Here is a 69480-nt window from a genome sequence, read left to right on the forward strand (position 1 = left end):
TTTGTTAACAATGTACTCACTTTTAAATCTTGGCAAGACATGTAGTTTTTGTGGTTTATTATATGATTAAGAAATTGCAGCTATAATATTAACGATCATAGTTAATTTTTCCTTATAAGTGTAAACCAAGAAGAAACTCTAAAATTAAATCTGTAAATTTTCTTGACAGAATGGTTACAATTATCCGCCAAGCAAGAACATGAATCCGGTGAAGGTGGCGGTGGCGGCGAGGATCTCAGGCGACCAATCAGCCTTCTACAGCTGTGGTTTCTCGGGGTACCAAGACACGTTGTTGGACGATAAGGGTAAACATTACTTCAAGTATTGCACCATTGAAGGAGCTGTGGATTTCATCTTTGGAAATGGTCAATCGATTTATGAGGTAAATAAAATTTAAACTGCTTAAAATTTGTGTTACTAACAATAGTATGTCTACTCATTTATTTAATTATGATTGTATTACTAATAATAATGTTGGTGACAGAAATGCAACATATTATTGAATGTGGGAATACCAAATCCTGCTTCAACAGGTTACATAACTGCACAAGCAAGAAAGAATAAATATGAAACTGGTGGGTTTGTGTTCAAAATGTGCAATGTTTATGGAAAAGGACATGCCTTCCTCGGTAGAGCATGGTACCCTTATTCAAGAGTCATTTTCTACGCTTCCTCTCTCTCAAACGTAATCGTTCCCGAAGGATGGCAACTTTGGAGCCGTGACGAGCCTAAGTAACTTACCATTTCTTATCACCTTCATAATTTTATTTGATTTTGTTATAAATGTAACTCTTGCTGCCATTTTATTGATTAGGAGCACAATAACTTTTGCCGAGGAACGATGCAAGGGAGCAGGATCGAACAAGCCCAAGCGCGTAGCATGGGAGAAAACCCTAACGCGGAAAGAATTTAAGTATTTTACAAGCTTATCTTACATCGACAATGTGGGGTGGATTCGTAGGCTGCCTGTTAGAATATAAGAAGAAAATAGCCAAATCCAATAGATACTTCTTGTCAAAGAAAAAGACAAATATGGAGTCAACTTACCCAAACAAGTATTAGGGCTTTGTGTAAGAGTTGTTAGAAAAAACATGTTTCGAATGTTTTTTATATGTAAAACTCCATATTCGTTCTATCCATTTATAATAGTTAAGAAATAATTTTGTTACATTGTTATTTGCTTATTTATTTAAGTCTTACTTTTATCATTTATGTATTATAAGGAAATGAGTTAAGGTTTTCTACTTTTTATTATAAAAATATATAAATGACTATTCTCTACGTTATTCTCCCACTTCCTTAAGTCTTTGGATTTAATAAGACTATCTAAATTAATTAATTCTGATTAATTAATTTTAAGTATATAATCAAGGGGATATACTAATATGCTAACTAATTTTAAAGTGCTAACGTACATCCAATCACGTGCTGACATATGGCATGAAAAATGCAATATTGTATACAGAAAAATGCAACACAAATTTGTAGAAGCTATAAATGAATTTCGGCAGATTGCATTTTTGTTATATGTAGATTGCATTTTTAATTGTTGAGTTTTGCATTTTAGATATTGACTGTTTAATTTGCATTTTATATATAAACGGATTGCATTTATATATAGTTTATTTTGCATTGTAGACAATTTATGTGAAATGCAAAGCTTAACAATATAAAATGCAATTTGCCTATAACTAAAATGCAATCTGCGGAAATGCATGTACAACTTGACAAATGTGTATTGTATTTTTTTGTATACAATATTGCAATTTTCGTGCCACGTGGCAACATGTGATTGGATGTACGTTAGCACTCTAATTAAGGATGCGTTCTAGTGCTCCTCTATGATCAAGTCTTGATATGATTTAATTGAGGTCACTTGATTAATTAATTATAAGAAAATGAACCTTTTAATTGATAAAGAGTTAATTTAGTCGATCCCTGATTAATTTTGATTAAATTTCATAATTCAATAATGTGAGGAAGAGTTTCGGAAGCTCCATAAAAAGACATAAGAGTAGGATGTATCTATAAATTCAAAACAAACCCTCAAAACTATCAAAATCTTTAGGGAAATTTTTGAAGCACAATTAGGATGTGATTTTTTTCAAATAGACGATATTCATTTTAATCATGACTTCGATTATTTTAATTCAAAAATAATTTCTATTTTTATTTTGAGAAATAACTTATTGGTTGGGCTATGGTTTGCTTGGTGGTTAGCCCAGGTTAGCCATTTGGTAAATTTCACAATTAGCCCCATGTAACTAATGGCGGCACATGAGTCAGAGTGTACCTCAGGGCGGAGCTCGAATGAGTATATCTTTAGTGGAGAAGTTCGAACAAAAGTATACCATAGTGTCGTGTAGCTAGCGAGAGAGTCTATATAAATGATTGCTTGTAAGAAAGTAGCCAAGGGTTTCCACGATCATGGTGGAGGTCCTTGGTCTCCAAGAGATCGTTTGTTCACTCCTCAATTTCTTCCATTTCGATCCCCCATCCATTCTATTTTGTTCTTTCTTATTGTGGGATGGAATCCCTTTTAGTGTAATGTTTATTTTTTTTATTAATTAGTTTAAATTTAAAAGTCGCTCCACCGAGGACTCAAATCTAAGACTTTTGGCCTCAGACATTAATCAATCTCTACCACTTGGTCAACTCTCACAGTGTAATATTTATTTTTGTTTCTATATAATGTTATTTTGATTGTTATTGCAGTGTTTCTTGTTAATATTTAGATTGTAATTTTAGTTGTAACTTTTGTTGTGTTTTTACAAGAACCGGGTCTTGGACTAATTTTGAAGATTTTTATCGCAAAATCAAATGCCTAACCAATAGAGATTGAAAGTCAATTTGAATTATTAAAGAAAAATGACTGCACATATGAATAGGCTAATAGGAATCAATGATATTGTTTTTCTGAAAATAAGTCAGTTATCAGTTTTTATAAAAAGATAAATAATTATTAATACATACAATTACATTTCTCTTTTGTAGAACAAAAGGTATATTATTATTAATACATCATTAAAATATTATATTTCCATATTTAATAAAAGGTAAATTAATACTAATACACCCATCTATTTCTTATTTCTATTTATTATTACTTAATTCACACTTTTCTTTTCTACAATAATATACCCAGTTAATTTTTTTCTCTTTATTTAATACACCAAACATTTCCTAAAATCATGGTTTTCTTTTGTACAATGATCTTACATTAGTAAATAAATTAATTTCTGGTTGTTCAGATAAAACTTAACATTGAAACAAATATATGCGTGTTCTCTGTCATATATAGTCCTTAGGAAGTAATCAACATGATATACTGCTATTAATTGTCAACTTTGATATGACTATTATTGAATATCTCATTTCTTTTTTACTGTTTGTTATAAATGTACGTGTTTTTTCTTTAATTCATTTCACTACATTTCATTTTCATACTAATATATAAAAGTAGAATTCATGTTCCACTGCTTTTTTTTTACCGATTTTTCTTCACATTTTAAAACCCTTTCCAATCCAAAGGGAGACATTTAATAATGAATAATATAATTACACAATTCATTTCTTCGAATTAAACTTTGACCATGAGCTAATTAATTTGCCTATAGAATTTGTAGGTGCTATGGTAGGTATTACCTTTCCTCAAAACAAACATAAGAAAGGAAAAAAGTGAAATTAAAGTAGAAACGTGCATAAAAATAAAATGAAAGTTACTTTAATTAGAATTAACAAATTAGTATTAACTTCCACCGAATTCAATCTCTATATCTCTTTCCTGAAAGCATCAACCGCCATAAAAATGAACTAGCAATATATTCATTTTTGTTTCTTTGCAGGTAGAACTCTTTATAAATACCTCCATTGTGTTCCCTAAGTTATATCTTTCTCTCTACCATATACAATTATCCATATTACTTGAAAATGCCTAGGTTTCTGCTATGTGCATTATTCATTAGTGCAATTCTTTTGACATGTAACACATTCACAAATGGCATAGAAGCTATTACAACAATCTATGTGGGTACGTCACAAAGTATCCAAGCAGCCATCAATTCTGTTCCTTCAAACAACAAGGATTGGATTTGCATCTCCGTCGCAGCTGGAGTTTACAAGTACTACTGAATTTCTTAGCCAACTCCATGCAATATTATTATTGTTACATTTTTTCTGAATTGTGTTTGATGTGTTTGTAATGGCAGGGAAAAGGTTGTAATTCCAGCAGACAAGCCATTTATTTATTTGAAAGGAGCAGGAAAGGATAAAACTAGTGTTGTATGGAGCGATTCCTCTGGTACAATCTTTGATATGCCAACTTTTAGTTCCATAGCGGACAATATTTTTGTACAAGGCATCACTTTTGTGGTAAGAAATTACTAATGTTTTGGTGTATTCCATTAAATACACCGCCTTTAATCATTTTTGTTTACAACGTACTCACTTTTAAATCTTGGCAAGACATGTAGTTTTTGTGGTTTATTATATGATTAAGAAATTGGAGCTATAATATTAACGATCGTAATTAATTTTTACTTACAAGTGTAAACCAAGAAGAAACCCTAAAATTAAAATATTTTTCTTGACAGAATGGTTACAATTATCCGCCAAAACCGGGCATGAACATTAAGGTGGCGGTGGCAGCGAGGATCTCAGGTGACCAATCAGCCTTCTACGAGTGTGGTTTCTCGGGGTATCAGGACACATTATTGGACGATAAGGGTAGACATTACTTCAAGCTTTGCACCATTGAAGGAGCTGTGGATTTCATCTTCGGAGATGGTCAATCGATTTACGAGGTAAATCAAATTGAAATTGCTTAAAATTTATATATTGACTTTGATTTATGACATGTTGTAAAAGCACAGACATGTAAGATTAAGTCTTTTAATTTTATCTAAAGTAAAAAAGAGAAATAGGTTGATGTTGATTGCAAGATTTCCCAATTTCACAAAATCTGCATTTATTATAAGTTGCTCGTCTAACGTTGACTCATAGTTACGCCAACGGGTTTAGGTTAAGGATGAAAACATTATTGCTAAAAAAAATAAAATGCATTGTAACAATTGCAATTTATTCCCAAGGCCAAAATAGTAATAACCTCTTTAAGATTAAGAAAATTCCATAACATCTATTTATGATTGCATTACTAATAATTTGTTGGTGGCAGAAATGTGACATATCAGTGAATATTGGAGAAGTAAACCCTGCTGGAACTGGTTACATAGTTGCACAAGCAAGAAAGAACAAAGATGAAACTAGTGGATTTGTGTTAAAAGAGTGCAATGTTTATGGAAAAGGACGTGCCTTCCTCGGTAGACCATGGTACCCTTATTCAAGAGTCATCTACTACGCTTCCTCTCTCTCAAACATAATCGTTCCCGAAGGATGGCAACTTTGGACTGCTGACGAGCCTACGTAACTTACCCTTTCATTTCTCACCACCTTCATATTTTTACATGATTTTGTCATAAATATAACTCTTGCTGCTATTGTTTTAATTAGGAGCGATATAGCTGTTTCTGAGGAAAAATGCACAGGACCAGGATCAGACAAGTCCAAGCGCGTAGCGTGGGAGAAAACCCTAACACAAGAAGAAGTGAAATATTTTACTAGCATATCTTACATCGACAATGTGGGGTGGATTGGTAGGCTGCCAATTAAAATTTGAGTATTAGGGCTTATGTAATAGTTTGTGCAAGAAAATAAGATAATAGGATAGAACTAGACATAGCTTATTCTATAATTAGAATACATGACAAATACAAAAGCTCAATTTTAGCCTACAATGTTTTCTCTATGTTTTAAACATCTCGATATGAAAATGGATTGAGAAGAAGGTCATTCCTAACTCAACTCGGAGAATCCGTGATTTTGTTATAAACAAAAAAAGGATTAATTACGTAAGCTCAATTATGATAATTAATCTGTTTCCAGTTTAACTGTCCCGATCATTTTATTTTAAACGGCCCAAATAATAAATATTAAGAACCCATCAAAATTTAATCTAAGGCCCAAAGTTAAGGTTTAATCAAGTTTCGTATTTTAAATTTCGCATAAAATCAAATTTTAGGTAAACATTTCTCTGCAAATAAATTCAAATAATTAAATTTCAATACGAACTAAAAAAATACAAAAATTAAATTTCTTGTAAAACTATAGTGAAATTGTATGTTTCAAATCTTTTCTGGACGAGAATATATGATTTCATTAGCTTTAGACGACAAAATTAGATAATTTATTTTTAATCTATGCTTACACAGTAACCCTTTATATACTCTAATTAAATAAGTATAAGAGAAACATCTTACCAGCGAGACATCCATCTTTCTAATTAACGGTTTGAGTTTAAATTAAACAATACTCCTACAAACTAAATAAAAATGCATGATTAACTCAAATTCATTAAAGGCACACATGAATAAGCACATGTATCATGTATTGTCTTTGTGATGTTTATTTAAGCTTGGCCGGTTGGGATTTCGTCATTTCTTTATTGTGGAGATGTCCCCAGTTGACTTCAATGATTGAACCTCTCAATAATGCAATGTTATTTTTATAAAATATTTTTTATTTATAAAATGTAGACCATACAACTTGCTTCATATATTCTTAGAAAGTTGGTTTGGAAGACCTCATGGACAAGGACTTGACAAGACCAAACTATTTTTCTATATTGGGAACTCTCATTTATTAGTAAATTCATATGTCAACATACATCGAATGTTTCAGATTCTTCATTTTATTAATCATCTATTATATCGTTTTTATGCTAGAGACATATATATTAGCTTTATATTATTCATTCATAGGATCTGATTTGATAAGGGTGCAACGAAACTATTAACAGCATAACAACTATGACCTACATCCCCATTTATCTTATCTTAATTAAGATCATCTTTAAAATATAATTGGCTAAATCTTTAAAAAATGAGTAAGATACATTTAATACTATGGAATTGGGGTCTGAATTATTAGAGTTCTGAATGAATTTGAAAGTAGAGTCTTTGATTCAAAATTCACTGTTTAATATCAAAAATAAATTTGGATTTATAATTAAATTACAATTCTAAATATTCTAATTATACAAGTTGACTAATGTAGGCAAAATACATGTCTAGATAGTTATAAATTATGTTACATCCAAACACACTGAACACAACGCACATTCAATACACACACAGAAAACACAAACAAGCACACACAATATTGGACACAGATACGACACACAACACTCATCATACTATATATATATATATATATATATATATAAATAATGTATAGCTATACAAATAAAAATAAAAAATTGTATATAATCAGTTAAAAATTAATACTATCAAATTTGGGTTAATTTTTTTTACTTTCCAACAAAAAATTTGGAATTACACTCTCGTTTTGTATCAATTATTTAATTTTATTAAACAACTAATTTAAAATTGAATTAGAATATTAGAAGTAACTTTGAATCAAACTCCTTAAAATTATAATTACAACATAACTCCAAATTCTAATTTTCCAAATAAACTCAAAGAATTTTACAAAATAAATAGATGTTGAAGTTAGTTTTATATAGGTATAAAAGACAACAAGAAGACAAAAAAGGTGGATATTAATCTTACATTAGTTTCTTTGTATTTCCATTTCCGTTATAGTTGGTTAATAAGGAAAGCTTTAATTGTTGCATAGTATATATTTTCTTATTAAATGAACGCATTTCCTTGCACAGTCTTCAAATCCAATAAGGAGCAAAACTTAGCTATAATTTTGATTTTATTTATTGTTGTATTATAATGTTCACACAAAATGTAGTACTATATTGATCCAACAAGATTGTTGCCTTTAACGAGTAACTTTTACGATAGCTAAGACTGAAATTATTGCCCTTAACGAGATTTATACCCTTGTCCTATATTGATCCAATAAGATGATGCACTCATTGTATATCTTTGCACCTAATGAGATCTGAACGTATATGGTGCATTCATCATATAAGGAGATGCATTCATGCACCATCAACCTTTATGATGAAATAGTTGTAAATAATTCTCATTTCTCACCAATATAGGAGTACTATTCTCATTTAATCATTTTCCTATAGTGAAATTAACAATATTAAAAAAATGAAATATTGTCATTTATGTGATTTAAACCATGGGTGTTACACTCATCTAGAAAGGAGATACATGCATCGACAATAAATCATTGTGATCAAAGAGCTGCAAATTGGTAAAATAGAGACATTTGGGACGACATAAGAATCAATGCATAATCGGTAAAGAGAGATGAGGAGAAGATTAGTTAAATAGTGGGACTCACATTATAAGAGCATCCTCATCCCTGCTCTTAGCTAAGAGCACGGAAGTGGGCCCGGACCCACTTTTACTCCTTGTCCTTAGCTAAGAGCGCAACACTCACATCCGTGCTCTTAGCTAAGGACAAGCTCAAGGGTCCCACCATTCTATTATTCAATTTAAATACTCCAATTATTAAAAACATTTCTACATTATAAAAATACATTAAAAAAATAAAAATTACATAATTAAAATCCTAAAAAATAAAGATTGCATAATTAAAATACTAAAAAATAAAAATACATAATTAAAATCCTAGAAAAAAAAATTACACACGTGGAAGACTAGTCCTCTAACCCCAATTGTCTCTTAAGACCCCGGATCATTTGCTCATGTGTTGCAAGTTGATCTGAAGTCATCTTAGACGTATCGTTCAAATAGAGTTGACCTAAGAGGGTCCACAACGTATTGTTCGGGGGTGGAGGAGGCACAAAGGGAGTGGGGGCGAGGGCGGATGGAGTCGAGGCATGGCGGCGGGTGGTCGTCGCCTTCTTCTTTCCTTGCGGCCGGCGGGAACTGCTCGGGTCAGCGTCGGGGCTACCTAAGTTAGCTCCGGCAAGCTGGGTAGCCACATCATCGGAGGTGCCGTCGGATAGGGCTACCGACCTCGACCGTTTGCTAGAGGAGCTGGAGGAGGATGCTACTATGCCGCCCCTATACTTTGGATGTTGGCGCCCCTCCCTGCCAACAATCGAGGTACTTGAACGGTTTGAACTCCGTGCGTTGGTAGGTCGCCAAGGCGGCAGTGATGATGTCGAGCTCGCTCGTGCCGCTCCCCGCCGACCGCTCTTCCTGGAGGTAAATCCCTTGGAACTTACTGATTGCCTCGTTGCATCTGAAGATGCAATTGCGCACCATACTATCATTGCGATAGATGGTTCCCTCCGGCCGGGTTTCATTGTAAAGACGAGTGATGCGCCACCAATAAGTTTCCCCGGTCTGGTTCGTGTCAACTTCCGGATCTTCGAAGACTGCCAAGTAGGCTTTGAACATCGCCATCATCTCACCCGGAGTGTACGGGGTGCGGGTGCCACGAATAGGAGGAGTAGGAGTAGGAATAGAAGTAGGAGTAGGAGTAGAGCTGCTGCTCCCTCCCGATCCGGGTTCGGGTGCCCACCCGAACCCGGAGGCGTTTAGGTCGTGCACCGGGTAAGGACGGTAGCCACCCGGAGCTTGCGAACCTTGGGTTTGAGGAGGGGCCGTAAATTGTGTTTCCGGACTAGGGAATTCGTCGGAGTCGAACCAATCGTGGTTCCAACCACGATTGCCGGAGGGGTGATCGCCGGAGCCGGACATTGTGTAGTGTGGTGGGAATTTAGATGAGAGAGTATGAGGAAAAAAGATGAGAGAATGTAGATGATGATAGAATAGATGAGAATGTGATTTTTTTGTGTTGAAGTGGGGGTATTTATAGATGAAAATGTGAATTTTGGGGAAAAAAAAATTGAAAAATAAATTAAAAGTGGGAAGAAAACGGATATATTTTTTTTGGGAAGTGGGAAAATATTTTTTTTATTTAAAAACATTTTTTTCAATTAATTTCGCATTTAAAAAAATTAAATAAGCCAACGGCTATGCCGTTGGTGAATGAGGCGTCGCCACGTGTGCTGCTCAGCGGCACGGACGGACGAGCATCATCGGCGGACGGACGGCACCGTACTCAGCGGCACGGACGGACGAGCACCGCAGCCTTCACCGCTGCGGATGCTCTAATTAGTGTTTATAGTGATAAAAATTGTAAATAAATTGATGTATATAGGTAATGAGTTGAGGAGAAATTTTCATAAATGGAAATAGGTTATTTTTATGTGACGAACGGAAAAGGAAAATGTTTCTATTTTTATGGAACGTAATGTAATGCGTACTACAATAACGAATTCAAGGGCTGTTGGGGTTGGTTGAAGCACTATCAACCACATATTTTTGCTATATATTTTAAATTTTTTTTATAGATCCAGTAAAAATTGTAGTAGTACTACTTCATTAACTTGAAATTTGAGAATGGGGCTTAAATGCTTGTTAAGTGTTTGGTCAGACTGAGACAACCGTGATCTTGGCAAGAGTTGAAGCAAAGAGAAGTGAGTACTGAGCTGGAGCAGTTTCAAATATTGGTTGCAACAGCTAGTTTGCAACTAACCTAAGTCTCGAAAGCAAGGCTGGGAACCGAGGCGGTTAGCTCACATATATGATCAGCGGATATACTGGACTCATATTTTGCTCTTGAGTTGAGAAAAGAGAGTGATCATACAGAGAGTTATATAGTTGATGGAGAACACGGCTGTACTTGCATAGTAATCTCTTGTTCTTGGTTTTTCTTTTGTGATGCACATTGTAAGTTTGATCGATTTAGTAAAGAAGTTCCTTTGTTCGCTCTTGGATGTAGGCTTACACCGAACCACGAAGATCATTGTCTTAGGGTTATTTTCGTTGTCTTCTCGTGTCATTTTCATTACTCCCTCCGTCCACGAATAAGAGTCTCGTTTTTTTCATTTTGGTCCGTCCACGAATAAGAGTCCCGGTTCATAATTATCATAAATGGTAAAGAGACCCCACATTCCACTAACTCATTCCACTCACATATCATTTAAAACTAATATATACAAGTGGGACTCTTATTCCACTAATTTTCTTCCACCCATTTTTCTTAACATTTCTTAAAACCCGCACCATTTAGAAATGAGACTCTTAATCGTGGACGGAGGGAGTAGGTCGCAAAGTTCACAAACGTGAATTACACATGCATAATCACTAAAAAATTTCATACGTAGGAGTTTCCTAAATAATTTGACACTAATTAATGCGTGTGTATTAAAATATGCTAACTCACGACTTTAAAATTTTCTGACTTAGAGCATTTGTTGTTTCATAGAGCCATAGAGGTAAAAAAAGGCTACAACAATAATAGTTATTCAAAAATGAAATTATTATATAGAATAATTAGCTCCGAAACATTATTCCTTATATATATAACTACAGACGTAAAAATGATAATGTATTAAGGCAGACTAACAATATTGAACTTTTTTTGAAGTCTCCATCCAAATTTAAAAGACTTTTTCTTCAATTCAGAAAAGGTAAAATTGCTTAAAAAGATGATGAATATTTTGGTAAATTTTACTCTATCTCACAATTTTAAAAAGTGGAGTAGTTGAAAATCATAAAGTTGGTTTTGAACGTAATTATTCCACATGTGGAGTAATATATTATTGAAAATTTTCATCCAAATAATTTTTGTATGATCGACGACATCGTTAAACTCAGCCATTATTATGTCTACTTATGATTTCAATGTTGTTATATTAGAAATAATTTTATCAAAATAGAATAATTAAAATAAAATAAAAATTTATTATTTTTTCAAATAATTTATAAAGCTATATCAAAATTAATTAGTAATGGAGTATTACTATTTTTATGGCATTAAAAAAAAAGATGGGTAGCCTCATATTTCCACAGTCCCATTCTATGAGTCCTATCCCATTGTTGCACATTTCCAAAACTTTAGAATAGCAAAATAAAGAGAAATTGTATAGAGAGAGTTGTACCATATTGGTGCAAATACAGCCCTCCATTAAAAAAGCAGTCCATAGAAAACATCGAAAATGGCAGTGCCAGCCCATGCTGCATGTTACCCTCCCCTTTCTCTCTCACACACTACACACACTCCCCCACACCTACATATAGTACCGCCGTGCCTTAGATATATATAATGACAAATACAGGCCAAAATAACAGACAAAGACAGTACATAACAAGACATCGCTGTCTTGTTTACCTCCCTCACCCCACCCCACCTTTTCCAACTTCAAAAACAAACCATCCCTCCTCTAAAACCACACAAAACTGGATTTTATTTCCCCTTCAATCTTGCTGACATTTTTTCATTAATCACACAGAGAGAGAATGTATTCGGCTTTGCCGATACACAGTTTAGCCATCGAGGCTGGAGCCGGTGACTATCCGGGCCCTTTGGACGGCACCAACTTGCCCGGCGATGCATGTCTCGTCCTCTCCACCGATCCCCGCCCGCGCCTCAGGTGGACTGCCGACCTCCACGAGAGATTCGTCGACGCCGTCGCGCAGCTCGGCGGCGCTGACAGTGAGTCCCTATTTCGTTTTTTTGAAAAATTTGGACTTTGTTCATCGTCTTCAAGGAAATTTTGTTGGAGGGCGTGTTAAAGATTTGATTTTTATTGTGAAAGTATTCGTGTATGGTGTAATTTGTTGGAGATGAAGAAGTTGAGTCAATTTAGAAGGAACTGGGGTTTGAAATGCAGCAAAACAAATGCTTTTTGGATTCAAGTTTTGTTGAAAAGCAAAAAAGTATGATCACATATTCCTATAAATGTGAATTTTTCAAATTTTTGTTTTTTTTTAACCTTCAGAGGATATCCAGTTGGGCCTGTCTTCTGCAAATGACTTTTTTCCTTTTCTCTTTTTTTTTTCTGATCATGTTTTTGCATAAAGCACAACTTTTCTGGTGAGGAGGGACACATATTTGTTCAGTTGTTTCTGTTTTATGTCCCCTGTCTCTTGCAAAGCTAAATTTCTTTAAAAAAATCGAATAAAATAATAAGCAGAAGGAGAAAAGGATCAAGATCACCATATATGCTGTAGGGGTAGTGATAAAATGCAAACCCATATATTGTACAAACTCCAAACTTTTTCAACACAATATCAACATAATGTCAACACAGTCTAAAATTTCAAGATTCTGATATCAATACAATGTCAACACAACATCAACCGTTGACATTGTGTTGACATTTTTTGTTGCTATTATTTCATGATCTGTTGATATTTTCTAACGGTCCAGATCATAGTTTGGAGTTTGTACAATATTTAGAGTTTGCATTTGATCACGTCCCTATGCTGTAGTGTGTTAACTTTAATGATATATTTAATGTCAATTAGATACTTTTATCTCTTCATTGGTGTCTAATTGAGAGGGATGAGGGTGGGGGTATGTGTTACAACCCCAGAAATCTTGATGGAGCTTAATTCCTTTTCTTGCATTTGACTCTTTGTGATAAGCTATGGGTTGGTCAAGGGGATTCTCTTGGATTTGTTTGGTGTTATTTTCATTGTGTTTTTAGAGTCCAACTTTGTTCTGTTTGACACAAAGTTGGAGAGCTGGTGGAATATATAAGAGCTATGGTTTTGACTAATTAGAGTCGAGGTATCAGTCTTTTTGATTCATAAGCATCTGTATTAGCCGGTCTTCCTTGTAATTTAGCTTGTCGTACAAGAGCTTCCCAGGGCTGTCCTTGGCCCATAACGAAAAAAAGATTTACTCTGGCTTTTGGTAATTTTGAAATATTGCAACCATATGTGAGATTGCAATAATCGATCTTTGTATTTTGAAGGCAAGCTTGTAGTTTTAATGGCAGGTGATGCTTTAGATATTTAGGTGGGTTTCATTCACTCCATCGTGGAATTCTTGAGAAAATTTTAATGGATTGTAAGGCTGTCTATAGTTATCTTGATTGCACTGAAACACATTTTTGAAAATTTAATGAACATAGCTCGTGGCCATCTCTATCCATAGCATTACATTAGTAGCTCATTCTGACTTTGGCAAATCACCGGTAGATTGCATTGTATTGCAGAAGCAACACCAAAATCAATTATGAGAACGATGGGAGTAAAAGGCTTGACTTTGTACCATTTGAAGTCTCATCTTCAGGTATGCTAATAACATACCTCCGGCCTGAATCAGAATGCTTTTCCTCAATATGTGGCATACTTTGTGCACAAACATGCAGTAGTATTGAGTAATCTGATGATGCAGAAATACCGGATGGGGAAACAAGCGAGCAAGGAGTTAACTGAAGTCTCAAAAGATGGTAATCATTCGTGCTTATTCCTAGTACTTTTCAACTTACCATATAGTTTAGCTATTGCATTGGCATCTATTAGCATGTTTTTAAGTAAATACTCATATCTTAGAATGCTAGTGAAGAGATGACTGAAAATCACATCGACACTAGAGTGCTACCCGTCTGAATAGTTATCAAGGGTTACAAACGTAGGATTTATTGAACAATAAAGTAGGAGATGAATCATAACCTGCAATAACACCATTAGCGTGAAGAAATGTCATAAGAATGGAACAGTCACTATGTTTATTCCTAATATGATGATTGATTACAATTTAGATTTCCCATTCACAAAAAGGATGGTTTAACCATTCCTTCCTTCTCCATTGTGTTAGCTACTCTTTCCAAATAGAAATGAATTTAGATATTCTTTTACCTTACGGACTACATTTATCAATAAAAAAATTTATTTTTTAACTTAAGTAAGAATTAAAATTACTAATTTAGCTAATGTTATTATGATTTTCTATAAGAAATTATTGATTTTTCTATTGACGTAGTGTATATACTAGAAAAAGTAACTTAGGTTGTGCTAGATTTTTTTAAGTTTTTTTATTTGTTAAAAGGTATGGGTTGTAAATGAGTTCCAAACACATAGATATGTATAGGGTACGGTAAAACCATGATGAAACCAATCCCTGTTCCTTTTTAGTTTGTTGAAGTCTTGAAAGTTGAACATACCTAGAGTTGGATCATCGTGTTTATAATACTCTTTTTTCCATCTTCATTTTATTCATTCATACTACACTAATCTCCTCCTACAAGAATGGATACAAAGCCCAAATGGTTTATGCTTCTTGGTGACTGTCTTGATATAGCATTCTTAGTGAAACAAAAAATTATTTTACGACATTTCTGAATTTGGATAAGAGTAAGAGATGGCTCATGAACTAATCACTTTTTGTTATTATACCTGTCGCAGTATCTTGTATCGCAGAGAGTCAGGATACTGGTTCGTCTACATCAACTTCATCGAAAATGATGGCCCAAGATATAAACGAGTACTATATCATTGCCTTCAAAGCATTGCATTTCACTAAATATTTTTCCTGTTTATATAGATATGTAGGATATGTAGTTATGTTCTTCACATTTTTAACAGTGGTTACCGGGTAACTGAGGCTCTGCGTGTGCAAATGGAAGTTCAACAAAGATTGCACGAGCAGCTAGAGGTTCGGTTTCTTGATATATCTGCTTACTGGTTGAATAATTTGAACTTATATGACTACTTATCTTTTATTTACTCAATCTATTGTATCACTCAAAGTAAAATCCTACTAAAGTATTTCTTGTAATATCCGAACCAGGTTCAACGGCGCCTGCAGATCCGGATAGAAGCACAGAGCAAGTACCTACAGTCAATACTCGACAAAGCTTGTAAAGCACTTGATGACCAGGCAGTGGCCTCGGCCGGGCTGGAGACTGCTCGGAAGGAGCTCTCCGATCTAGCGATTAAGGTTGCAGACGACTGTAATGGTGTGCTGTCCGTACCTCCCGTCTCCCATAACGGCTCGGAGATGGATAGGCACAGCATCCCCCTCCTGCCCGCCCGACTCGGTGACTGCTCCATGGACAGCGGCGTGATGTCATCAAATGGAAGCCCGATTTCTCCCTCGACTCTTGAGTCGCAGGCGGCTGCCGCGCTCAAGAAAAGACCGCGCCCTCTGTTCAGCGTCGGGGAGTCGATGCCTCTCGACAGCGGCATGAGGCCGGTGGAGTGGATGATGTCAAATTTTGGATGAAGCATTCAAATCTAAGAATGGAGAAAGGTTGGGTTGGCTGGTTTGCCTTATTCTTCCTATGCTTTTGGAATTCATCAGTTGTTTATACATCTCTTCAAAATTGATGATAGGAAGCTGTTTTCATGTGAAATTGATCCTTCTGTGTAATCATTGGGACAATGGCTCGTATATTATAGTGAAAGTGCAGAATTCTTTGGGTATGTCAATGCATAATCTATGTTCATCTTCATTATTGTTTAATGCTGAATTAGGTCCATTTTGTGGAAGTGAAAAAAACAACAAAACCATAAAGATAATAGTAACATTGGAAACATTTCTCACTAACTAAATGTGTGGTTTTTCTTTTAATATACAAAACCTGGCACACTCTGAAAAACAAAAAAACATAATCTCAAAAGCATATGTAATTACACAAATGAAAGAAGAAACATATATAGATGATCATTGCACTCCAAGAGCTTGAATTCTTCTAATCAGACACACTGAAGGGGCGTTTCTCTGTCTCCATTCTTCCTTCCCTTCCTTCCTCGGGCATGTCTGCACCAGCCACTGATCATGACCATCAAGTATACTCACTATCTGCCTCATGCTCGGCCGCCTCTCCGGATCCGACCGTGTGCACGCCAGCCCTAATTTCACCAACCTCACCAATTCCCTATCCTCATACTCCCCATCCAGCCTCCAATCCACCAAGTCCTTGTATGGCCTTTTCTGTCTCTCAAACTCATGCACTCGTTTCACTAACAACACATCACGCTGACTGAAATCGACCGCCATACGTCCCGTCACGACCTCCAGCAGCACCACCCCGAAGCTGTACACATCAGCCATCGTCGTTGCTTCACCCGAATCCACATATTCCGGTGACAAGTAACCGAAAATACCTCTAACCGACTTTTTCTTATCGATGACCACATGATGACTGTGCTCGTTTCTAGTCAAGAACTCGGCCAGAGCGAACGACCCGAGCCTCGGGTTCATGTCTTGGTCTAGGATTATAGCAGAGGAAGTGATGTTCCTGTGGATCACCTGCTCATCCCACTCCTCATGGAGGTAGCAAACAGCGGAAGCAAGCGATTTAATCACATTGTATCTCTGTCTCCATCGCAGTTTCGACTGCCAGTGGTTTCGATCGTCGTGGTGGAAGAGGACGTTGCTGAGGAGGCGGCTGGCAGAGTAGTCGTAGACGACGAGCATCTCGCCTTGCTCAGTGCACCAGCCGCGGAGCTGGATGAGGTTGCGGTGGCGGAGCCTTCCCATGTTCTTGAACTCGTTAGCGAACCTCATCCGCAATGCAGGGCACGTCTTCATCCCCAGCCTCTTCACTATGACGTGGCGCTGCCCCTCCAGGAATCCGCGGTACGCGGTCCCGAAGTCGACCTCCGCCACTCTCCTCGAGTCTGAGAAGTTGTTAGTGGCGGAGACGATCTCCTCGTAGGTGAAGACTCTCGGAGTCTCCACCAGAGGGAAACATTTACCATTTCCACCACCACAGGTCTTGATCGAGCTCCTGTCGGACTCTGCAGTTATGTATATGGTCTCTGCATTCGCTGTCACGAAGTCTGACGAGTAGAATGCCGTTGTGGTGGCGCTGCTCGTCCGAGACCCCGTGTTGCTCATGCTCGTGTTACTCGTGTTGCTCGAAGAGGTTAGGCTGATGTAGAGCGGATGCGTCTGAAACGACGGAAGCTCGGGGAGCTTGCCGTATATGTTGCCGGAGAGGACTTCCACCACCCATTTCATACTCGGCCTCGACTGCGGGTCGTGGAGAGTGCACATAAGGCCGAGGCGTAGCAAGAGCTCCATTTCAGAGAGTTTCGATGATCTATCGCTGAGGCGGCTGTCCCCGGCTTGCACGAGCTTCTCCTCATCGGAGAGGCGTCTGATCCAGTCGAGGAGGATGATGTGATCATCGGGGTACGTTAGATCAACGGCTCGCCTCCCCGAGACGAGCTCAAGCACGACGATACCGAAGCTGAACACATCCGCCTTTGCTGTGGCTGTGCTTCTCTTCTGGAAGCTCTCTGGAGGGAGGTAGCCTATTGTGCCGCCAATTCTTGTGGATTCAACTAGACGAAATTGGCGATTCTTGACAATTGGCGGCGTCTTGGGCTTGTAGGCGAGGTCGTGCTCGAGCCAACGGGCGAGGCCGAAGTCGCCTAGGCGGGCGTTGAAGTTGGAATCGAGCATAACATTGCTGGCCTTGACGTCTCTGTGGATGATCTGCGTCTCCAGCTTCTCGTGAAGGTAATACAGAGCAGCTGCTAATCCGTTGACGATCTTCTTCCTTGTTTCCCAGCTGAGGGGAGCGGAGTCTCCGTTTTTTTCGGGTTTTTTGAAGAGTACTCGGTCGAGGCTGCGGTTGGGCATGTAGTCGTAGACGAGGAGCAGCTGCTCGTCGTGGATGCACCAGCCGCGGAGGCGCACCAGGTTGCGGTGGCGGAGGTGCGCCACGGCCACCAGCTCCGCCATGAAGGTCTTCTCGAACCGCTCCCCTCGCTCGGTCAGGCACTTGACCGCCACCACGCTGCCGTCGCTGGGCAGCGTGGCGCGGTACACGCGGCCGAAGCCTCCGCTGCCGAGGACCTCGGCCGCGTCGAACCCGTTGCTGCCGACGTACAGCTCCGAGTAGCTGAATATCCGGGGGTTCTCGCCCCCGACCTTCTCCTGAATCTGGACGCCCTCCGCGTCCACAAACAGCGGCGCGGCGGCGAAGGGGTTGGGCCTCTTCGCCTCCGCGTCGTGGTGGCAGTGGCAGGGGGGCATCCACTTAGAGTGGAGGAACCGCTGCAGCGAGCGGCGGAGGTGGGCCAGGGCGAGGCCGCCGCAGCCGCGAGTGGGAGGCCCGCTCGCGGCTGCTTTCTCGGGCTCGTCAAACTCTGTGGGTAAAACGAAACAGAGGCTCTTTAGATGCATGGTGCGGAAGGATTGATCAAAACTTTTTTTTAATGAACATCGGTGAAAATGGGAAAGCAGATTGAGCGTGAACTGATTTGATATGTATATAGAATTTCTAACAGGATTAGGTTGAGAGGGTTGAAATTAATGGAAGCGGCCAAGTCACAACTAAAACCTACCGGCTTTTGTCATTGAATGCGGAAAAATTAAAGCGGAATAAAGACAAGGAAAGAAGGTTCTTGGTTGTATTACGTTCACACACTGCAAAAGCCAAAAGGTTTTGTTTGGTTGTGATATTTAGCAAGTTTGCAGAGGTGGATTTGGTGAGGGTGGTGATGATCATAAAATGTACAAACAACTTTTTTGGGAACAAGTGTCAAACAAGTACAGCTTGTAAGAAACGCGCAAGGAAGGCGACTGTTGACCATGTGATATCCATGTCAATGGCGACTAGTTAATCCTATTAGGCAGTCTACGTGGAATTATTTGTTTCTTGTCAATCAAGAATAAATTTTAGATTGGGGTACTTGTGATATGTTATGATTTCCTAGTAAAGTTTTCTCTATTTATTGTAAATCAAGGGCATGGTATTTAAGAAAATGATATTTATTTAGTTAAGTAGAAAGAATAAATGTATGAGAAAGAAAAAAATAAGAGAAATAATCTTATATGATGGGACAATCCAAAATAGAAAATTGATTGGGAGTTGGACGAAGTGAGTAATGGAACAGAAGAGATGTGAATAACGTTTCAATTAGTGGATGAATATTACCAATGCGTCAAAAGTGTGAAGCATGGATGATGTTAGAATATTAGCCGATGAATGAAAGTCATATGCCTCAATATATACTAAATGCATTATATTTTAATTTATAATTGACCATCACACATAAAACTATAAAAGTAAGTATGAAACACGTAGTATGATTTAGAAACACAGATCCAATTGAAAACAACGAAATCTAGATACAATTCAATTTGTTATAAATTGATTGGCTATCAGTTTTCTCTTTTCCTTTTAATAATATCATCCACAAACTTGATAACACCAATTAAGCACAGTAGGTCTCAAAATTTTATAAAATATAATTTTCATTAGTGAAAATAATGAATCAATTATGCAGTCATTATGAAAAATCAAAATAATTGAAGCTTAACAGACAAGACAACGAGACTATTTTAATTGTCGATATAAAAGAATATATTTGTGGCGGAAAACATAGTGAGTTGGATGCCAAATTACAGGCTGTCGTAATAAAATAAATTATGTTGAAAAGTTTGAGGTCTAAATTATTATGAAAACTAGGAAAAGAATATGAATTAAATGGCACGTGTGGAATTTTCAATGTTTTTTATTCATTTATTTTTAAAACTAGTTAGTACAATTTACATGCCCCACTCTTATTCTTTTTGGTCATTTTATTTATTAAAACAGGCTACATTGAATAGTTATTGTCTCATGCTGTCTGCCCAGATAGCCTTTCGACTTCTACGGTTTACGCCGTTCAGAAGTTTGAATGCAATTCTTATTCTTTTGACCTGAGGATTAATCGTACATCTATATCTCCTACGAATATTAAAATAGAAGAACTCCACTAATTATAGCTTTTACGTCGTGGAAATTGGATGGTTATTTAGTTTAAAGTGATACTCAATCCAATAAAATCTTATAAGAATCCAACCTATTAAGTAACGGCTATATATTTAATATAATGCTCATTTTATTGCACTGCTACTTTTATATAAAGATTTTATTGCTATATATTAAATATAATTTTTATATTTTTCAATTATACGGTGTTAGGGTCATATTCTAGTGCTTATAGCACCCTATCTAAAATCAAGACCAAATCTCTATCCTTAAATTTTAAAATGTGGATGAGATTAAATCTTACGAATCTCAATAAATAGTAGACAAAATATCAATAAAAGGGTAATATCGTCATTATGTTATCATATGATAATTTTCGTGAATGTTTGTTATATCAACATAGTGTATTACAAATATCAACAATATGACATAAGAATATCAACACTAGTACAAGAAAATATCAACACATATTTATTGAGATTTTTGCATGGTTTTATTGAGATTTTTTTATGTATTTGTTGATAAAAATCTAATTATCAACATTTACGAAAACTAAAATAAAAAAAGATCAAATTTCATCATCCGAACGTCGTCGGAACATATGCAATTGATATCTCGTTGGAATCCTTATAAAATTATTTTTAATTTGATATATTTTTTGCGAAAAAATAATTTAAATCGAGAGATTTACGTAAATTTAAAGTTTTAAGATAATTTTAATGAGAGAGAATTGATATTAATACCCTCTAATTTTATTTATTAATTTTCTTAATTAAAAAATATAACCCATGTGACATTATTTCAATCACTAGATCTTCTAATCTAATGGCTAAGATTTAGTCTTAGTTTGGGATTGCTAATTAGTTAGCAATTGATCACTCCCCATATAGTGTTGATATTTTTATGAATATGCAATATAAAACAATATTGTTTAACTCATAAGTGTTGGACGTTCGTTATTCTTATGAATATGCAATATTAAACAATATTGTTAAACTCATAAGCGGTGACGTCCATATATGATTTTTTCAATTTCCAGATGAAATTTTACCAAAAAATCAACATGAGATAATTGAGAATAAATTCATATTAATTTCATATTTTTTCTAACTGATTTTAAAAGTTGAATAATATATAAGAATTTGATCAAATATAGTGTATGTACAAAGAAAACGACAGTTTTAAAGAATTTCTTTAATTGGATTAGTGAAATAGGATTATAGCTAGGTTATTGCAATCAATGTGGATGTTAAGCCACGATCTCTACATCAAGAGATATACACGAGGCTAGGTCGGGAAGGAGATACAAATTTTGATTAGGTCTATCGTAGTCGTGATGTTTTTTTTTTGTACCCAAGAGGAACTTTTATTTAAGAGTATTTTAAAAAAATCTTATGTGAGGTACGAATCTTAAACTAATTTACAATAAAATAAATTAGGAATTTAGTACTACTATATACTAGATGTGTCATGTGACTCATGTGTGTAAGGATCGCCGCCAATGTGCACATATATTAGGAAATATTATGTCAAGACCAATTTTAAATTGGGTTGTTGTAATACCTAATCATGGGACTTAAAACCTCGAACCTCATCAGTCATTATTTCAACATAATTGGTAAGATATTTTACTTGGAATTAATAAGTTGGGGTAGATCACCTAATATGAGTGACTCTTTTTGAGTGTGAGATTCCGATTCGAAATTAAAAATGAAAGAAAAATTTGAATCCGAGTAAACAAGTTAATTTTACTTTGGCGTAACAAATTATATGAAAAGTCTTGCTCTCAAATAAATAGAAGAAAAGTATGTACATGTCAATCAAAGTAATACATGTTCAAATTTTTATTGAGTGGATAAGTTTTGATGTTTAATTTAGTGGAATTATAGTATATATACCTTGATTTTAAATTTCTTCCTTGAATCATTCACAACTTTGTGTTCTTTCTAGAATGATGGAATTTTGTAATTGACATTTTCTTAGGAAAGAAGATATTTTTTGTTTCCCATACTGTTCACAAATTTAATGGTGAACAAGACTCTCATCAAAGAAATTCACTTCCCTACTTGTTCCAGAAAATTATAATTTATAGATATATTATCGTAACTTTTATGTATGAAAGGACACGCTGAATCAATAAGTGTGAAAGTGAAAACGATAAGAGCTATTTTACGTGTGGACTGATAAATAAATTTCAAAGTTCAAATAATCCTTTATATATATTGATTCGTTGAAGAAACGTAAATTTCAAAAGTATGGAATTTACTCATTTGTCTATCCAAAAGTAAATAAATGAAAATAACGCACACAAAAGACAACCTACAACATATATAAGAGTAGTAGTCAAATTAAAATGGAGACGCAACAAAAAGAGAGTAGCTCTGCAAATTTGTATTGGAATCTAAATACACGACGTCGTTTGAACTTCACCAATTAAAAGGCGCTTTTGTATATTGATTAGACAATTGGGAAACATATGTTATACTACTACAGTATAATACTCCTATGGGTAGATTGGAGTACAAAAAATCAATATTCATCTAACAAAGAGTCAATTAGCTCTGACTAAAATCAGAATTAATTTTCACACAACCGTTCAATTTGATATACTTCTCTCAGTCACAGGATGCTCATATATATAGACCAATATATACTTCACAAATTTATCGTAAGGATCACATCATACCAAAATTTTGGTCTTGAAAATTTGGAAAAAACAAATGAAACAAGTGATTGTCTGTCTAATATTTATTGTTACTAGTGTTCATGTAAGGTGACACAGCATGCCTCTTGCATATCTTAAATACTACTAGTATTATTTAAATGGGTTAATATCTTAAATACTATTATTTAAATGGGTTTAGATGGCCAACAACTACATTAAATCAATAGTTGGTTTCATGGTTGACACCAACCAAAGAATTTCATAGCAATGTTATAGATTAATCATCTTTAATTTGCCACGTCCCTGTCAATTTTGGTAAGAATTAAATCTAGACACATTTTTCTTGGATTCAAATAAGAATAAGTAGGAAATTAGGAGGGATGAAAAGAATATGAGGGTGGATTTGAGTGTGTCATGTATATGATACTCTTTGTATATCAATTACTTTATAGAATGCAAGGTAGTTGGCAATGAAAATGACACGCGTGACGATGGAAAGGAGAATACGCAATTCCCTCAATTTTTGTATATATTCCTAAAAATTGAAGGAGAAAGGGACTAGTAGAATAGAAATTTGATTGAAATGTTGAAAAATAGTGGCGATATGAAAAAGGATATTTGGTGTGAGATGGGACAGGCATTAGTGGCGGTAGTTTAGGCGTGAAATCACTCATAAACCGTAGATAAATAAGTTATTAAAAATTACAATATGACATTTAGCATATATAGGAACAGGGGGTGTATTAGTGTCCTTACAGCTTTTTAGTAGTATAAAATATGCATAAATTATAGTCCTTGGATCCTTAGATTGGATGATTGTGATAAACTATATTATTAGACTGAAAATCTACATTATTAGAATAAAATACTACATTATTAGAATAAAATACTACATTATTAGACTAAAATACTACATTATTATCCGAACTACATTATTAAAAATCTACATTATTAGATGACACGTGGCATTAATCTAACCGTTAGATCACAAGATCCAATGGACAAGTGTTTTGTATTTAGTTTAAGGATATGAATACGTCCCTATAAGGAATATGCTTATGTGAAAATTAATTGATTATTTTAAAGTTCTTTTTTAACAGATAAAGTTTTGTTATAATATTTGGAATTAGTGTGATAAGATATCAATTGCTGTGGCAAAATATCAATTGAGAGATGTGGGCTGATTAGGTCGAGGCGTTTGATTTAATGAGGAAAGAATTAGTGATTGGCATCATCATATATATTGCAATTATAGCGGATCATGAATTAACTTAGTTTGCAGATTATTTAATTGATAAGAGTCGTGTGAAATCTTTCTTCCCGCAATGGTTATAGTATTGTTTCGAATGATTTGGTCGACTACTTGGAAATAAGTTATTGGACTTAGTTTTATTCTTCAGCATCAAAATAATGGTAATATTGTATAGTACTTTAGACAAACACAACGTTGTTAATGCTTTAACTTAATTTCATCGAGCATACAGCTTCAGAGGAGTGCGATCAAACAAAATAAAAAGTATAAACTGCAACTTCCACCTAGCTATGACTAATTATGGAGACCCTCTACCAAATTCAAAAGTGGTAGCAAAATTCCTAAATTAGCTTATCAACTTGCCAGAAAAAATTAAAACGAAAAGGATTGGTAACAGTGTTATGATATAGTGCTATAATTAGGGGAATCTTGAAAATTTAATATTAGTAATCACTGCTACGAAAGAGATATAAATAAAGAGGCAGAAAAGCGCCGTCTGTGGGAATCGAACCCACGACCACATGGTTAAAAGCCATGCGCTCTACCAGCTGAGCTAAGACGGCTGTGCATTAGATTCTGTTTAGATTTGTTTACAATTACAATTACAATTGAAATGTTTGTTAGAATTGTTTGAAATTTGGATAATTTGAAAAAACATGGAATGAAAGCAAACTTTCGAGAACTTATCTGACTTATCTTATTAGAGGTTGTGATGAAGTTCGTATATTTAATGGCAATTACAAAATGGAGTATTACTATAAGCTATTTTTTGAATTTTCTTTATTAGTGCATTTCTAGATGCAAGAGAGAGTCAAACTGCATGTTAGATTAGTCTATAAATGTACACTTACGTCTTGTCTAATTTCTCCAAATTATTTTGAAGGGAAATGTTAATTAAAGAACACTCCGACATCTCAGATGTTGTGGAGATTTCCGATTGAGTATTCTAAATTGAAATCCTATTTGTTAGATTCACACATTAGCAAGAAAGAAAGAACTAATACATGCTTACGAATGGAATATGGATTTTTATATTTGAAGACACGACGATGAAATGCTCTCACTCACAACCACTAACAAATTATAGCTAAACTAAGATGATATATCTCGAGAACCTAAGGCTGCTGGGCTAGATTTGTGGGATTGGACTATTACAAATATAAATGGGCCTCCGACTTGGACCCATTATTCAATATCATGGGCCAATGCAAATTTTGTAATATTTCTCACACATCCGAATATTCAACCACCATTTTATCCAACAATGATGGTTTTCGGAGATAAGGACTCACTTCATCATGTATGCAACTTAAACTTTCGTTGCATAATACTTGTAACACAATGTTATCAACATTTGACATAACATTACAAGAAATTACTATATACTTCAATCAAAATTACTAATTTTATCATTTTATCCATAAAGAAATAGTGGACATGCCTCTTTGGGATAATGTGATTATGTAAATTCAGCCATCAATGTTGACTTGCGAATTTTAGTCGTTTTTACTATAAATCATCTCAAGATTCAGTTGACTACGATTAATTATAGTAATAATTTATTTTTGTTATTTTTAAATGGTTTGTGTTTGTCCTTGTATTCATTTGTATCTACTAATTTTTTTTTATTTATATTTGATACTATTAAACTTCTTTATAAAATGCAAATGTGATGTCTCATTTCATTTATTAAGATTCAAAATCTGTATGTTATATTGTCATTTTTTTATCGTTCCCTAAATTTTATAAATATTTTCTTATAATAAACTCTCCGATAAAGAATAATCTCATAAATGGACGGCATGATTTTAATAATAAATTGGTAAAATGAGAGAAGAATGAAGAAAAAAGTTGATCAAGTATGAAAGAATGAGAAAATGTGTATAAATGGGAGGTACAAGTTACAAATAAATAATAATAACAGGTAATGATTTGAAATTTTTTTCCATTTTTGAATAAAATTATTTTTTGTGTAAATTCCAAATTGAAAAAATGAGATTATTTTTTATGGTGGATGAATGAAGTATATTTAATACTCCCTTGTCCCTTAAAAATAATGAATTTGGGAATATCACAAGTTTTGCAAAAAAAGAAAAGTGGTAAAGTGTGAGATAGATAGAAAAAAATGGAAATGGAGTTTTGTTGGTAAAATTTTTGAAAAATAAACTTATTTTTAAAAATAAAATTAGATTATGGACAGATCAACATGTACAAAAAGAACTACTTTTATGATGATGGGTGGTATCTAACAAGACTTGACAATGATGATGTTTTAGAATAAGCTCAGTAAGGTTGTCTCCTATGGCGCCCTTTCCGTTCGCCCGTCGGGGACGGGCAACCCGACGGGCGCCATAGTGTGCGGGAAGGGCGCCCACGCCCGTCCCGACTGCCCCTGCGAAGAGCTCGCCCCTCCCGTCGACGGGCGAGTGGGACGGGCGCCACTGTGGCGAAGGTCGCCCGTCCCAACTCGGACGTCCGACATTTTTTTTTTTTTTTTTTTTTTAATTAATAAATAATAAACTCTATAAATAGGGCTCCCCCAAATTCATTTCATTCACCCCACTTGTGTTAACAAGTTTCTCTCTCTCTACACATTTCATTTCTACTACAATGGAGTACAACAGAAACTCCCCCACCACGAGCGGAGGGAACACACCCTCGATTCCCATCGGCGCGGAGGGAAATGTTGCGGGGATGAATCCCCAGATGGCGGGGATGGGCGGTATGCCGACAATGACTCCCCAAATGTTCTACAATATGTACACTTGGATGAGTCAAATGGGTCAGATGATGCCGGGGGCAGCGGGTATGCCGGCAAATATGTCGGGGATGGGTGGGACTGCGGGGATGGGCGGTATGCCGCCAAATATGGCGGGGATGGGTGTGACTATGCCAGGGGCAGCGGGGATGGGCGGTATGCCGCCAAATATGGCGGGGGTGGGAGGGATGGTGCCCGGGGCAGTGGGGATGAGCGGTACGCCACCAAATATGTCGGTGAGTGGGTCGATGCAGCACAGGAGCCCGAGGACGCCTGGGGAATCTGTCTATCGGCCATATATAGATTTGTTGGCCGATGACTCCCCTTCTTCTGTTCCGGAGACTCAGTACGCCGGCATCGAGACTTTCTCTTTTGAGGATCTGGGGCTATCGCCGATCCGTGAGACTCCCCAGGAGGAGGCGGGGCCTGTAAGGGGCCGGAGAAAAAGCAAGGCCACGGCCAGGAGCGCGGGTAGGGGCAAGGGCAAAGTCCCGAGCTCTTCCTCACACACGGGGATGGGAGGGGAGGAGGGTGTGGATGAGACTGAGCGGAGAACGATCTGGACCGTGTGGGAAAATGCCGCGCTTGCGAAGGCATGGGTCGGTGTTGTAGAGGATCCCTACACCGGAGCGAGCCAGTATGTTGACCGAATGTGGCATCGCATCGGTGCCGCCTACTGCGCCAACAAACCGCCTGGAGCGAAGCCTCGCATCCCCGAGATATGCCGGAAACAGTGGCTCCGGTTGAGGCCTAAGATCAGTCGTTTTGCCTCAATCTACCAAAACAACATGCGCATGGTAAGCAGCGGCATGTCTGAGGATGATGTGCGGAGACAATCCTTAGCCCAGTACCCCAGCAAAGACTTGGGGATCAAAGAGTTTGACCAGTGGGAGGCATTTCTCGCGATCAAGGACTCGCAAAAGTTTGCGGTTGGCGTCGAATCGGGCTGGAAGCGGACGAAGATCAACTCTTCCGGTGAGTACAATCAGCAGTGCTGCGGTTCGCACGAGCTCCCCGAAGCCGATGAAGTGGCCCCGCTACCACGAACAGACACTCGCCGTCGTCGTCGCCCGATGGGGCATCAGCCGCGCAGCGGATGGCGAGGGGAAGCGGCAGCGGCAGCGGCAGCGGGTCCTACGAGGTCGAATCGGAGGTCCCCGCCGGAGAAGATGACGACAGCCTCGCCCGCGCGCAGCAAACAAAGACCCCGATGCGAGATCACTTTGAAGTGGTATAACACGCACGATCCAGTCTTGAAAAGGCTGTGCAAGGAGATGGTCGACCGATGTCGGCGCGATTTAGGGATGCCGCCCATTGATGATGATGGCGTCGAGATCGGGGGCGGGGACGTCGGAGGTGGCAGCGGCACGGGCGACGGGGACGAGGACGAGGAGGAGGAGTGAAAGCCGAGGGGATTATGTAATTTTATTTACTATGTTTTTTTTTTTAAATTATGTAATTTTTTTAAATTATGTAATTTAATGTAATTTTCGTATTTCCCGTTCGTATTCGTGTCGAATTTTATTTCCGTGAATTTACATTTTATTTTCGTGAATTTAAATTTTAATTGTGAATTAATTTAATTGTGGGAAGGGCGAGTGGGAGGGGCGAGTGGGAAGGGCTAGTGATGTGACAGTGGAATGGGAGGGGCTAGTGCTGACGTGGCATGGTAAGGGCGCGTGGGAGGGGCGAATGGGAGGGGCGCCGCCGGAGACAACCTAAGTGAGGCAAAGAAGCTATTGATTCACCGTACAATCGATTGGACCGATCCAGTCGAATATGCACAATTCTTATAAAATATGTTGAATTTTCTTTTTCAAATCTGTCCTATAAAAATATTTTATGGAGTATTATATATAAATTTTTCTCCTTTTCTTTTATTTTATTATTCATTGACCCACAATTCACTATGTATGAACACGATATGGCATAACACTATCCATTAATTTCGTGTGTATGAGTTTTTTCTTGTCATGTCAAAAATTCCATAGTCATATTTATCGAACATATGTATCAATTTCCACGTAGGCGGTGACACTGAATGCTAGGTACCGACGTCGGTATCTATCCTAATTTTTGTACTGTTGAAGTCTGATTCTACGTTGTCGTTTTGGAAGAGTTATTGATGTGAGAAAATAAGGCGAAGAAAAAACCTTTGGCTGGCAGTTCAATTCCATCCCTAGCAAACAAATGCAGCACGCATTTATTATGATTCCATTTTCTCGCCTTTTATTTTACTCCTATTACATTTCCAATCATGAACCCCTATACCCTCTCTTATGAGAAAGTTTACCCTTTTTTTATTTATTGCCAAGATTCCGATTAATTTATTCCCGTAAAGATTCAGTACTTTACTCGATTTCGGCCTTCCTTCTGCATATTAGCTATTGGTGTTCTTGCTTTGCTGAAAATTGATACGGATTTGTGGCCAAATTATCTTATTTCATCAAAGTGTATAGAATCCCTGCATGTTTCGTGATGTTTCGGTCTCTATCTCATGGGGGTTATCTATACATAGTCGCTTTTGGTCAGAGTTCGTGATTCAACATGCCTGGTTTTGTTATTTCTTTGAGAAAATTGATACCCTTTTGTTAGTTTGTTGTAAAGTTTGAATCTTGGTTGGGATCAGCTGGAATTCCAATGAGAAATGGCGTGCCACGCTGTGCAAATGTGGAGCTTGAGTGGTTTGGTGGCTGCTTTTCTTGATCTTACAATTGCATACTTGTTGCTTTGCGCATCCTCTGCTGCTTACATTGCCTCGAAATTCCTGGGCTTTTTTGGGTTGAATTTGCCATGCCCTTGTGATGGAATGTTTATCAATGCTCATACTAGAAGTTTGTGCATTAACAGGTTGTTAATTGATTTTCCTATTCAGAAATTGTCAGATGTTCATCTCTCTGTTAGGCAGAAATTCCCATTTAGTAATTCCGTATCTCCCAGAAAGTATGATGCTAGTGTTTCTGGTGATAACGGTGGTTTTGGGATTATTGAGCTAGAAGGAAATGCATCTTGTAGCTCTTCTATATCAGATTCTAGAAGGTCTGCAGATGTGGCACGGAGGGAAATTAGTTCAAGGACTGGGAAGATTGATGTGAAGGGGAAAGGGGTTTTGAGTTATAGGCCAAAGATTCGATTACGCGGCAGGAAAGGGGCTGGTGGTCATGGGAGGAGTTCATCTATTTTGAGTTATGATTCTGCTTCTAATGAGGAGGTCTTAGATTCACAGCCTCGTCTTAATTTGAACAAAAATAAGAGGGGCAGCTGGTGCTCGGGACTTGGCTCGCTTCTGACTGATAATGCTGGAAATCATAAATTTGAATGTGAGTTAAACCATCTTTAATTATGTTTAAGTCTCTTTCTGTATTGGGTTATTTAGTTATTTCAATTTTCAAGGCCATCTAATGTTGAGATTTGTTTGAGAACCTGATTTCTCTTGGTTGCTTTACCTGAACTAACTATGACTTGTACCTATATCTCCAACCACTTTACCCACTTGGATTTAGTTGGCTGTCTACTTGTATAATAACTAATGCACGCATTTATTCTTTGTGACTTATCGCTACTCATTGCTAAAATCATTTAATGGGGGCCTGTATTTCATTTTCCTATTCTTGATCTGTCACTCAATGTTTTACATGTACTTGTATGAATTTAATTGCATGTTTCTTACAAACCTTTAACCATATTCAGTAAATTCTCTGAATCACTTGAAACTTTATCCATTCCTTGAAAAAACCACTGTTTTTTAGATGAAATAGGAGTGTAAGTAAAGCGAGCAATTTGCCATTTTTTGGATTCCATTCGCCTCGGTCATTGGCTTAGTTGAACAGAAAATTAAATCATTTCGGTCAGATTATGTGCTAGCATCTGTATATCTAGTAAAACTATAAATCAATAACTCAACAACTAAAGTTGTATTTATTGCTAGTTTGTAATTAATAATTATATTAAGCAATTCATCAAGGCCCCTCTTTTATTATTTTTTTCTTCAATCAGTGTGTATCTCTTGAAATATATTCACATTTTTCACCATGATTTGTATTTTTCATGTACCTCTTTGAGGAACTTGTTGAAGCATTCTGCAGCAATGCAAACTAAAGGGTGATAATAAATTTTGATGGTACAAATCAGTACTGATCTTCTTTCCTTGTTGCTTTTGAGGTTTTCCTTCTGTTGTGAGTTTCTTAGACAATAAGTTACGAGTAATACTAATACATAAGGTGTGCCAAGAGCCATGAACTACAATTGACTGATTCAAAATCCCGCTTTAGTTTGCGTGTGATGATTGGAGTAGAAAAAAGGAGAAAAAAAAATGAAATATATTAATAAAAGAGAAAGACACATATTGCCTATTTAGCCTATAGCCACTCATCTGAAGTAGATGTTTTATACCCATTGAAGATTCATTTGTGCCTTCCACTAAATACTAGGAAAGTTTTGGTTTTTTTTACCTACATACAAGTCTAAAATTCTTGGAAAACTTCATTGAAGGAGTGAGTGGAAAAAATTTATGGATTGACTCAACCGGAATGAAAAGAATGTATTCGGGCGAAGGAATAATGAACTGCAAGACGGGTGATATTAAACTAGGCTAATGGTATCTGAGAATATCATTAATGACTTTCTCATGTAATGTGTTAGGGTACAATTTTTGTGGTGTTTTGTTTTCTGAACAAACTGATTTATTTGGAGAAGACATAGTGGCGTAAGCTTTGTGCCCTTTTTTCCTGCTGTGAAACCTTGGCATTATCCCATTTTGTACATGCATCTCTGCTCTAGGTCTCGTGTGTAGCACCTTGGTTTGTTTGCATAGCTTGCATCATTATTTTACAGAACTATGGCGTCTATTGCAGCTTTTTCTACCCGAGTGAAATTATTTGTGCCATATCTTCAACAAATAAATATACATATGCATATCAGTTCCAGTTACCATAATCGTGTAAACTTACAATTCTTGAACACCTTTTTAGAAGAGCTCATTGTCAAGACCATTGTTTTCTTCTTTTAAGCGTGACCGGCTTGTCGAGTGGGTGGGTGAGTTGTGTTGATGTGAGAGGGTGAGAGTGAAAAATAAGAACATAAGTGTGTTTATTGTATGACGAGCGTGTTGGTTAATTTTTTTAGGCAGGTATAGAACTTCATTTTCTAAAAGTTAGTAGAAAACTTTCTTGCGCTGTGAAAATCGGCATTCCCCTACTCTGCATTGTATTATTGTTTCTGTTTCCTATTCTTCTGTCTGATAGTTCAGGTTTTAAGAAGCATCTACAGCATGAGATGGACATATTGGTTAACATTAAATCTTCTGTGACATTTAGTTACAAAATGCCAATATAATGCAAAATTTGTTTATCTGGTATTTAATCATCCTCATGCGTAATCCTAAATTTATGGGTTTGAATTTAGATAATAAAGCTCCCAAGAAGATGAAAGGGAGGATGAGGACTCTCAGCAGAGACGAAATATATCTGTCTTCTGATGAAGATAAGAACATGAAGGAAAATGAGCTATCTGGCGAAGAGCGGCAATATGATCAGCTAGAGGTTCAAAGTTGTGGTGGATATGAGAAACACAAAATCAGGGTCTTAGAACAAGCACTTGAAAGAGAACGTGTTGCTCGGGCTTCCCTTTACATTGAGCTTGAAAAGGAGAGAAGAGCTTCTGCTAGTGCTGCCGACGAGGCTATGGCTATGATTTTGCGTTTGCAGGAGGAAAAGGCATTAATTGAAATGGAAGCTCGGCAATATCAGAGGATAATAGAAGAAAAGTCCGCTTACGATGATGAGGAAATGGACATTATCCAAGAAATTCTTATGAGAAGGGAAAAGGAGAAACTCTTTCTAGAAAAGGAAGTTGAAACATATAGAGAAATGGCTTTTCGAGGGAATGAACAATCAACTGGTGATTGTTCAGATGGAGATAATGCTACACAAATGTTTAGTCCTCGAAATGATCCCAACGATGATCCAGTTTTATTTCAGGACCAGCTTGCTGCATCTTTTGACGAGAAGGTAAAAATGAAAAATAAAGGTGTGCACGATGTTCTTGCAAGTCAGTTCAAATGTAAACCTACCTCTGGTATAGAATCGCCATTCCAACCATACGATGAACAATCTTGCTTTGAAAGCCTTAATGACTCAAATGAAAACTCTGATGCATCAATTCTTAGTTTTGGGACAATGGATCTTCAGGAAGAGGTAAAATCTCCTGGCAAAAACATACAATTGCCGCCAACAGCCATTCCCTGCCATACAAAAGGACTCGAGGTAATGCAAAAGTTGAACCAAGGACATAAACTTGCTCACAAGGTTATTAAAATTTGTTGTGAAACCGAGAAAAGCGATCCGAATTACAACCCAGCTCTGAAGCAGCAGGAAAAAGATGCACCTCTTGGATACTGCAGTTCAACTGATCCAACACTAGGTAAAATTCCTCACGATGTTATTGGTGACGGCATCAACCTACGCAGCGAGGCAACTGAAGATAAAGGCGAGCAGCTTACAGCCAGTAGTTCTTCAAAAGTACGTGAGAAGGACTGTGTTCAATCTGGAGCTGCACCAGAGAGGAAAAATGAGTCTTCTGTGAAGAAAAGAAGTCTAGAGTTACCTAGCTGTCTTCCACCAATTTCCCGAAGAAGTTCTCTGAGCCTGCGACGTAGTTCCATGTCATCCTTGGATACTGAAATGCTAAAAATCGACAGTGAGATCGTTCAACTTCAAGAACGCTTAAAGCGTGTCCAAGAAGGAAAAGAGAAACTTAACTTCTCTTTTGAGAACCGAGAAACTAAAACTTTACAGTTGAAAATTTTGGAGGATATAGCACAGCAGATTCAGGAGATTCGCCACTTAACTGAACCACAAAAGGCAGCAAGACAAGCGTCTCTGCCCCTTCCAGACTCTAAGGTACTGTGTTACTTTCTTTCTGTTCATGTTCTGTGTTTAAGAAGTGTATATTGTTGCATATGCATATCTAAGATAGTGAACGACTTGGTCTCTCCTCCAGAATTTACCGTCAATTTTAAGCGTAACCTCCATTAAATATCTCATTGCTTTCATCCGGAACTTGAACTTATCAAATATGTTGGTTATGCTATTTTAGATTCTTATCAGCATAGTATTGTCAAAATTTCAAAAGCATGCTTTTTCTGGATTTCTGTTAAAGCAATAGCACTCGCACTAGCACTAGCACGTTGTAAAGACATAACAACGAACTGCTGCTATAGAAAATTGGTATCATTTTTGCCACTCAGATTATCTGTTGTTCTCTTCAGAGTTGATGAGCATCTTTCAAGATGTACCTGTCTGTGAATTATACAGCGAATTCAGTAGTTTTATTCGTTCCTTGTTTATATTCTCATAGATGGATTTAGTAAATGAGAAAAAAGTCAGTGGCCCCATTACTAGACATCTTCTTGGTGACATGATTTTTGCTAATTTAGATAGATGTGTTGATAGCGCTAAATTCATCATCTGGTAGGGTTTATCGAAGAGAAGAAGAAGCAGGAGTGTATCTTCAGGATTCCGGAGGAGCTCCGAAGGTATGTTTTGAAATGTGAAACAAGTAGTACTGAATTCCATGATTCATCTATGAGTGTAGTCTAAGTTTGGTCTGTTGTTTATTGCTTATATACAAGTATTCATATAAAATATTTGCGAGAACGTGTTATAAAGATGTTAGCAAAGTTTAATCCTCAGCTTTGGCAGGATGACACGGGTGCATGGAGCTGGTTTGTTGATATGATAAAAGTGTAGATTCTAAAACTATAGAGAAGTTCCAGATGCAAACATCAAGGTTTGTATTTAGGGTAGAAATGGTAGGAGATGGAAGAACAGTTGTTTAGCATGCGACATTTTCTTTTATTTGATGTATTGTATAGACGTATTCACTTTGTAGTGAGCTTATGTTAATAAAAGTATTTATTTTCCCCCTCTCCTTTACCAATTTGGGTTACTAACTTTAGATCATGAGGTCTTTCGTGGTTTTGGATTAGGTAATTGTTTGGGAAATTATTTATTGTATAGACATAAGGATGGATTATTGAGAACGAATACAGTAATGAGGAGATCTACTGTAGAAAGACCAATTCTAGTTTATTGATTCATTACAAATCTATACAAAAAATGATACTATTGAGAGCAATTACAATAATTAATGAGGATATATATCTAGTGTAAAAAGATCTTGTAGCTGCGTAGAGGGACTTTAACATAGGCAGCCCAAAGAAGATCAAAGTACAAAGGCAACTGCCCCATTGCAAATAGCATGACTGGTATCATAGCCACCGCGTATATCGGCAGCGACGCAATCCTCAGCTTCTCCCTCAGTATAAAAGTATGCCCCGCGCAGAACGACAGCAGCATCGCCACTATGCCCAAGAACAGACAACTCAGCCCCATCAGCAGCTTCCGAGGCAGGTCTCGCTTGAAATCGCGCTCTTCGAATCGCGAGGTGATGATTGCAAGGAAGAACACGAGCGCCGTGATGGATAGGCAGAGCGCGATCAGCGAAGCGATTGAGAAGATGTCGAAGGCTCTGCGGTCTCTCAGGATGGGGTACCCGTGGCTTTGGTCTAGGCCCCCCGGGACCGTGGCGGAGGTGGCGAACGCAACCGTGGCGATGAGCGCAGCCACCACGGAGCATGATTCCGAGGTTTTGACCAGCCACCCGTTTCCTGACTCCACTAATTTCTCATGTGTTTGTGAGAAGATCTTCCTTGGAGTCTCTCCCTTTGCGTTGTGGTGACTGTAACACACCGCTGGAACACATCTCTTCACATGCTGCAAACAACAACAGCCTCATACGATCACGACGTAACAATGAATATTTACATATGATACAATAGTAGCTTACCTTGTACCATTTGATCTCCCATTGCATCTGCAGAGCAGCACCAGGAATGCGCCACGGCTGCTTCTCTCCCAGCTTTGCAGCAAGGTGGAGGATGCTGTTCCCTTTATTGTCAAAATGGTGAAACACGTATTCGGGGAGCTTTCTCTGCACCAGAAAATCAAACACATATGTCTGCCTGTGCTCTGCTGCCAACATCAGCACATTCTTCCCTTCCGAGTCTTGATCTTGGATGGCTACGGGAACCGCATCAAGTATCTTCTTCACCATTTCTGGGATTCCCATTTTAGCAGCTACCAGTAGTGGAGTACTGTCCTTCACTTCGATGTTAGATTCTGTGGTCTCAGATTCTTCAGCAATGGGAGGCGTATCCGGAATACTACTCGATGCTTCTGAGGGATGGGCGGGGCGCTGCCCATTGCTATCGTATTTGTAACTTGGTTCAAACTCGATCATTTTATCCATGATCTGCATCGCATGACAGTGTCGTACTTTCTTCTCGTGAATCTTTTGTATCTTCAAGAATCCTGTTGATGTGTACATGACAGCTCTTTAAAACTTCTACTTTTTTGGTTCAAAGCAAACTAGAGTTAGTTACTACTTACCAACTCCAAGAACTGTTAGGATGACCTTTGTGGCAAATTTGAAAATCAAAATGCAAGTTTTGTAATTGGGAGGATAGGAACCATAATCTTTGCTCTTTGCCTCTGCACCTTTATCTGAAACAGTAAGTCAACAAACAATTACATACAGTTATTAACAAGAAATGTAAAATTGAGATGCAACTAGTATTGTCCACTTTCTTATGATTAATAAACTAATCCATACTTTTATCAGTAGACGCAGCATCTTTTTTCTTGGATCTTGAACAACCAGCTGGAGACGAAGGGTAGACACATTGTTATTTTTCAAAAGACACGGATAACTTGCGGTAAATATGATTTGGGTTATATTCACCTATGAAACTCTCATATATTGGAACACCATGCTCCTCATACGGTTGATCTTCTACATCATTTGGAATACTCTTTTTCTTCTCGGATCTAGAACGGCCAGCTGGAAATGCAAGGGCAAGTAATATGGTTTAATCTAAAAAGATTTGGTCAATTTGAGAATAATACATACATGAAGCATAAAGCTGATTGATGATCACCTTTAATACTCTCGTAAATTGGATTCCATACTAGACCGAAGATGCTCACACATGTCTTGTAGTTCTCTGGGAATTTGTCGTTACTTGAGCCATTAATCAGTGTGGATTTGTGATTGGGTTGTTTCGTCAGAACATCAACAAATACAACTTATCCACATGCCATAAATTCCATTAGCACCTCTAAAACTTATGCAACTGATAATATGTATACTGAGAATCTGAAACTAGGATTCTTACAGTGGTAGATAATTGATTCGTAGGATCCAAGCTGTGAACTGCTTTTGAACAAGTTAGGCTTCCTTGCTAAAACATGGAGAGGGGTTTCTCCATCAACATTAAAATAATTGAGAAGATTCTTGTAGTGCTCCAATATAAAGTAGGCTAATTCTGTAGCAAGAATGCATATCAAGCACCATATTATTGCACATTCATCATGTGTATATACAAACATATCTTCAAAAAACACTTACTGAAGTATTCCCCAGAAATTGCAGAGTGCAAGACGGTATTCCCATCTTTCCTCCTGCAGAGAGACCCATCAGCCTTACCCTTGGCTTCGATGTAGATGCCATGGAGTGAGACAAACGTATCAAGGTTTCCGTGATGAGCTGCAATGAACAATGGCGTCTCACCATTAGCATTGCGGAGCTCAATGAGAGTTGGATCCGCTGAAGCTATAAGTGTGCACAAGGTCTCCCATCCAACTGCAGCTGCAAGATGGAGAGGGGTGTCTCCTCTCGTGTTAGGCATCTCGAGCACTTTACATAATGTTTTTTTATCATTCATCAAAGAGTACATTTTGCGAGTGAAGCTTTCATGGGGTGCGTTGCAGCAATCAGGGTTGTAACTGGAGATAGCTATATGGAAAGCTGTGTCCTCTAATTTGGTAAGCATAAGAGTATGAGCATTTTCATCTTCCTCATATTTCTTCGCCACTTTTTCCCATTGCTGTTTCATGGTCAGTTTAAACAGATAGTCGCGTAAGCTTTCTTCATCACTCATTTCTTCAATGAACCTAAGAGGGGTGGAAAGGAAATAATTTATGTTTGTTACAATCTTCTGTGTAATAAAAAAAACAATGCAAGTACTTGTATATTACTAACTGTGAGATAAGTGGCTAGAGAGAAAAAAATATACACAAAATAGTTATGTAGCTTAACAGAGATGATATATTCAAAAGTTTAATAAAGATCTAACAGTTGGAGTTCCAAAAGAAATTAGAAATGGTCTAAAGTTAGTTCCTTTCATAGTCTGTTTCTCCACAGGCAAGTTATTCCTTATATATCTCTTACTATTACTGTATGTTTTTGAGTTTTCATTTCACTTTATTAAGATTAGAATATAAGGGATCATCTATTAAAACGATAAAGAAGAATAAAGATATGTTAAAGAAACTAGCAGTGTAGCTTTACCTGTTTAACAATCAAGGAACAACTTTTATCCAAAGCATGGAATAAATGCTGCGCAATTTATGAATTATGAACCTTTTTCTTTAATTTCTTTACTTAATAAGGGTAATATACAAATGCATATGCAAGCTACATTAAAGAATACAAGAACATCACGGTACTAATATTTTTCTCTATTTTAGATGAACAATGTGACAAAAGAATTGGTTTAATACATTTCTTATGTACCTATGGGTACTATAATGGATTTGTCAGATTTTAAATCAATCTGTATTGATTGACTGTCACACAAAAAAAGAGGATATAGCAATTGCCTCAGGCTGGGATACATCACTGCCTCCTCCAACGTACTTTCAACTAATCCAATTCATAACATTCCTCTCAACAAAATTAATTATAAAAATCCACTACAAGGATGAATCAAAACGTAGGCAAATTTCCAAAATATAAGATCCAATCTTGATCTATGCAGCCAACCAAGTGAGCAATTATTCCTCATATATAATATTGTAGCAACCTAATCTAATATACAAGAAAATGTTAATACTTGAACTATACATAATCTTTATCAGTATATATTGTCTAATACACAGCTCAAGTACTAAATGAGAATGAAATGGCATTCTATTTATGTATATAGTTCAATAAGAAAAGCATTGACAACAGTCGCAGAACAAGGAAAGTTAATGTTATAGAAATAATAAAAAACTGTTTTTTAAATGTATATCACTATGAAGGGATATATTTACGCAAATTGGTCGCGCAGGCTATTGTATATTATAGGAAAACAGTTGTGTTAAGCAACACACGTTTTCAGTTTCAGTAATCATCCTAATATCAAGACATGCATATGGAAAAATGTCTGCAGAAGTTAAGCAGTCATGAGAGGGATTGCACTAACCATTAGGAAATAAAAAAAGCTATTCACCTGAAGCAGGAGCTACATCATGAATAGAGGTTTGCTCGAGTAAGGGTCTGGCTGGAATATAGTAAGCCTAGAAGAAGGTCCAGGCTGACCTCAGAAGCAGAAATTTCAGGCCCAGGGCATATTTTTAGAGCAGAGTCCTTGGGCTAAATGGGCAGTTCGACCAGTTAGGCAAAAATGTTACCCATCAATCCAGCTCGAAATTGATCTGAACCTCTTTTGACACCTGCTGTCAGTCGGTCGGGGGATGATGACGAAAGGAGCACGGAAAACAGTGTTGAACTCCTCTCTTTCTCCCAGAAACCCATTTTCCAAATCCTGGCAATTCGGAAATCTCCAGTTCCTCCAAATTTGTAATAGATCTCAGTTCATCTTGAATCTTCCCCAACTTTGGACAGTCCCTAATTTCAAGCTCAGAAAGGATCGGCATGGCTCCTTTCTCAACTTTCCACTCTGTCAAATTTGGTAAACCCCACAGCTGAATGGTTTTGAGTTTACAGAAGCCTGATCTGCTACAAGTCATATTTTTCCCCACATAAGAACATGGCCATAAGCACAAAGATTCTAGGCAAGGAAGTATCTCCAGCATCTGCATTGGGTCATCCTCTATTTTGCAGTTTCTCAATGTCAAGAACACAAGTCTTGGGAAAACTAGTTGAGTTTTGATTTCTTGTTTCAGGTTCGGTGTGTGCACGTCTATCCACAAGGAATGAAGATTGGGACATGTCAACAGCTTCCTCAGAATTGGCACCTCTTGTTCCAAAGATGTCAGCTCACAACCATCTCTGATTATAAGTGTAGACTCTTGCAGATTATCCCTGTATGTTTTGAGATCATAAATGATTTCTGATAGTGTTTTTACATCATGCACTGTGGCTCGAAGACGTCGGAGATTCTTCATTCTCGACACAGATTTCCAATCATGGAACAAGCTGTCAAACCCGATCAGCGTCTCCAGCTTACTTAGGCCTTCCAAGCTAAGCTGGTAGTTTCTGGCAATGGCATTGCTGGTCTTTCGGTAATCAGGAAGAAACAAGTGCTTTAACCGAATCAGTTTGTGCAAAACATTTGGTATGCGGACATCCCATGAATGGAATAGATCGAGCGTGGACAAGTATATCAAGTTGCTGATGGAGGATGGCAATTCGGTACATTCACAATTTCGCAACCGCAAGTATCTAAGGTGAATTAGATTGCCAATTTCTTTGGGTAACTTTCTTCCTTGGAAGTTGCAGCCTTCAAATACTAAAACTCTGACCAATTTGAAGTTATAGAAATATTCAAGAACACTTTTTGGGAAGTTGATCTTCCTCTGTTTTGAATGACAAATAAACTTGAGAGATCGAATGTGTTTGGTAGTTTCTTCATGATTAGTCGTAAATTCATCATGTTCTACTTCCACTTCACCTCTAAAATGCATTGCCAAGTATCGTGTTTTAATACCCAAAACAGATGGACTCAACACATCAAGTCTTCCCCCTTGACAATTCACAACCTTGAGACGAAAGTCCTCCTTCTTCCCCTTCAGCAAACATAGATCTCGTACAACATCATGAAGATGGCAGGATACATAGCGTTTACTTGATACAGTATCTTGAGCTACAATTTCTACCATGCACCTAGATGCCAATTCACTCAAGTAGAGTTCTGCAACATTCATCAATGTCTTCCCACTTGCTCGATTCTCGACTGTAATCAAGCCTTCTGCTATCCACAACATGTATAAATTGTCACCATATACATATTGATCTTCGACAAATTGACCCATATAAAGAAAACAAGGTTTCAAGTAAGACGGTAGGTCCTCATAACTTAAATCTAGTACTACCGCATTAATCCTATTGTCCTGATCCGTGCTTCCAGCACTAAACAAGTAATCATCAATATTTTTATTTACCAACTCCCATTCTTTCAATGATTGTCGTTTGCTCAAGATCCCTCCCAGCAGAGAAATTACTAATGGTAGATAGCCACAGATTTTCACCATCTTCTTACCAACTTCCTCAAACAATTCAATTTGTGGACCAAAGTCTGCAAGATATTAAAGCATATATATTTGTAAATTTGGAAAGTGACTCTCTAAATAGAACGAAAAACTGTGTTTAGTATAACATTCAATGGAAAATAATATTTTTCCTCCTTCAAAACTGATTTACTTTCTCGTGCCCATTATTTCAAAAGTTCTCAACATATTACTTGACAAAATTTTAGTATTACTTAAGGCATCAACCTTTTATTGCTACTTTGCTAGTCAATATGAGCAACTCTACTTACTTTTAAGCTCAAGTTGGGAAAAGATTGGAATAGAAATACTCCCTCCGTCCACCAATAAACGTTCCCATTTTGCCATTTTCGTCTGTCCACCAATAAATGTCCCATTTGTGTTTTAACTACTTTTGGTAATGGACCCCACATTCCACTAACTTTATTTCACTTACGTTTCATTATAAAACCAATATATAAAAGTAGGACTCACATTCCATTAACATTTTCCTTTCACTTTCCACTACATTCCCTAAAACTCTTGTCCGACCAAACTTGGCCTTATATTGGTGGACGGAGGGAGTACTAAATTATGAATAGCCATGTTTGGATATCATATCCAAGTTGGCCCAATTAACAGGAAGAACATTAATGTAAACTTAATGATAAATATTATACTAAATATTAATACATCTTATGTTTCAAATTAAAAATTGTAGACACCTGTTAGAAACTGAAAATACAGTTCAGATTAATATTATAACATGTTTTTTGAAAGAAACTCTTTCCAGGTTATATTGTTTCATTGTTTTCCCCTAGTTATGAAATATTATATAGTTTGATTCATAGTGTGTAATGTTTGCAAGTACACATCTACATAAGCACAACTGGCTGATGGCTCATGGCAGTGATTAGCTGGCACGGTGCATAACAGAAAAACAAAAAAGAACAAAAACAAAACCAATACCAAAACCAATAAAAAAGGAAAATAAAGTTGCCAAAGAAAATTAATATTTAAATAAATATAAAAAATTGGTCCTCTTTTTTCCTTTTGAGAACTGCACACCATATCACCAAGCTGATCATTTTGATTAACAGCACTACTTTGTCCATGTTGATATTTGATAAGGTATTGTTCAAAAGTTTGACTTTGAAAATATAAAAAGACCAAGAAAAAGGCATATCATATCAAATTCAGGGACTGGAAAGACTACACTTTGATTTAGTGTCCAGGAATTCGTGAGAATGATAATCAACACAATAGTTGACATAGAAATGGTATAATAGAAAAATAAATACCCAAGCAGAAATTAACACACAATGTGATGAGGACACCAACCTGGTGGGACACAGCCTCGTGGAAATGCTTTGCATTTGAGCAGTTGCCAGCCATCAGCCATGTTTAGGAGCCCAAGTTTGTAGGATAATCCCACATCTGCAACATTCTGTTTTCGAGTTGTCATCAAAATCTTGCTATCTACAAAGACATCCAACAGACAATCCCGGTGCTCAACTTTCCAGAGATCATCCAATACAATCAGACATCTTTTATCTTTTTGGACTTGAAAGAGTTGCTCAACCAACTCTGTATCAGTTAGATGCATAGCATCCTCCTTCTTTTGTGGCATTAACTGCTTAAGGACTTCTTCCAAGACAAATCTAATTCGGCATTGTTGAGTAATACAAACCCAGGCAAAGGAATCAAAGGCATGCTTAACACTGGCATGGTTGTACACTCTCCGAACAATGGTTGTCTTTCCGAGTCCACCCATTCCCCACACAGAAATAACCCGGCTTAGGTTATCATCAACTGTAAGAGAAACAAGTCGCTTCAAATCTTCTTCCATTCCAACAAAGCAATCATTGGTTTCAAAAGAATATGTTTTTCTTTTCCATATTTGGTTTTCACTTCCCAAACCTGAGTTTTCTTCTTGAACAATACTTCTTAGCCCATATTCTTGCATGCTTTTATACACTCTTCCGATATCTGTTCTGATTTCTGAAATCTCCAAACCGATCTTGTGGAGTCTGCAGCAGCGGTTTGAGACACAAGAAAATCTTTGAAAAAAATGTGTAATGCCCCTTCCTCTTTTCAAAGAAACTTGCATAACCGAATACATTTCAATGACATCTTCAGCTTGGTGCACGAGATCCCTGATTTCTAGAATCCAGTAACCAACGCTCTTGCTTCCGTGATGTCTTGATCTGTCGGAGTCTTCTAGCAAACACTGCATCTCCTTGATCTGTGATTCCAATCCCTTCACTTGACTGCCCACCCCTGACAAGAATTTGGTTTCATCAAGCAGCAGATTCCGAAGGGTTTCTAAAGCAACAAGGATTGCTGCTTCAGCCATTTTGAAATTTGATGAACAACTAAAACTTTATTTATTTTTATGAGGGACTGGCTAATAGAGTGAATGATGGAGATAAAAGCAAATGAAGTGCCATATATATGTATTGTTAACTGATAAGCTGTGTTCATAATCTTGAAATTTCTCACAAAATAAGGAAAAGCTACCATCCTATAATAATAAAATACCATGTTCCAAGTGACCAAGTCCAAGGGAACGAAATGAGGCTGTAATTTACATAAAAAGACGATTTTCCTCCAATTCTAACGACCGGACCAAATAACACAGAAGTAAGAATCTCCTTTCTAAACATATCTTATTCATCTTCAAATTACATAATAATTGGACAAGAAATTACCAAGATATTGTGATCGCCATTTCGCACCAGGTTAACATTCTCTTCCGTGTCTCCGCCGGTTCATCTTCAAATTTGGCCACTGAAAAATTAAAGAAATTGAAGATTCAGAACCACATCAGTTAAGAACTGAACACACTAATTTGAGCAAACACCAATCCGGCGCACTGTAGATAAAGCGATACCAAATCGGAGACTTTACTCTCTTCCCGCCAAACAAATCTGACACCCGTTGATCAGTGAAATTGTCATCTATAATTAATTGTATTAATTCCCAATAATAAATTCAATTTAATTATATTTAAATTAATTTTTAAAATTTAATTAGGATAGAGTAGCAATATATACAAATACGATGGTGTCCACTTCATTAACGATTTTGTTTTGCAATATAAATATATAATGCAAATTTTGGAAAAAATAATTTGTCAAACAGAAAATAAGTATTACTATAATTTAATAGAGAATAAAATATGAGAAATAATAAATTAAAAAATAGAAACGTACTAATTATATCAAGCACTAAATGGAGTAGGTTTTTTGTGCTAATTGTTAACTAAAATGTACTCCTACTACTAATTATATTCATTTTCTATAAATCATACACATTCAGAGCACACATAAGAGAGAAGAATACAAAAATAAGATTGTTCGAGTCACATTCTTGTAAACTTTTCTACATCGATTGTTCTTTCGGTATTCATTTTCAACCATGTTTATTCAGCAGACATTTAGCTTCAATGGGTTAGGAATTGCTAATTCATTATCTGAATCTTTGAATAACAAGCAAACATCCTCCACAAATATATTTGTATAATAACCGTGTAAAATTTACATCATGTTCATAATTTCTTTCATTGCTATCTAATTGGTGGTGGAGCAGAGTATTGATCACAAGATTCACAACAGTGTTCGAAACATCCTATTAGCATCTATCAGAGGCACATAACTTTGTAAAGTTTCATAATTAGGCACTAATCCTACCAAAAGCTCTTCTTTAGAAGCACACAACTTTCCCAAAACTACTTTTCTACTATGTAGGGGAGCAAATATAGCAGCAACAGAGACATAGCTAGAGAAGATCAAACTCCCAACTCTATCTTCATTATCAGTGAATCGGAAGATAGTGCATAGTTACTCTTTACACTACAAAAAGCTGATACTGATATGTTAGCATAACTTGTGAAAAATAGCAAGTCCCTGCATAAATATGAATACCTCCGCTGTCACCAAAATCCGTCACATTCAATCAATAAGTTATTGCAGGAAACCGGACGAGTAAGGGACTGTCATGCTTAAAAGAATGCTCGCACTTCATCAGAAAAATGTTTTCTGATGTGTGGTGAATAATAATGAACATCCGGGAGGATCAACGATTGATATTCCTCGAGTCATCTGCTAATCGGTAAGGATGTGATATGCACATTCTATGATGCTGCAAAAGTCAACCATCCAAGTATGTCACATTCTTAGTAAGAATAACCAGTATACATCTATTATATGCAAATCTCATAGCATCTTGCTCTTCGTTTCATCTCTGATCCCAACAAGTCAGCCATTTCATAGATTTCTTTCGACCGACGATGTGACTTGTCTCCAGATGAAAATCCATGCAAACCTAGTGAGCTCTCAATGTTTCCAACATCTGCCCAACTAAATCCTACTTCTTTGATGACTTTTCTCTGTCTCATCATTATCCTAATTTTCGCAACCTTTTCCCACTTCCCCTTCTCAGCAAACAAGTTAGACATAAGAACGTATGAACCCGATTCATCAGGCTCCATTTCAATCAAAGTATCAGCAACCCTAGTTGCCATCTCTACATCTCCATAAATTCTACAAGCCCCAAGAAGGCTCTGTAGGACAGATACTCCAGGCCCTCCAGGGATCTGGCTCAGAAGATCTTCAGCTTCCTTCAGCTTCCCTGCCCGACCCAACATATCCACAATACAAGAATAATGCTCGGCTGATGGTTCTACAGAATGACCACAAATCATTGAATCGAAAACTTCACGTCCTACATCAACCATCCCATTGCGACTGCATGCTGTCAAAATGGAAAGAAATGTAATGGAGTCAGGCTTTACGCCTTCCATCTCCATTTCCTTAAAATACTTCATCACTTTTTCATAGTCCCCGTGCCTTGAGTATGCAGAGATTATAGCTGTCCAAGCAACTTGGTTTTTCTCTGTCAACTCAGAAAATATCTTCTCGGATTCAAAAATGCTACCCCGTTTTGCATACATGTCAAGAAGTGCACCAGAGACAATTGGATCAATGTCCAATCCGAGTTTCTTCAAGAATCCATGGCATCGTTGGCCCTGCCTAAGAGAAATCGATTCAGATGAAGCTATTGCATGTAAGACAGCACCAAATGTATAAGGATTAGGTGTTAATTCTTTGGAAGCTGACGAGAATACTTGTAAAGCTTCCTGATACATGCCATTCAGGGAATAAGCAGAAATAAGAGCATTCCACGATATGATATCCCTTTCATCAATCAGCTCAAACACCTTAATGCAGTCTTCTATTATCTGAAACTTGCCATACATGGTAATGAAACTATTTGCCACACTAGTTTCTGAAAGGAAGTTCGACTTCATACAGAAGGCATGCACCATTAGGCCTTCTCGCATCATATTGTGTTTTGTTATTGCATGAATCAATCCAATGAACGTAACGTCATTCGGCCATACTTCATCTTGTATCATCTCCTTAAATAAATTCATAGCATGCTCTTCATCTATAGAGATCATTGTTGTCCAAGACACTACATTACGGTCAACAATATTTTCAAAGACAGATACTGCATCTCCAACAGCTTCACATTTCGAATACATAGACATGAGAACATTACAAACCTTGACATGATCCCCATATCCTCTTTTCACTGACAAAGCATGCACCTGCTTACCAAACTCGAGGTTCCTCTCATGACCACAAGCTGCAACCACACTAGTAAACGAGACATGATCAAGCCTGAACCCTTCCATCACCATTTCAACAAATCCCTTAATGCATCCCAATCCATTACTGCCCTCCTGAGCATAGCCGGAGAGAATAGCATTCCATGAAACCAAATCTTTGTGTGGCATTTCATTGAACACTCTTTTAGCATCCTCAACTTTTCCACATTTCGAATACAATGTAATTAGTGCATTCCCAGTAAAATTCTCTGCCTCCAAACCTAACTTAGAAACAAGACAATGCAACTGAAACCCGAGATCAAACTCCTCGCCATCTGCACAATGGGCAAGGGCACTAGTAAAAGTTCTCGAATCAAAAGCAATCCCAGATGAATGCATCCCGCGAGCAAAAAGGAGTGCACTTTTATTGTCTTCAAACCCCGATAGCACTGTATTGTAAGAAACACTATCAGGGTTCTTCAAATTCACAAAAATACACAAAGCCGTCCTCAAATTCGACGACTTGCAGTACATGTTCATCAAAGAATTACATACAGAAACACTGGCAATAAAGCCAGAAACCACAGCAAAACCATGGGTCTGACGTCCAATTCTTGGGTGCCCAACGCAAGCCTTTGAAGCAAGCGCTAGCACAACTTCATTAACTCCCGAAATATCCGTCCGCAGATGTTTCTTAAAAACATAAAGTGCTTCGCACCTGCGGTTTTGGTTCATGAGATTGAGCATGAACCGGTAAACAGGGACATTTGGTCGTTGTGGCATTTCATCAAGCATGTGTTGAGCGTGGTAATATGAATATGAGGAGAACGTATTGAAACATATTGGGCGGTGTATGAATTGTTTCTGAAGGATTTGAAGTTGAGGGATTAAAATTATATTCTTCATCAACAGCTACGAAACGTCGATTTGCTGTGGGCATGTTACTGCCGTCGACGGCGGTAACTGGAGAGGGAAGAGGCGCGTCTGTATTGTTTAGTGAGAGAGTAAAATTGAAGTGAAAATATTTCAAGGGCCGAGCTTGGGCCATATTGATTTGTAAAGTGCAACTAATTGGACTGGGCCATTTTTATTTGGGAAGTGAGTCTAATTGGATTAGACCATTTAGTTCGACTAAGTGAACTGGCTTAAAAGGCTTTTTATAATAATTTTCTTTTATATGCAATTCATTATACACTTTTCAATAACAATCCTTTAATATGTAATTATCAAATTAGTATATCATAATTAAATTTAATTTATTGTACTAAATAATTCAATCAAGTTTGAATTATAACTAGTTAGATTTGTGGGGATGTTAAAAAAGAAATAGAGCATATTATTTTGCTCATCATAATATGACTTTAAGGATGCTCCAATAAACTAATTAGTGTTTCTAATTATAATGTGTTTCTTTATTCGGAAATGAGAACACGGTAGTACATAAATAAATATATATTTATTTGTAATTTTCATTATTAAGATAGTACTTATTTTGTAAAAATACAATTAATTATAATTATATTTCATCATTTTGTTGTGCAGTGGGTGTGTGTGCGCAATTTGTGTGAATGTGTGCAACGTGAGAATGTGTGTGTAAGTGTGTGTAGTGTGTGTGCGTGCAGTGTGTGTGAATGTGTGTGCGTGTGCAGTGTGTGTGCGCGATGTGTGTGAATGTGTATGTGTGCAGTGTGTGTGTAAGAATGTGTGCACTGTGTGTAAATATGTGCAGTGTGTGTGAAAATGTGTGAACTGTGTGTAAATATGTGCACTGTGTGTGTAATTTAATATTTCCTCCGTCCCATAGGAATATGCACTCTTTCCTTTTTAGTCCGTCCCACATGAATATGTACTTTCTAATTTTGGAAACTTTTTTCTCTCTAATCAGGTGGGATACATTATCTACTAATAATACTTTAATTACTTTTTTCTACATCTCTTTTACTTTATCAATTTTGCATTAAAATATGTGTCGAACCCAAAGTGCATATTCTTTGGAGATGGAGGGAGTACATATTTAGAATTTTACTACTTTTGATATGGAATTATGATTGTGAAATTGGAGAATTTGGAATTGTAATTCAATATCAAATCCAATAAGTTTTATGAAACTAAACACTGAATTTGAAATTAAAGGCTCCAATTTCAATTCCACACCTCTCATCCATGTACCAAACGGAGCTAGTTGCATGTTGATAAACCATGAATCCTATCCTATTAACTTTTTGTTTGAGATGGGCTAAGCTGAACATTATTTAAACTAGTATTAACACTTGTGCTATGCACAGGACATAAAAATTTCAAATAATAGATACAAAACATAATAAATATGAAGAAATTATGAATTCAAAGCAATGTGAAAATTTTTAAAAACATAAATATACTTATCTTGTCTTACTCTAATTGGAGAATTTACTACTCCCAAATGAATGAAATATCTATATAATTTTAATTTATAATCTACGGGAGTAAAAACAATAAAAATTAATGACAAAAGGAAGATATGTAACTATGATAAAAGAATATGAGTTAATTAGAATAAGACATACAGTATAAATAAAGAAAATATGTGTGAGTAAAAATGTTTATTGACAGTGCTATGGTAGTCATTAATCCAAATAAAAGGTAAATCAATATATAAATTTAATAGCTTAATTAAAAAAATTATTAAACACATCCACATTAAATATATGAATAATTTAAATAATAAAAATTTAAACTTCTTTGAGAAGTCAGGTTAGAAAATTTGTATTATCTAATCAGTTGATTATTTATTTCTTCTATTTAATTTCAAACTATAGCATAACTTGATATACACTCAAAGACTAAATGAGTTTTTGATATTAGAAAGAATAAATTTCTTACTCCCTGCCACATATACGTATAAAAAGTAAATATCACTTAAAATATAGATAATATTTTATGCATCTTTATTGTTTTGAATAATGTAACAATTTACACTTTTTTATATTAAGAAGTTATACAAAGTTTATAAGTTAAGTTTAATTTTAAATTTATTCTATATAATTTAATCTTTTTCTGTAATTTAATCTAAAAACTTAGTAATATTGTTTAGCTTGTGAAGCATCTCTAAATTGGCAAACAATTTTATACAATTTTAAATCTGATATGAGTGAAATAAATAAAATATAATAGAGAACAAAAATGAGAGAAAAATATTTATTGTAATAATAATAATAATAATAATAATAATAATAATAATAATAATAATAGAGTTTAACACAAATTCTATTTTTGTTGAAAAGAACATTATTTATGTATTACACTACACTATTAGAATCCAAAAGAACATTATTTATGTATTACACTACACTGACCAAAAGGGTGAACAAAAATAGCTTCACATTTTCCCTCCAAAAAGGATAAAATTGTCTTTTCACCAAACTGTCACTTTAGATTAGTAAGATTTTTTATTTTTGTATTTCAATTAGAGACTAAAAATATTACTCACTCAGTCACCAAAGAGTATGAACTTTGGGTTCGGCATGAGTTTCAATGCATTATTGGTAAAGTAAGGGAGAGATTGATAGAGAAAGTTTTTTAAGTATTGTTAATAGAGAATGAGTCTCGGTTCATTAGAGAAGATAGTTTCCAAAATTGAAAGTTCATACTAAATACTATTTGGAGACGAATGAAAAATGAAATAGTGCATACTCTTTGGGGACGATGGAGTATATGCAAAATTAAAAATATATAACTTTTATTTATATCTCATTTACACTAATCTAAATTTATATAATGTGTTTAATTCATTTAATGACTTTGTATAAACATTATTTTTCATAATCCTTATTCTATCTAAAAATAAGTGTATAACTAAATGAATAATCAATATTGTTACTTTTGTTAGTAGATGATGACATATGGGTTGATGTTATATTTTTAAAACTAAAAGTATATGAACTAACTAACAAATTTAACAAATTCTATAATTATTCTTGAGTTTGAATACATCATATTCTTAAAGATAAACTTCAGAACCATATTTTTTACGCCTTAGATAAAAAAAATAAAATTCGATGCATTCAAGATTGAATGTAACATTCATGATTTGGTTGAGAACTTGTGTAGATAATAGACTAATATTGTTTGATTCAATTCAGAGACATCCAATAAAAACGATATAGAGAATATTAACATGTCTTTGCACAAAATGACATGCATAAACAAAGAAATATATAGTTGTTCGGGCATCCACAATGGGGCGCCCTCCGCCACGTCAACATTTTATTCTCCTACCCTTCCACCTGCAGTGGGGCGCCCTAAAGTCCGTCCTATAGTTTTTATACTTCTATTTTGTATTTAATTTTATGTTTGCAAATATATCAAGCAAAATAAATAAAGACACCACAATTAAAGGACAAATCATACATTTACTTTATTAAAAAAAAGTTATAAAGTGGAAATAAAAAACAAGTGCACTACAGATAAAGATGCTAGTCTAAATACATCCAACTTGCGATGGAGATACTGGATCATCTCCTTAAGGTATTCTTTCTCAGCCGGGTCGTCCGTCTACCTGAGGGCGTTGTGCGTGTCCAACAACGTCCTCCGGTCGGCGGCCGTCACCAACTCCGCGTAGGCAATGTCCCGCAGCCGAAGTCGGGGCCGGCGGCGCGGCCTATGAGGATGTCGCCTTCGCCTTGCCCTTGCTCTTGGCAGCCTTGATGCCAGAGGGATGCCGGGAGGATATCGGTGTGTCGGAACTCTCATCCTCGTATAACGGATGGTTGAGGTCCATCGGAGCTGCGCCGCTCGTATAATCACCGGCGACGTTGTACTTCTCCCTCTTCGCCGCAGCCGATAGGGGCAAAATCCCTCCTTGGAACTTCTGCTTCTCCTTCAAGAGAAGCCAAGACTGGTAGTGCTTGAAATCGTCATACAATGAAACGTACGACGCAACCGCTTTGTCGCGCTCATCCGTCATACTCTCGCCGTTGCCCTGCTCCCTCGTGTCCTTCTCGTACTCATTGGAGAACAAATTGACCTATCTTAATCTGATCTCAATGCTTGCGGAGCCGCTCCCTATGGCGCTTGTAGGCGGCCGGTGACTTGCCCTCGTTGTAGCGGTCAGCGATGCGCTCCCAGTACGCGATTTGTTTCTGGTTGTTGGCGAACACTGGGTCCTCTGAAATATCAATCCAACACCTCGTCAAGACGATGGATTCATCTAGGTTGTAGTTCGTCCTCCCCGAGGTGAGTTCTTCATTCTTCTCCGAAAGCGGCAACTTCTGGGCTCTTGGTCCGTTTCTTCTTGGTGGCGGAGCCCGAGGTGGCGGCGGAGGAGGAGGAGTGGCCGCGGGGTGGGGCGGGTGCGCGGGTGGGAGAAGGCTCCATGTCTGACAGCCTGTATGAATCCGTGCTGAAAATCGGGATCGTACTGGATGTTGGAGTCGAAGGGCCGGTATTCATCGGGGTCTATACCCGGCCACCGTGAACCAGCATCGAACACCGGACTATTCGGACTTGGGAAATCTCCGGAATTCATTCTAATAGGGAGAATGAGAAATAGAGAGATTTGAGAGAGTGGAAGAGTGAAAAATGTGATGTATATATATATATAGTTTTTGATGAACTAAAAAAAAAGGAAAACGCGTCGCATCGTCCACGGTATCATCCGCGTAGCCCACAGTGGGGTGGACGATAACCGCGAACGATGCGTGGTCGACGCGTATCGTCCGCGGACGGTGGATTACCCATCGTCCGCATGGTTACAGTGGCGGATGATAGTCAGCCCGATGCTGACTATCGTCCGCCCCACTATGGATGCCCTTAGTGGTTAATGTACATGAAAAACTAAATTATATAAGACGGGCCTCAGATGGTCCTGGGCCTGGGTTTACAAAAAGGCCCAATCAAAACTCATTTCAACCAATGAACCTAGCCCAGACCCGCTTCATTTCGTTGATGGAACGGGTCTGGGCTGAGCTGGCCAGGTTAGGTCAGCCCAGTCCAGTTGACACTAATAATTATGTACTCCTATTGTTTTTTACTTGAGTTGATTAATATATACTGGACACTAATAATTATGTACTCCTATTGTTTTTTACTTGAGTTGATTAATATATAAAAATTAGTATGATGAGAAAATAAAATAGTTCGTACTTCGCATATGCTTGACACTAATTTCTTAATAAATAATGCGCTAGCAAGTTGCATAAATAAGATGTGATACGCCTGTGATTGAATTTAAAATCGAATTAATTGAAGTCCATTCTATATTATGGACTGTGAATATTCTAAATTTGTGCCGGTCAAAGTAACCTTCTCAAAATAAGGAAAGAAGAAAATAAAATAGTTATACAAATTACGGTCAAAAGCTCGTGTAATTTTCTTGTGAATCTGTATAATATTTAAAATTAAGTATAATCAAGAGACGTATACTTAGTATTGCCATCATCATTAATCTAAACTTACAGATTTATTAAAATGAATAGCCAGAAACAAACAAAATAAACATTGCAAAAACATGGAAAAAGGTGAACATTCAGCCACTCTTCATGTCATTTCTATAATTCCTTTCCTGCCAATATTTGTTTTTCCCATTCTGCTGCATTCACCAATAAACTATATATTATTATCCATCACTTTCGTGCTACAAGATGAGATCTTTTTCATTGAATCATGCCTTTGTATTATTTCACACATTGAAATTGAAACACCCATGCTCGCAATTTCATCAGATTCTTGTCATAAATCAAGAATATACAACATCAAGATCATGAGGCAGAAGACATTTCAAGATTGTCTTTTTATTTCATTTCAAGATTGTCCTTTTATTTTCTTTCTCAAAGATTCGATTTTTTTACTCTTCTTCCCTCTGCGTGTATGTGTAAATTGATTTAATAGTTGCAGTGGATTAGGATGAAGAAATTCATTCCTAGAATATGTGACAAAACGAAAATGACATTGCAGCATTGGAATATTGGGAGTTGATCGAGAAAAAAGGGATTTTTATTTGGGCAATCTGTGACAGTGTCAGCATAAAAGGGCTGGAAGGAATAGAATAGACCTCTGGATGCAAGCAATGTATCAAATAAGTACTTAAGTGAATCACTATACATTATGTCATATCTTCGAATGTCAGCCAAAGATTATATAGCCCATATAGACCTGCAGTATATCCAGCCAGTTCATTTACAGGCTTTTGCATGCGCACATATTTTAGGAGAGAGAAAAATGCGATTTTCTATACTTATCTTTAATGGTCGCATTTACTTCTTTATGAAATTATAAGCAGCATTAGGCCTGAGAGAGCTTTGTGCACACTGCACTTCTTTAATTATGGTTTCTATACCTACTCACTTTAATTAGGCTTTTAGGGTTAATGTTAGTAGTTGGGAGACTATATATCATCAATCAATTGCATGAAAAAGTGTTGCATGAAAAAGTGTGTCAGCTGCTTTTTATTTGGTGTGATTCTACTCTATTTACAAATCTACAAAGTAGCTAGATAGCCAATAAATTTTTCACTTTTAAATTGTGTTTTCACTTTTGTGGCTTTGGGATTTGCTACTTGAGTTACTTCATCAGGCAACAAGGGCTGAAGTTACTATTCACAACCATATGTATTTACAAATATTTGGTTTGACCCTTTTGTCCTTTCTAGTGAATCTCACACAACACTGGGTTGTATGTGTTCAAGCTTTCTTCCAGATTTGTCTCTTTTTCAATTTTGCACTGTTTTGCTTGCTCAAAAAACACGTTTCACAGTTACTTTTTCTTAAAAAGTTCTGTGTTTACAACATGTCTCATTTGCTTGGATTTTCTTGCTCATGCCATATCTGTGATTATTTTAATGTTTTCTGATGTGGGAAGGAGACTAACCCTTTTCTTTGATGATTCCCTTTTTGTTTTTGTCTTTTCTTTTTGTCCATAAGAGTAGTAAAAACCTGAACGTTGAAGTAGAGGAAGATGACAGTTGAGCAAGGTGATGATGGAGGTGGAGGCGCTCAGGCATCTTCCACTTATCATTCATATCCACCTCCATTGGCTGCATATGAGGATGTTGTTTGCTCTCGTGACCTTTTCATGGATTCTTTGAGGAAGCTCCATATTTCTATGGGAACTAAGTTCATGTAAGATATTCTCACTTAATATTATTTCAAAGGTGTATGTTGATGGAAATTGAAGAATGGTGTACTTATCTCCAAATTTAACACACAAATTAAGGGTAGTCAAGATAGATTCAAGTTTCTTTCTTGGCTGCATATCTTTAATTATATGCTAGATGTGGCTAGTTTTGTCTGCCTTTTGTGCTGTGACTAGTTATTTGATAAGAGTAGTTGTGTTTACATAAGTTAGAGTTTGATTAAAATTTCCCATATGTTTATATATCTAGCATGATCATGATTTTAGTGCACTGTCTATACATATCTTTGTTATGCCTCAGTAAATTAGTTTGATGTGGGTGAGAATTTAGTAGGGCTAGTTGATACTTATTCCAGAATGTTCCATATGTTCAACGTCATCGAAAGATTCGAAACAAGATATGATGGGATTGTATGTAAATTAGTAAAATCATGTTGTAAAAGCAAGTGTGGAACTGAAGTGTAAAGATGATGAACTGCTAGAGTCGTATGAAGTTTGTTTTGAAACCCTGATAAGCTTAAGAAATTTTATTGAATATTGAGCTCGAACTTCATATATACTACTCATTAAGTCGTGATTGCTTTGTTCAGGATCCCAATTGTAGGGGGCAGGGACTTGGACTTGCATCGCCTCTTTGTAGAAGTTACTTCCCGTGGTGGCATTGCAAAGGTTAGCCTCGTCCGTTTTAGTGGTTTTCAGTCTTTTAGTTTAAGCTTTGCATCTGTGTTAATTTCAGCGTTGTGCATCTGCTATCTTCTCGGTTTGCAATCTTACTATCTTGGTGGTGATGCTGCTGAAAGGGCAAATTAAAGAATGTGTTTAGTTTCAAATTACTATCCAACTACGGTGCCTGTAACTTGTTCTTGTGCTTGTTCAAAGGGCGCTATGCTTTGTTTCTTCTGCTTATTACTCTGATAATTTGTTAGCCTATAGTCTTAATTGTTACCGCATATGGTAACATTGACATACACATGTTTTAATGCTACGTCTCGTTTGAGACACGTGCACACTAAAAATACATACTGAACATGCATTATGCATACATGTTGGTATATTAGTAGTGTAAGACATAAATTTGAAATTTGATGATACGGGCATACTTTGGATTATATGAAAATGCTTGGATTTGATCTCAGTTCAGTGGTTGCTCATATCTGTTTGTACTTAAAATGCAGATTTTGAAGGAAAAGAAGTGGAAAGAAGTCACTGCAGTTTTCAACTTTCCATCCTCAGCTACTAACGCTTCTTTCATACTTCGCAAGTATTATGTTTCACTGCTTTATCACTACGAACAGATCTACTTCTTTAAGGCAAAATGTTGGTCTCCTGCGCCTACTGGTGAGTTACGTTCCCTGGGATACTATGTAAAATATTTCCCATTCCTCCTAATTTTATCAAGTGTACATTTCCGCAGATGCTATGCAAACTTTGCCTCCGATCACACCTCCTCCCCTTGGATTCCACGAGTATGTGCCTTCAGTGTCACAACGAACGCATGCTGCTGCTTCACCACTACTTAAAGCAAAAGCTGAAACATTGATTCCTCAAGGTTTTGCATACTTCATATTTGATTTACTATTACTCAAATCCATCACAAATTATTGCCACTTCCCAAATTATGCTTGGTCTTTTTAATTGTATCTAATGCTGCATCATATTCCTAACTATGTGGCACAAGGATAGATTTGCATAGTTGCTAAAATATTAAATGGTTAAAGTCGATAGTTCAGTTCAGAAATAGATAAATTATGATGGATTTGAGTATCATGTCAACACCATTAGCTTTTGCTTAACTGCCTTTTGCATTAGTCCATAAAGAGGTTTTTGCAAAACACACCTTCAAACTTGATGCTTGAGGCTGCAGTTGATAATCTTGCAGACGAATTCTCATCCATTTGATTTTGCAGTATCATTAACACCATCAGCAGCTGGCTCTTCTGTCTGTGGCGTGATTGATGGCAAATTCGAGAGTGGATATCTCATCACCGTGAAAATCGGAATGGAGGAGTTCAAGGGAGTTCTCTATCAAGTCCCAAACAGTGAGAATCAAATGCTTCAAACACACATCAACAATCCATCACTAAAGTCAGGAGCTCCACGCCGCAAACGGAGGAAGAAATCTGAGATTAGAAAGAGGGATCCCGCCCACCCGAAGCCCAACAGGAGCGGCTACAACTTCTTCTTCGCAGAGCAGCACGCTAGGCTCAAACCACACTACCATGGCAAGGACAGAGAGATAAGTAGGATCATCGGTGAATCATGGAATAAACTGCAAGAACCTGAACGAGCGGTAAACACTCAACCTTTAGTCCATCCCTTTTTCAAGTGTTCATTAGTATATCATCATGCATTCTTGATTCAATAATTTGCATAGATTTATCAAGAAAAGGCGCTGAGAGACAAGGAGCGGTACAAGATGGAGATGGAAGTGTATCGGGAGAGGCTAAGAACCGGGCAGATCACGACAAGCGCAGCAGCAGCACCCTTGGGTCATGCCCCCGCGCCCCAAGTGGCATTCGCCCCCTCTGCCTCTGCATGCAACGAGGTGAGTTCGGATAAGAGCAACATGGAAGGGTTTGAGAGCGGTGGGGACAAGGACTCGGAGGAGTGCTCACAGGCGGAAGCGCAGCTGAAGAATGTGGACGTTGAGGTTGTGGCGGATGGTGGTTTCGATCTGGAGAGGAGGGTGGACGGGGAGGAGAAGAGCTCGGATGAAGGCAAGATGTTGTGTGAAGGTGGGATATCAGTTCCTGTTGAAGGGATAGAACAGGAGGCACCTAGTTTTGGTAATGATGACTCAGTTGCAGGATTATAGATTTTTTCTGCTGCAGGAGGGAATTAGTTTCTCAGTAAAGCAGTTTGTTATATATTTATATGGAAAAGTAGAACTTGTTTTCGGAAGTAGTATTATTGTTAATGATTTTAGTAGATCATTTTCTCCCTCTGGATTTTGTTATTGTTTCATTGGTATCTTTTGTGAAGGAATTATGAAGTTGGTATCGTCAAATTTCGTTAGTACTAATATCACTTCTATGAGTTCTTGCTAGATTTAGTACAGCAACTGAGAATTTGATTGTGCTATTGAATGGATCAAATCTGTAAGGAAATAAAAAAGAGATGAAGAAAATGGGAGAGGGGGAGAACTAGACTTGGCTTGGGCCAAAACTGAGGTATTGAATTTTACTAGTATTAATTAGAAAAAGGCCAAGTTCCAAAAAAAAGAGGTAATGGTATAAATAAGTCTAGAGTGAACTACAAAATGGTCCATGGACTATGGGTTTATCTCGCCCATAGTCCCTGGACTTTAAAAATATCGCCAGTAGTCCCTGGACTAAGGGTTTATCTTGACATTGGTCCTTATGGCTTTTTTTGGTACGAAAATACCCTTTGATATTATTTTGGGGGGTTTGGGCAATTTGGTCTTTTTACACTTTTAACATTTTAAATCTGATATTATTTTAGTTATGTACTAACTTTGATATTATTTCAAAATTATCATTATTCTTCCATTTTGTTATCCTTCACTGAATTTATTTTTTTATTTCAATATTAGATTTAATTTAATTTTATAAAATTAAATTTAATATTTAGATTTTTAAATATCAATAAATTTTTTTAATGAAAACTATTAATTCATGGACACTATAAATATTGATTAAAACTATTAATTTTTGTTATTTAATATAATATTCAATTGAATTGAAGAAGTATAGAAAAATGATATTAATCATGATGGAAAAATAAGAGTTATTCTATTTAGCCTCTGTCCGGTTGTTATAATTGCTTTTGATTAAATATTATGAAGTTGACTAAAAATTTGATCCTACTAAAAATTTTATATAGGAGTATTTTTGTTGAAATTTTCTAGTAAATTTTGATTGTTTTCAAATTAATAAACGAAAATTATATTAGTCTTACATTAGATGCATATTTATTTCAGAATAAATTGTGTTATATAATCTATTTATGATTAAAGCTACTCCCTCCGTTCCACGTTACTTGAGTCACTTCTTTTTTGCACCCGTTTTGAAAAAATAATAATAAATAAATAAAGTGAAGAGAAAATAAAGTAACAAAAAAAGAATAATATAGTTAAGACTCTTCTCTACAATATTCTCTCTCTTACTTTTTTTTCTCTCCATTTAACTATTTATTATTATTTTTCCAAAACGAGTGCAAAAAAGAATGACTCAAGTAACGTGGGACAGAGGGAGTATTAAATATTGATTAAAACTAAGGCGTTGTCATACCTTATTGATTACATAGTATTATACACTATCAAATATTGATTATAACTATTAATTTTTGCTATTTAATAATTTTTATAATTAAAAAAATTTATTGATATTTAAAAATTAAAATTTAAAATTTTGTAAAATTAAAATTTAAAATTTTGTAAAATTAAATCTAATATTGAAATAAAGAAACAAAGTGAAGGATGACAAAAGGGAAAAAGGATGATAAATTTGAAATAATATCAAAGTTAGTACATAACTAAAATAATATCAGATTTAAAATGTTAAAAGTGTAAAAAGACCTAATTGCCCAACCCCGCAAAATAATATCAAAGGGTATTTTCGTACCAAAAAAAGCTAAAAGGACCAATTTCGAGATAAACCCTTAGTCCAAGGACTATTGGCGATATTTTTAAAGTCCAGGGGACTATGGGTGAGATAAACCCATAGTCCAGGGACCATTTTTGTAGTTCACTCATAAGTCTATAATGTTGTCATGTTGACACTGCTTTTGTTTATATTTCTACTCTGGTTCCTTCTGCTTTGTTAATAACAGTTAGGACTACCAACGGATCGTAGCGCAGTTGGCAGCGCGGAGCTGTGGTGACCTTGAGGTCACGGGTCCAAACCCCGCCACCCGCTGTGAGACTTTCGGCCTTAATCCGCAAACCCGGTCAAACAAGATTAGTCGGATTATGTCCGGTACACCTGTGGTTAAGCAAAAAAAAAAAAAATTAGTACTATAAGTTAAATTTGACAATATTTTCTTTTCCAAAGTATTAAATTTGAGTATAATTAATTTTAATCATGACTATATTAATTAATCTAGGTGCAAGGTCGTTTGACATAGACGGCCAGTTTGACAAATTAAGATATTAAATGCTGATACTGTAATCCACGTTTCGAAAAAGTAAGCATTAATAGTAAAATATTGATCAAATTTTATTTGCACATTATCAACTTTTATTTACAAAATATGAACTAAATGTACAGGAATATGCCCATTTCACTAACTATGGTTCGGTACACTTCTTAAAGTTTACTGTATTAATTTTTTTTGCAGACGAACAATTTTTCTCGTTTGAAATATCTACCCATATGTATATAATACTTGTGAAATTAAGAGTTCAAAATTAAAATTAAAAAAGCAGTAGCTTAGCTTAAGTAATATAGTATATGGCACTAACTTTTCGATATAGAAGGCGAGTCTCATATTTCACTACCTTTTTTAACTTATTATTCTTTACATTCTTAAAACTCGTGTACACAATAAAATTGACACCTATTGTGGGACGGAGGGAGTAATATATTCGACATATATTTATATAATTACAATTAAATTTTAGTAAAATTTAATTATACTTGTCCAAAATTAAATTTAATAATATTTTATTATTCACTAAATTATACTCCATCCGTCACACAAAAGATGTCATACTTGTGGAACGGCATATGATTTTAGGAGGTTTTGCTTTGTGAGTGAAGTTAGTAGTAAAAACCAAATTTCTAGCAATTAGGTCTTTCGCGCATCAATGGGAAAAACATGTGCTATTTGTTGGAAATTACCTGAGCCAAAATACATTCTATGATTAGAGCAACATTACATCCCAGTGAGTGATACATATTCCATATTGATTATTTCTTTTATTATTGATTTATCTTTTTCAGCCTTTAATATTCCTAGAGGAGTCCCTATGAAACAACAAGTTGCGGCTAAATATGCACGAGTTCCTATGATAATATAAAACTCTTTAGACAGGGGGTTGGAGCAAATGTGTGTCCTAAGATACACTCATTACCGTGCACAATTGATGGTGCATACGTGATCGATGAAATTCCTATCAACATTCCACTTTTGTTCTTTGCCTCTTGAACTTTTCACCAAATACTCCCTCTGTCCCATGTTACTTGCACTTTTACTTTTCATGCTATTATCACTATTCTTTCTTTCTTTTTCTTTTCTTTACCGAAACTGCATCCTCTTTTGCTGCCGAGGCCCCTGTCCAGCCGCGGACTGGTATTACTTGTTCATTTTTCTTTTCTTTTCATCTTTTGCCTCCTGAAATACTTGTTCATTTTTCTTTTCTTTTCATCTTTTTTTTTTCTTTTTCTCCGTGCTTTGCATGATATTATCACTATTCTTTCTTTCTTTTTCTTTTCTTTACCGAAACTGCATCCTCTTTTGCTGCCGAGGCCCCTGTCCAGCCACTGACTGGTATTTAATCATCATTTCGTGATATTTTACTTTTAATTTATTAATTGAATATTTAATTTTTTAATGTTTACCCTACATGATATGCAGATGATGAGATTCATGCATATGAAGAGTGGATTATCAGCTTCAGTGACTCTCCTCATATAGCATCTGCTCCTCAGATAACCGCTCTTCAGTTAACCGCTGCTTTCCAGGTATCTACTGAAGTAATTTTAATTTCCTTAAGATATCTCAGTTTTTTTAATTTCCTTAGATATCTCAGTTTCTTGAAATATATTTTTATATAACCGCCTTGTTTTTCATTTGCTAACACCACTTCCAAATTTTCATTTTCTTTGATTTTTCAAAATTAACACAAGAGAAATCAAATCCTTGTCAAATGAAAGGTTTATAGGCTCAAAGTGGGCTAACAAGGATTATTAACATAATAATGGTTAAGAGTAAGATTTAGCTAACAAGGATGACCTGACATCCTCTCTTATCTCTATAAACACTATAAAGACTCAAGGAGATCGCGAGCAAGTTTTAGAAACATATGACATGTTTGAGATAAAACACACCTGAGAGATTTTTTATAGTAGAACATAACTTAATTTGTTGCGAGTTTACGGTCAACATGGTTCCTTACAGGTTTCAATTTCATCTTTATGGAACATTTGAAAGGACAACAAAAAGATTTACCAATAGCTTCCAGTAACTTACTTAACCAGGATATATTATAAAGTTTTAGATGATTAATACTAGAATATTTAAGAATTTTATAGTATTTTAATTTTAATTTTTTTTTCTAAAAGTTTAAGAGAAAAAGAAAATCTAATATAAAATGATTGAAAAGTGAATTGCAAGTATTATTTTGGGCATTCAACTATAACAAAATATCATATTCAATACTATAAAGAGAGATGGAGAAAATATCATATCCATTATAAAAGTTCAACCCCTCCATGCCTTTGGGGGCATTTTTAGTACAAATTGTGATGACTAGTGAAAAAGCACCATGAATGTGATTACACTTGGTTTATGGAATACATGTAGCCTGTCATATCGGGTATAAAAATAAATTATTAAAAATTGTATATACAAAATGCCCTTCAAATTTGAATAGGATAAGATCCAATTATTTTTAATGGATAGCTTCATTAAAATTCTTTTAATTTTTTTCATTTTATATTTCTTTGTAATGATATATTTTTTTATCTTTTATGAATAATATTTTGCTAGTATATATAAATATTTATTTACCATTTTATATAGTATAACATACATTGATAAGATTTCCAGATGAACATTTTATATAATAAAAAAAACTATTATGATTGAATGATTTTATGTGGATATATGACATTGTCATAAAATATTATTAATATTGCATTGTGACTCAATAAATATAATACTCCAAACAATCTATTACTCCCTTCATCCCATAATAAGAGTCATATTTTACAATTTTGGTACGTCCCACAATAAGAGTCACACTTAATTTTTCCCCTAAATGGTAAGTAGGCCCCACATTTAGACATGCCCAAGGTTTACCAAACCGGATGTTAAAACCGAAATCGTAACCGCCGGTTACGATTTCGAACCAAAACTGTGAGAATTTACCCGAACCGAAACCGTTGATTTTTGATCCGTGGTTCGGTTCAGGTTAAAAATTTTGAACCGAAACCGTGCCAGAATCGGCGATTTCGAGCGGTTCCAAACCGGAACCGTGAAAAACCACCGAAAAATCTTGAAATCAAGCCGGAACCACAAAAAACTGACAGTTTGAAACCGTTAAAAATCGTAAAAAACCATAGGAAAACCGCCGGTTTGGAACCAAAATCGAAACCGACGGTTTTGGAACCAGAACCGTAACCGCGAAACACCCTCGCGGTTCGGTTCCGATTCAACAATTTCCAAAACTGGAACCGACGGTTCTGAACCGTAACCGCCGGTTCCTAAACCATAGGCACCTCTACCCAAATTCCACTAACTCATTTCACTCACATTTTATTGTAAAACCAATATAAAAAAATGGGTCTCATATTGCACTAACTTTTTTAATTTACTATTCTTTACATTTCTTAAAACTCGTGCTAACAATAAAAGTGACTCCTATTGTGAGACGGAATAATTAGATATATATTTATATAATCATAATTAAATTTTTACTAAAATTTAATTATACTTATCCTTAATTAAGTTTAATAATATTTTATTATACACTAATTATACTCCCTCCGTCACACAAAAGATGTTACACTTGTGGGATGACATATGATTTTAGGATGTTTTGTTTTGTGTGTGAAGCTAGTTGTAAAAACCTAATTTCTGATAACAATTTTCCTGTACACGGAGCTCTGGATCGAGCACATGCGTTCCCCTTACATGGATTGCTTATGAGCCCGGTGCACCGAGGAAATAGACTTCTTTTTATAAATTCAAACTCAGACAAGCCTAGGACCACCGGTGAATTGGGTTGAGCCCACCGGGGAAACATATACTTTTGTACAAAATTTAATTATAATTAGCTACTTGCTAAAAAATCATCATGAGGCATCGCCTAATCGGAACTATGTTATAAAAATGATGTAAACTTTAATTATGCTAAAAACTTAATCTGCGACGACAACGTTTTACTACATGACAAGCTCATAGTTTAGGCTTGTTTTATGTGTGATTAGAGAGTGCTTTTGATGGTTTAAGATGTTAAATACAGGTTTTTCACCACATATACACTAATTAGGTGAGTTAATGGGTTTGTCGTAGTTTTGTGATGAAAACAGGTTGAAACGAGCCGAAGCTGAATTTTGAGGAGTTCTCCAGAAGAAAAACCCGACCGGGTGTTTCCCATTTCTCAGAAAACCCGGTCGAGTATTTTGCAGAAGTCGGGCTTCAGAAAGAAAACCCGGTCGGGTGTTTCTCCACTTATAAATCACCCGACCGGGTGTTTTGTATGCGTGCTCACTTAATCCTGATTTTCACTCCGAGTATAAAAGGGTTCTTACTCATTTTCGAACCCTAACTTCCCCCACTGCAAAATTGAGAGAAAAATCGAGAGATTCAAGAGGATTGAAGGCAAGGAGGCTTACATCTTCAAGAGATTGAGGAGGAAGATTCTCCCCAACATCAAGTCCACCTTAGGGAGTTCTATTTTCCATTTCTACTATGTTTTCTTTTGTTGTTTTTGTATTTTCTTTTGATTTAGCTTCTACTATGAGTAGCTAAGTCTTTATTAGGGATATTGGTGAAGTTTGTACGGAATCCATGGTTAAACATTGATTTATGCTTATCTATCTCTTTTGTGGTGGTTTTGTTGGTTATTGTGCTTCTTCATTATCTAATTGATTAGCTACTAATTTGATATGTCTTGCTCTACTTATTGTCATTAAAAGATGCTTGATTAGATTGTTAAAATAACTAACAACTCCGTGCGTTGTATGTGCTCGAGAGAGGGCTTGGGTCCGTAGGTTTTAGGAGTCGGTTTCGAAGTGTAGGGAGGAGAATCCGACATTAGAGGCCGATCAATGCGTTAGGTGCACCCGGGAGGGGGTCTAACCAATTAAGCCGACCTTCCCAGCCACACATAAGACCATTTAGATAAGCATGATCCCTAGGTGAACACCCGTGATCCATACCAACGGATCCACCAACGGATCCATATCCCTACCTTTCAAATTTGAGTGAAAACTACCTTTTATTTGCTTTAGTTTCCTAATTTGCTCTTATTTGCTTCCTCGTTCTTTGATCTTAGTTAAGAAAAAACCAAAAACCCTTCTATTAGTCTAGATAGTGTTCAAAATTGCATCGTAGTACTCAAGCCAGCATTTAGTCTTCGAGGATCGATAATTTTAACTTGCCACGTGCTATATACCCCATACACTTGTGGGTGACATATTGATTGCAAATTTAGCATGAGTCACTATACCATATAAAGAGTTGTGTGCCGGGAGTGCTGCTGCCGGGAGTTGTGTTAGGGATGCCAACAATCACGTTTCGATGTGCGTTGCGGAGAGGAGGAGCAGGAGCAGGTGGAGGAGGAGGAGGAGGAAGACCGCATTCATTAATGAAAAATATAATATACTTGCAAACTAATCTTCAAATAATTTTATAATATAATATATTATTATAGGATTGTGATCAATTGAGATTATTTAGGCTAATTGAGAAATGAGATGCAATATCAGCCACTCATTTTTATTAAATAAGTGGTCCAGATTTTGCCACACAATAAGTATTTTTAGATTAATTTAACATGAAAGGGTAAAACTGTCTTTTCGCGTTTTAATCTAGGGTTCTTCAGCATATTACCGTGAGATTGGCGATTCTTGTGAGATTTTGCGATTTCCATCATATCACTGATTGAATCTATTTTAACGATTTATGATTCAATTGATTCGAAAATTAGACTCAGACGATTTCAACGATATCTGATTTGCGATTCAATTTTCAAAAAACAGACGACTAGTTCGACGGATTTCTGTGTTGATTTTGAAGTTTTTCGGTCGATTTTACCGATTTTGAAGTTCTTCATCTTTCAATTGCGATTTCGGTGAGAATTGCGATTTCGTGAGATCTCTGATTCAATTGATTGAAACGATTTCTGATTCAATTGACTCAAAAATTAGAACGCAGACGATTTCAGGATATCAATTTTCAAAAATCAGAAGACAAATCGACGGATTTCGGTGTTGAATCTGAAGTTTTTAGGTCGATTTTATCTACTTTGATTCTGTTTTTATGTTTTATTTGTTGATGCCCAGTCAAATTTCATCCTAATCAATTTTTATTTTTGTGCCTTTTCATCTTTAGCTTCGATTTCACTTCATAATCAACACCTAAGTGTTATTTGATGGATTCTTCATCTTATTCCGAGTCGACGTCGACGAATGGTGGAGGTAAGTTGGTTTGATTTTCATTAATATGATTTTTTTGTGTTGTGTTGGTGAATTATACTCGGTTGACATAAATGCAAATCTGTTGACATGATGTATGTTACCTGTCAAATTTTGTGTTATGTTGGTGAATTATACTATGTAGCTCCATCGTTTCTTTTTACCAGGGATAATTTTTTTTTGCAACTTCTAAGGCCCCATAATAATAAGTTTCCAACCCCTTTTTTCATGACTTCCATGTTTTGGGATCCCCTTTTTTCCACCATCGTCCTTTGTGAATCTCCTACATCGTTTTTGATCTTATAATTCATGAAACCTTGGGTGGTTCTTTTTTTTCAAGGGGTTTTAAGATAAAGTTCAATAACTTATTAAGATCGAATTTTCCCTAAATCCCAACGACTTGGGGGTTGTTTATTGATTTGATTGAAAATTAAAAAAAAAGAAAGGGGAAGGTAAATTTTAAAAAGCTTTAAAATGTGGGGGGAAAGGGAAGCGGACTTCCAAAGAAAAGCCCCCTAATCTTTTGGTATTGTTCTCGCCCAAACCGGGCTTCAACGACATAAATTTAATGAAAAAATTGTTGTCGACATAAATTTTAATGTAAAACGTTGTTGTCGAATAAATAATATGGGGTCCCCGACAAAAAATATTATTGTTGACATTAATTTTTTTTGTAAAATGGTTGTTGACATAATAGTTGACATAAAAACATTTGCTAGGACATCGTGGGTTCCCATAAATAACATTTGTTTTTGAATCGGGGGGCGACATAATTTTCCCCGGAAAGCGAACCCTAAAAAAAAATTATCCCCCCTAGTTGACATAATGTTCGAGTATTTGACTTTCCAAAAAATTAACAAATTAAAAAAGCATCTAAATTTCAATTAAGCAAAAAAACTTTTTTTTTAAAAAGAATTTCTTGATATTTGATTTTGCTCTTTGACATCTAATGTATGATTTTGTTTTTTTTTTAAATTTTAAGATTTGTTTCCCGAGTTGTACACACTTTATACAACCGTTGACATTTGGTTATAAGTTGTCGACTTTTTCAATAAAGTTGGAGTCGATCAGCTCCTGCCCCCGGGAGGAAGGGCACCCAAAAGCTGCCCCATTCCCCCCCTGGGAGGGGTAATTACAATTAAAATTCATTTTTTTAAAGGGTTTAAAATTAAAATTAAAAAATCATATCAACTATATATACTGGGCCATGTCAACAACTAATATAATTATGTCAACTATGGTGCATATCGTTCCAAGTTTTACAAGTCATGTCAACTACTTCATATCGGGTCTCCCCTAACGTACAAACCATGTCAACTATGTTACATACTATGTCAACTAAACGTTTTAAACCATGTCATCTATACATAAAAAACCATGTAAACAACAATTATAAGTCATGTCATCTACACGAAAAGCCATGTCAACAAAAAAATTGAATTTTTTTTTTTATTGTTAACATATAATAAAAGTTTTTAACATTTTTCTTATTAGTTGTTGATATTTGATTCTTCTATCTAATGACATCTATCTTTATTTTCTTTATTAATTATAATATTTGTTTTCCCCAAAGTTGTCGACATTTATACAAGTCGGTTAATTTGGAAAAGGTTTTTGAATTTCAATACAATTTTTTTAACCGAAAATTCATAAAACCCCTTAAGTTCAAATTAAAAGTTTCCAAAAAATTATTTTTAAAATCCATCCAACTATAAAATTTTAAAATTTTTCTTAAAATGGGAGTAGTCATATAATTTAAGATTACTAAAATATAATTTAATTATGTCAATTATAATTCATGTTTTTGGTTGTTACAAATTAAAAAAAATCATGTCAACTATATATACTAGTCATGTAAAGAATTTAATATAATTATGTAAATTTTATGGTGCAAAAGGGGTCAACATGTCTCAGCCAACATCGATATCGGGGTCAACTACACGCAAAAACATGTCAATATGTTACATATTTATGACAACTAAAATTAACCATGTTAAAAACAATTAAAAGCCATTTTAAAACAACCATTATAAGCCATGTCAACTAAATAGAACCATGTAAACCAACAATTATAAGTCATGTCAACTACACAAAAAAACCTTTGTAAACAACAATTATGCCCCGGTCAACAACACGTACAAATCATGTCAACAACAATTATAATCAAATGTCAACTACACTCATGTCAACAAAAATTTCTTTTTCATTTTAAAAAAACAATATACTATTTAATCTTAGTTTTAGTTATTTTATTTTAACAATATTCTCTACTTTTTTTTCCTTTTCTCCCGCTTTTTTTTGTTCGCTTCAACTTTGGCGTATCCATCGGTTTGGCCCCCGGGGGGGGTAAAAAGAGGCCCATTTATGGGGCACCCCCTTTTGGGTCATAACCCGGGGGATGTAGGATATTTTTTCTCGCTTTCTTTTTCACAACGCTTGTAAACCCCCCTACAATGTTAAAATATAACCAAAAGTAATCTTTTCAACTCGAGAAACATATGTAAACAAAAAGAGTACTTACTTCATCAAAGAAATTCCCAAAATTTTAAAAATTGGAAATTAAAAATCTTCAAGAACTTCCTTTTCTTTTTTAAAAATAACTATTGATTCAAAAAATTTTTTCCAAAAAATCCCCGCTTGTCTTGAAGGAACGCTGACAAATGATCAAAAATTGTCACCAAATTTAAGTGAATGTTTGGGGTTCCAAGTGCATATCAACTCGAGCCGACCCGGGAAAAACACATAAGGAGGGGTGGGGAAAAAGGGATTGATTGACAAGAGAAACCCCGAACTTATTCGGAGGAAAAGCTCCTATATACCAGGGGATTGCACCCATAAAGAAACTAGTAATAAACCTAGCAAAAAAGCAGCAAAAATCATTCAACTATCATGAAACTATCAGCTGCACCGTATACATTATCTCTTAAGAAAAGCATTTTTGAAATAATTAAGTAGTTTGGATGTATATTCTTAAAATTA

The 69480-nt window shown here is 36.1% G+C and overlaps 9 protein-coding genes and 1 non-coding gene across 19 annotated transcripts in view; 5 read left to right on the forward strand and 5 right to left on the reverse strand.

Moving 5' to 3' along the window:
• LOC125191775 (probable pectinesterase 29) overlaps positions 1-1168 on the forward strand; it is a 1743-nt gene extending 575 nt beyond the window's left edge. Inside the window, exons 3-5 of the mRNA XM_048089186.1 lie at positions 170-382; positions 485-732; positions 815-1168. Coding sequence (XP_047945143.1) covers positions 170-382; positions 485-732; positions 815-980 — 627 coding nt within the window. The 3' untranslated portion in view covers positions 981-1168. The remainder of the gene's footprint in view (positions 1-169; positions 383-484; positions 733-814) is intronic.
• Positions 1169-3930: 2762 nt separating this feature from the next.
• On the forward strand, positions 3931-5674 carry LOC125194567 (probable pectinesterase 29). Its single transcript, XM_048092825.1, has 5 exons — positions 3931-4121; positions 4209-4371; positions 4593-4802; positions 5174-5421; positions 5509-5674. Exons 1-5 carry the CDS (start codon positions 3931-3933, stop codon positions 5672-5674), a joined length of 978 nt encoding a protein of 325 aa, XP_047948782.1.
• A 6437-nt stretch (positions 5675-12111) lies between these two features.
• LOC125193867 (protein PHR1-LIKE 3-like) lies at positions 12112-16184 on the forward strand. Of its 2 annotated transcripts, none has more exons than XM_048091792.1 (6): positions 12112-12456; positions 13967-14043; positions 14149-14203; positions 15159-15237; positions 15339-15408; positions 15544-16184. In XM_048091792.1, the coding sequence occupies exons 1-6, from the start codon at positions 12261-12263 to the stop codon at positions 15976-15978; spliced, it is 912 nt and encodes a 303-aa protein (XP_047947749.1). In that variant the 5' UTR covers positions 12112-12260; the 3' UTR covers positions 15979-16184. The 2 variants fall into 2 exon arrangements, with proteins under 2 accessions (XP_047947749.1, XP_047947750.1); XM_048091793.1 differs by having other exon boundaries at positions 12336-12456; positions 13950-14043.
• An 87-nt stretch (positions 16185-16271) lies between these two features.
• On the reverse strand, positions 16272-19196 carry LOC125193866 (receptor like protein kinase S.2). Its single transcript, XM_048091791.1, has one exon. It carries the CDS (start codon positions 18892-18894, stop codon positions 16420-16422), a length of 2475 nt encoding a protein of 824 aa, XP_047947748.1. The 5' UTR covers positions 18895-19196; the 3' UTR covers positions 16272-16419.
• Positions 19197-24874: 5678 nt separating this feature from the next.
• Positions 24875-24947, reverse strand: TRNAK-UUU. The gene has a single exon. It is a non-coding gene; the product is annotated as a tRNA-Lys (tRNA).
• A 4362-nt stretch (positions 24948-29309) lies between these two features.
• Positions 29310-35076, forward strand: LOC125195723. 2 transcript variants are annotated; one of them, XM_048093903.1, is made up of 4 exons: positions 29310-30462; positions 32546-34041; positions 34616-34676; positions 34834-35076. In XM_048093903.1, exons 1-4 carry the CDS (start codon positions 29790-29792, stop codon positions 34845-34847), a joined length of 2244 nt encoding a protein of 747 aa, XP_047949860.1. In that variant the 5' UTR covers positions 29310-29789; the 3' UTR covers positions 34848-35076. The 2 variants fall into 2 exon arrangements, with proteins under 2 accessions (XP_047949860.1, XP_047949861.1); XM_048093904.1 differs by having other exon boundaries at positions 29313-30462; positions 34843-35076.
• A 111-nt stretch (positions 35077-35187) lies between these two features.
• LOC125195724 (ankyrin repeat-containing protein NPR4-like) lies at positions 35188-39611 on the reverse strand. Of its 3 annotated transcripts, none has more exons than XM_048093905.1 (9): positions 39477-39611; positions 37610-38154; positions 37377-37526; positions 37140-37286; positions 36944-37042; positions 36815-36862; positions 36592-36705; positions 35990-36513; positions 35188-35916 (listed from the first exon to the last, which is right to left on the reverse strand). In XM_048093905.1, exons 2-9 carry the CDS (start codon positions 38139-38141, stop codon positions 35305-35307), a joined length of 2226 nt encoding a protein of 741 aa, XP_047949862.1. In that variant the 5' UTR covers positions 38142-38154; positions 39477-39611; the 3' UTR covers positions 35188-35304. The 3 variants fall into 3 exon arrangements, with proteins under 3 accessions (XP_047949862.1, XP_047949863.1, XP_047949864.1); XM_048093906.1 differs by lacking the exon at positions 39477-39611 and having other exon boundaries at positions 37610-37849; positions 37936-38088; XM_048093907.1 differs by having other exon boundaries at positions 35806-35916; positions 35997-36513.
• A 79-nt stretch (positions 39612-39690) lies between these two features.
• LOC125195720 (probable disease resistance protein At1g58390) lies at positions 39691-45502 on the reverse strand. 5 transcript variants are annotated; one of them, XM_048093900.1, is made up of 5 exons: positions 45381-45502; positions 44166-44244; positions 43575-43724; positions 42796-43484; positions 39691-41504 (listed from the first exon to the last, which is right to left on the reverse strand). In XM_048093900.1, the coding sequence occupies exons 2-5, from the start codon at positions 44201-44203 to the stop codon at positions 39706-39708; spliced, it is 2676 nt and encodes an 891-aa protein (XP_047949857.1). In that variant the 5' UTR covers positions 44204-44244; positions 45381-45502; the 3' UTR covers positions 39691-39705. The 5 variants fall into 5 exon arrangements, with proteins under 5 accessions (XP_047949857.1, XP_047949858.1, XP_047949854.1 ...); XM_048093901.1 differs by having other exon boundaries at positions 42796-43266; positions 43375-43724; XM_048093897.1 differs by having other exon boundaries at positions 42796-43724.
• Positions 44956-48053, reverse strand: LOC125195722 (pentatricopeptide repeat-containing protein At4g32430, mitochondrial). The gene has a single exon (XM_048093902.1). The coding sequence runs from the start codon at positions 47972-47974 to the stop codon at positions 45659-45661; it is 2316 nt and encodes a 771-aa protein (XP_047949859.1). The 5' UTR covers positions 47975-48053; the 3' UTR covers positions 44956-45658.
• Positions 48054-53486: 5433 nt separating this feature from the next.
• On the forward strand, positions 53487-58153 carry LOC125191952 (high mobility group B protein 15-like). Of its 2 annotated transcripts, none has more exons than XM_048089390.1 (7): positions 53487-53565; positions 54967-55164; positions 55768-55846; positions 56353-56515; positions 56592-56726; positions 57085-57467; positions 57552-58153. In XM_048089390.1, exons 2-7 carry the CDS (start codon positions 55001-55003, stop codon positions 57990-57992), a joined length of 1365 nt encoding a protein of 454 aa, XP_047945347.1. In that variant the 5' UTR covers positions 53487-53565; positions 54967-55000; the 3' UTR covers positions 57993-58153. The 2 variants fall into 2 exon arrangements, with proteins under 2 accessions (XP_047945347.1, XP_047945348.1); XM_048089391.1 differs by lacking the exon at positions 53487-53565 and adding an exon at positions 54707-54718 and having other exon boundaries at positions 54972-55164.
• Positions 58154-69480: the final 11327 nt, after the last annotated feature.

This window comes from Salvia hispanica, chromosome 6 (assembly GCF_023119035.1).
Source record: "Salvia hispanica cultivar TCC Black 2014 chromosome 6, UniMelb_Shisp_WGS_1.0, whole genome shotgun sequence".
Taxonomy (NCBI): Eukaryota; Viridiplantae; Streptophyta; class Magnoliopsida; order Lamiales; family Lamiaceae; genus Salvia; species Salvia hispanica.

What these genes read in the sequence shown, in the direction of transcription:
- LOC125195720 (XM_048093897.1), bottom strand. Translation starts at nt 44,203, where the DNA reads ATGTTAACCTGGTGCGAAATGGCGATCACAATATCTTG. An exon ending in ATGGCGATCACAATATCTTG is followed by an intron (nt 43,725 to 44,165) that starts GTAATTTCTTGT and finishes AGGGGTGGGCAG; the next exon opens with TCAAGTGAAGGGATTGGAAT. An exon ending in ACGAGGCTGTGTCCCACCAG is followed by an intron (nt 41,505 to 42,795) that starts GTTGGTGTCCTC and finishes AATATCTTGCAG; the next exon opens with ACTTTGGTCCACAAATTGAA.
- LOC125195724 (XM_048093905.1), bottom strand. Translation starts at nt 38,141, where the DNA reads ATGAGTGATGAAGAAAGCTTACGCGACTATCTGTTTAAACTGACCATG. An exon ending in CCTAACAGTTCTTGGAGTTG is followed by an intron (nt 36,514 to 36,591) that starts GTAAGTAGTAAC and finishes ACACATCAACAG; the next exon opens with GATTCTTGAAGATACAAAAG. An exon ending in GGGAGATCAAATGGTACAAG is followed by an intron (nt 35,917 to 35,989) that starts GTAAGCTACTAT and finishes TGTTGTTTGCAG; the next exon opens with CATGTGAAGAGATGTGTTCC.
- LOC125195722 (XM_048093902.1), bottom strand. Translation starts at nt 47,974, where the DNA reads ATGAAGAATATAATTTTAATCCCTCAACTTCAAATCCTTCAGAAACAA.
- LOC125195723 (XM_048093903.1), top strand. Translation starts at nt 29,790, where the DNA reads ATGGCGTGCCACGCTGTGCAAATGTGGAGCTTGAGTGGTTTGGTGGCT. An exon ending in TGGAAATCATAAATTTGAAT is followed by an intron (nt 30,463 to 32,545) that starts GTGAGTTAAACC and finishes GTTTGAATTTAG; the next exon opens with ATAATAAAGCTCCCAAGAAG. An exon ending in TGCCCCTTCCAGACTCTAAG is followed by an intron (nt 34,042 to 34,615) that starts GTACTGTGTTAC and finishes ATCATCTGGTAG; the next exon opens with GGTTTATCGAAGAGAAGAAG.
- LOC125194567 (XM_048092825.1), top strand. Translation starts at nt 3,931, where the DNA reads ATGCCTAGGTTTCTGCTATGTGCATTATTCATTAGTGCAATTCTTTTG. An exon ending in GTCGCAGCTGGAGTTTACAA is followed by an intron (nt 4,122 to 4,208) that starts GTACTACTGAAT and finishes TTGTAATGGCAG; the next exon opens with GGAAAAGGTTGTAATTCCAG. An exon ending in TACAAGGCATCACTTTTGTG is followed by an intron (nt 4,372 to 4,592) that starts GTAAGAAATTAC and finishes TTTTCTTGACAG; the next exon opens with AATGGTTACAATTATCCGCC.
- LOC125193867 (XM_048091792.1), top strand. Translation starts at nt 12,261, where the DNA reads ATGTATTCGGCTTTGCCGATACACAGTTTAGCCATCGAGGCTGGAGCC. An exon ending in GCAGCTCGGCGGCGCTGACA is followed by an intron (nt 12,457 to 13,966) that starts GTGAGTCCCTAT and finishes ATTGTATTGCAG; the next exon opens with AAGCAACACCAAAATCAATT. An exon ending in GATTGCACGAGCAGCTAGAG is followed by an intron (nt 15,409 to 15,543) that starts GTTCGGTTTCTT and finishes TATCCGAACCAG; the next exon opens with GTTCAACGGCGCCTGCAGAT.
- LOC125191952 (XM_048089390.1), top strand. Translation starts at nt 55,001, where the DNA reads ATGACAGTTGAGCAAGGTGATGATGGAGGTGGAGGCGCTCAGGCATCT. An exon ending in TTGGTCTCCTGCGCCTACTG is followed by an intron (nt 56,516 to 56,591) that starts GTGAGTTACGTT and finishes ACATTTCCGCAG; the next exon opens with ATGCTATGCAAACTTTGCCT. An exon ending in TGCAAGAACCTGAACGAGCG is followed by an intron (nt 57,468 to 57,551) that starts GTAAACACTCAA and finishes TAATTTGCATAG; the next exon opens with ATTTATCAAGAAAAGGCGCT.
- LOC125193866 (XM_048091791.1), bottom strand. Translation starts at nt 18,894, where the DNA reads ATGCATCTAAAGAGCCTCTGTTTCGTTTTACCCACAGAGTTTGACGAG.